Source organism: Mytilus galloprovincialis, chromosome 10 (genome assembly GCF_965363235.1).
Source record: "Mytilus galloprovincialis chromosome 10, xbMytGall1.hap1.1, whole genome shotgun sequence".
In the NCBI taxonomy this organism is placed as follows: Eukaryota; Metazoa; Mollusca; class Bivalvia; order Mytilida; family Mytilidae; genus Mytilus; species Mytilus galloprovincialis.
The window spans coordinates 31,389,225-31,444,702 of NC_134847.1; the positions used below are offsets into that span (position 1 = coordinate 31,389,225).

General features: G+C 32.3%; 2 long non-coding RNA genes across 2 annotated transcripts; both read left to right on the forward strand.

Moving 5' to 3' along the window:
* The first annotated feature begins 8,842 nt into the window (after positions 1 to 8,842).
* On the forward strand, positions 8,843 to 12,950 carry LOC143049092 (uncharacterized). The gene is made up of 3 exons (XR_012970056.1): positions 8,843 to 9,070; positions 9,690 to 9,910; positions 12,704 to 12,950. It is a non-coding gene; the product is annotated as an uncharacterized LOC143049092 (long non-coding RNA).
* Positions 12,951 to 28,844: 15,894 nt separating this feature from the next.
* Positions 28,845 to 42,245, forward strand: LOC143049093 (uncharacterized). Its single transcript, XR_012970057.1, has 4 exons — positions 28,845 to 28,987; positions 31,423 to 31,761; positions 36,682 to 37,110; positions 41,593 to 42,245. It is a non-coding gene; the product is annotated as an uncharacterized LOC143049093 (long non-coding RNA).
* The last annotated feature ends 13,233 nt before the right edge of the window (positions 42,246 to 55,478 follow it).

Below are 55,478 nucleotides of genomic sequence, written 5' to 3' on the forward strand. Positions count from 1 at the left end.
AAAACTTGTTTTTGTGCGGCGTCATGTAGTATATTGTATTGTAAAGATGATATTAATCACTTTATAGATCCTAAGAATTGGAGATATGGGTGTATATAGCAATTCAAAACAGCTTATAAATATACGAGATAAACTACACATCTAAAAATTTAAAAAAAAAATCATATTTGTCGTTAATCTGATTCAGATGTCATTATTGGGTACCTTTATTGGAATAGGTGTTTTGGAAGACAAACATGCTTTATTCGACTTTTATAACCTATCAACAGTCCTTCACCTGTTAATTGAAACTTTAAACTACCAATATACATTCTACATAGTTTGATATAAAAACAAATGTAAACTGTCGGTAGGGAAATTTTTTTTTTTAATATTTTTAAACGTATTCGAGTTGTTGTTACATCTCTTAAAGTCGTTACGAATTATTTGCTTCACACTCTTTACATTGGCGTAATTTAGATTCTAAATTTCTGTATACCTTATGACAACATTATTTTTATTAGCCTGTGTACATTTTCTATTTGGCGATATTGTGTTAAAGGTTATGGTTGTCTTATTGAAATTATTAAACCCATTATGTTATTGATTTTGTGTTTACATTGTGTCATTGACACATTTATTCGTTCAGTGTATGTTCACTTGTTTGTGTTTATATGTCATTTGATTAAGTTTAAACCCGGGCATTTTTTGCACCTCTTCTAAGTCAGGAACCTGATATTCATTGGTTGTCGTTTGTTGTTGTTGTTGTTCACATATGTTTCTCGTCTTTAGTTTTTTTATGAAAATTAGACTGTTGGTTTTCCAGTTTGAATGGTTTAACACTATCCATTTTAGGGGGTCCTTTATAACTTGCTGTTTTTGTATTAGCCAAAGCTCCGTGTCAAAGATGGAACTTTGACCTATAATGGTTTACATATGGAGTCAAAATGTGACTTCACCACAATCTGAATTTACTTTAGATCGCGGCGAATATGGTGCGATTGAGGTCTAGTCTGACTTGGGCAAAAGAAATTTTTTTCGGACGAATTGCATATGATAAATTTAACATCTGTAGTTAATCTGATGTCAAGAATACACTATTTTGAGTTACTGTCTGCATTATGTAAACTTCAACAGTGTTTGTTTGGGTGTATTTGAATTACTCTATTCTCCAAAGACAGATACATGTCTCCTATTTAACCTTCCCCGTACACATACGCACACAAACACGTAAACTGAACATCGTAACGACCACTGTACTCGAGAGACCGTCACACCACATTTATGTCAGATGCATTAACGAGATATTATAATTGAAACCTACATAAAACATTTGAACTGTTTTTAAACAGAATATACACGAAAACAAAATAGATGTATTTCCCCATAATGATAAAACGATTGAAAAAAATTAACTAGAGCTATCACACATTAATCACAAAGAAGGGTAAGCAACTTTGCAAATTTCAATAAGAGCTTGGTTAACTTCAACTCACAATGAATGTTAATTTATTCAATTGCAAGGCCTTAGTAGCCAAATCTATCAATGTTATTCAATATGATTACTTGTATGATAATAGATAAACTTACTATATAAATCAAGTAAGACCCTGTGTTATTTGTTTTTTAAATATCTGTAATGTAGTTTTTGTTCTGTTAAATACCTAAATATTATTCTATATAATCGATATTCAATGTGCTCGCTCATGGATGAAATGTTGACATGTACTATTGAATTATTTCTACCATGTTTTTGATATGTGATAATAATGGGTAAGTTTTTATATTTTTTATTTACACGTAAAAGTCTTAGAATACTTTTAACGGTAACAAATCACTGTATTAAAATGCCGTGAAGAATTCACGACAGAGACAATATATATCAAGATAGACTTTGAGTTGTATATAAATGCGATTCAACTGTAAACAACAAACACAATATCTTTAAATACAACAAACAAACATGACGCAGGTTAAACAAAATATAAATGTTCGATATGCATATGATATTTATCCTGGTATCTTTACTGAGTTTGTTTAATACGTGTACAGAAGCATATATTTTAACATATATTTTAAATTAACTATCTTGTGTGTAAAAAGCCATTTAGAAACATCTTCTAAAAAATATTTTGTTTTTGACGGTTTTTGAAAAAAGGTAACAAAGTTACATAAAGGAAAGGCTACTGTAGATAGAGTCATTTCGTGCCAAATTTAAATGGCTGATATCCTAAAACCAAGGACACGAAACTTTTAAAATTCTTTCTGCTTTTTGTCGGTTATGATGTTAATAGATCATAGATTCAACACAGACTTTTCAAAGTTTTTCTTTGACGATAGCCATGCTATTCTATAAAAAAAAAAACATAACACGTCGATGGATCGAGAGAACAAAATACAGAGTCCACATCAATGATATTAATATGATCAATTGTAATCATGTCTTTATTGGACGATTAAACAGGATGAAACCAAAGGCATGTACAGTCCTTGGATGGTGTTATCTTCCCACTAACACCATACATCATTAAACTATTCACCATATACCATTACACCATACACCCTGTTCCATTACACCATACACGTCACACTTTGGCACTATAAACCTTACACCTTACACTGTATTACAATTTAATTACAAAGGAAGCGTGCGACTACAAAAAAATATATTTTAAAAACAATACGGTAAAATAATGTATAAAATTAAAAATCAATTCATTCATACAGTGGAGATCACTTCTAACCTCTCATTAAATCTGTCAGAATCTGTCAGGAGAACTGTTCTAGGACAGTACGTAGAACTGTCAGCCTGACACTTTTTAGTCTGTTCTAGCTAGAACAGTTCTAACCTAGAACTGATTTTGTCAGTTCTATCTAGAACTGATTTGGACAGTTCTACCTAGAACTGATCCTGACAGTTCTACCCTAGAACAGTTTTAGACAGTTCTACGGTTAGAATTGATTTCAAATTCTACGGCTAGAATTGATTTATAAATTCTACGGCTAGAATTGATTTATAAATTCTACGGCTTATATTGATTTATAAGTTCTACGTCTAGAATTGATTTATAAGTTTTAAGAACTCTTTGTCTAAATATAAAGGCTTCGGCAAAATAGCTATTTATATTATATAGAGTTTTGCTATTTTGACGGTTTTATTTCAGAATTATAATCGGCAAAAGAACATGCTTAACCCCGCCATATTCTGCATGTATGTGCCTGTTCCAAGTCAGGAGCCTGTAATTCAGTGATTTTCTTTTGTTGGTATGTTACATAAATAATTTGTTTTTCTTTCATTTTTAGCTCATTTGGGCCAGGTGAGCTTTTCCCATCACTTGGCGTCCGGCGTCGTCCGTCGTCGTCCGTCGTCGTCGTCCGTCGTCGTTAACTTTTACAAAAATCTTCTCCTCTGAAACTACTAGGCCAAATTAATTCAAACTTGGCCACAATCATCATTGGGGTATCTAGTTTAAAAATTGTGTCCGGTGACCCGGCCAACCAACCAACATGGCCGCCATGACTAAAAATAGAACATAGGGGTAAAATGCAGTTTTTGGCTTATAACTCAAAAACCAAAGCATTTAGAGCAAATCTGACATGGGGAAATTGTTTATCAGGTCAAGATCTATCTGCTCTGATATTTTCAGATGAATCTGACAACCCGTTGTTGGGTTGCTGCCCCTGAATTGGTAATTTTAAGGAAATTTTGCTGTTTTTTGTTATTATCTTGAATATTATTATAGATAGAGATAAACTGTAAACAGCAATAATGTTCAGCAAAGTCAGATTTACAAATAAGTTGACATGACTAAAATGGTCAGTTGACCCCTTTAGGAGTTATTGCCCTTTATAGTCAATTTTTAACCGATTTTCGTAAATTTTAGTAATCTTTTACAAAAATCTTCTCCTCTGAAACTACTGGGCCAAATTAACCCAAACTTGGCCACAATCATCATTTGGGTATATTGTTTGAAAATTGTGTCCGGTGACCCGGCCAACTAACCAAGATGGCCGCCATGACTAAAAATAGAACATAGGGGTAAAATGCAGTTTTTGGCTTATAACTCAAAAACCAAAGCATTTAGAGCAAATCTGACGTGGGGTATAACTGTTTATCAGGTCAAGATCTCTCTGCCCTGATTTTTTCAGACAAATCAGACAACCTTTTGTTGGGTTGCTGCCCGAATTGGTAATTTTAAGGAAATTTTGCAGATTTTGGTTAATATCGTGTATATTATTATAGATAGAGATAAACTGTAAACAGCAATAATGTTCAGCAAAGTAAGATCTACAAATAAGTCAGAATGAACAAAATGGTCAGTTGATCCCTTAAGGAGTTATTGGTCTTTATAGTCAATTTTTTACAATTTTCATAAATTTTTATAAAAAAAATATTTTCCACTGTAATTATTCGGCCAAGTTCATTATAGATAGAGATAATTGTAGCAACAAAAATGTTCAGTAAATAAAGATCTAAAAACACATCACCATAACCAAAACAATTTTGTCATGAATTTATCTGTGTCCATTGTTTGATATGCACATAGACCAAGGTGAGCGACACAGGCTGTCATTCCGGGAGTCAGGATGGCTCGTTAACCAAATGCAATAACTTGTTTCCCAATCCACAAATGTGATATCTGTTTACGAGTAGTTTTCATACCTCGGACGGACCTGTTTAACAAAAATCTTTTGACCGCATCAATCTTAACTGACATTATTTGCTCTTTTTTTCTGCAAATCTATAGTGCTGCACAGTACTTCAGTTATGATCTTAGGTCAAGAGGGACAAGAAAGAGGGACTGTAATATACAAGTTACAGCAATATTTGAAAACAATTTTGTTCAAATCAATTTATAGTGCCAGCATGTAGGGGCGGATCCAAACTTTTTAAAAGGGGGGGGGGGGCTCCCAACCCAGATTAAAGGGGGGTTCCAACGTTATGCTCCCATTCAAATGCATTGATCTTCCAAAAAAGAAAGGGGGGTTCCAACCCCTAGATCCGCCAAGGAGCATGTCCTCTTTTTATTTAAAAAATTGAATCATAAACAAATATCAGTAGTTTTCATACTTCAAACTGAGTCGTGTTATAAAATCTTTTTTTTTTTATGTAAATCTATAAAGCTGCACAGTAATTCAGTTATAATTTTAGGTCTAGAGAGACTCTAGTACAGACCTTCTAAAAATTGACCACACGCACGATACACGCACGCATGATACACGCACAGTGAATGCACGATACACACACGATACACGCACGATGAGCGATGAGCGTTACACGGAGGATTAACGCAAAATGAATGATGAATGATGAACGCATGATACACGCACAATGCACGATGAATGATAAATACACGATACACGCACGATACACGACTGACCATATTTGACAGCATCAACCAAAACTGACCATATTTGACCGCATCAACCAAAACTGACCATATTTGCTCTTTTCTATGTAACTCATATAGTCGCATAGTAAATCTGTAATATTTTTATGTAAGGATGGATTGTATAATCATGATAATACAAATGATAGAAATATTGGAACACAATGCTACCTAATTTAGTTTGCATCAATTTAGAGTGCCAGGATGTCCTCTTTTTATTCAAAATATTGCATCATAAACAAATATCAGTAGTTTTCATACCTCAGACTGACTGGTATAACAAAATTATTTGTCAGCATCAACCAAAACTGACCATATTTGCACTTTATTATGTACATGATGTCAATATTAATAGCCGCAAAGTAAATCACTTATATTTTTATATCAGGATGGATTGTTTAATATAAATGAAAGCAATATTGGAAAACAAAATTATGTTCGCATCAGTTTATAGTGCCAGCATGTCCTCTTTTTAATCAAAATTTTGAATCGTAAACTAATTTCAGTAGTTTTGATATCTCAGACTGACTTATATAACAAAATTATTTGTCCGCATCAACCAAAACTGACCATATTTGACAGCATCAACCAAAACTGACCATATGTGACAGAATCAATCAAAACTGACCATATTTACACTTTATTATGTACATGATGTAAATCTTAATATATATACATGTATAGCCGCATAGTAAATCACTTATAGTTCTACATGTTATATATCACGATGGATCGTATAAATCAAATGACAGCAATATTGGAACACATTAGCTACAAAATAAAAATCCACATCAATTTAGAGTACCAGCAAGTCCTCTTTTTATTCAAAATATTGAATTGTAAACACATTTCAGTAGTTTCGATATATCAGACTGAGTCGTTTTAACAAAATCATTTGACCGCATCGACCAAAACTGAACATATTTACACTTTATCATGTAAATATATATGGCCTCATTGTAAACCAATAATATTTCTATGTCAGGACGGATTGTATGATAACAATAACATCAACTTTGGAACTTTGGATAAGGTGTATTTTAATTTATACCATATCTAAAAATTTAGCGCACCGCTATTTCCTCTCTGTATCCATAATAATGAACCGTCACTAAACATGCTAAACATGCTAAAGTGACTTTTTAAGTCAGTAGTTTGTGATGTTTTTTTTTTTTAAACAAAACTATTTAACGGTATCACCCAACACTCACATGACTGATTTATATACTTTATTTTAAAATGAAAAGTACATGTATGGGAAGTTCTCTTCTTGGAATAGTATACTTTTAATATAATTTGAAGAAGGCAAAGAAAAATGCATGATTTTGTTTGTAGCCTAACGTCCAGAGGCAACTGTTTCATTCATGTTCAGATCGAGTATATTTTTCTGACGTTCCAGACTCCCAGATATCATTTATAATCGTTATGGATAAGTCTGTCTAAATTGACGAGATGGTGCAAATGTATATAGTTTTTTTACGTTATACAACACTTATTTCATTAATATCCCATAATTCATCCACTGTACAATTTTCGTTTGAACATTTGTCAAAAGAGAATCGTAAATCATGAATGTAAATCCAAGACAAACAAGGTAAATTACGATTAAAATTCCATGAATTAAATGCAGAGTTATATTTAGGAAGAGACTATTAAAAACGGGGAACGAAGAAACGTTACCAATGATGTTTCATATGCAATCTTATAAAGATATATCTCCAATGAGTTAGATAACCACTTCGATATTTGTACATGTAACGTTTGATCATTAAAAAATATAGAAACACATTTTGTGCCATATCTACGTCATTTAGAACTGTTCTACAGTTCTGACTAATTTAGTCAGTTCTACTGACAGTTCTACGGTTAGAACTGATTTGGACAGTTCTACCTAGAACAGTTTTAGATAGTTCTACCCTAGAACTGATCCTGACAGTTCTACCTAGAACTGATTTAGTCAGTTCTACCTAGAACTGATTCTGACAGTTCTACTTAGAACAGTTCTAGGGTAGAATTGTTCTAGGTAGTATTGTTCTTGGACAGGTTAGAACAGTTCTATAACAAATTATTCTGACAGTTCTAATGAGAGGTTAGAAGTGATTTACACTGTACCTTTCCCGATCGCACGATACATCATTAAATCATTCCCCTTACACCATACACGGGTTTTTTTTAAATTTACACCTTCAAAGGGCTGTACGAGAATCTGGATGTAACCCTTCTTTTTTGTATTCCTTTAACTTTTCAAAACTATTTTCTGGTTCTTTCTCTTTTTCGCCCATTATTTTCTATTTTTTATTTTGTTTTGACCTATTTTACTCTTTTTTTTGATTGTGCTATTTATTTTGCACTGTTGTTCATTATTCTGCAATCTGACATCTTAAATACAAACGCCATTGAAGATACAAACTATCTCTAATCATTAAATAATTTCTATATACGTGAGAGTAAAGAGAGGTAATATTTATAAAAAAGAAGATGTGGTATGATTGCCAATGAGAAAACTGTCCACAAGAGACCAAAATTACACAGACATTAACAACTATAGGTCACTTTACGGCCTTCATCAATGAGCAAAGCCCATACCGCATAGTCAGCTATAAAAGGCCCCGATATGATCATGTAAAAGAATTCAAACGAGAAAACTAACGACCTTATTTGTATAAAAGAATGAACGAAAAACAAATATGTAACACATAAACAAACGACAACCACTGAATTACAGGCTCCTGACTTGGGACATGCACTTACATAAATAATGTGGCGGGATTTTTGTTTTAATTGAGATTGTGTCACAGTGATCACTGTTGTACCCTATTTTAACATTTTCCCCCATTATGTCTCTTTTGTTCACGCATTGTTGTAATGGAACTTGATGCGACTGTCATACAGATGAGAGGTTTAGCTCTACATACCAGGTAAAATTCACCATTTTTTATATTTGAAAATGCCTATACCAAGTCAGCAATATGACAGTTGTTGACCATTCGTTTGTTTGGTGTGTTTGATCATTTGATTTTGCCATTTGATTAGGGACTTTCCGTTTTGAATTTTCCTCGAAGTTCAGTATTTTTGTGATTTTACTATTTATTTTTACATATATATATATTTTAACATGTCATTTTCTTGAGGTAAAAGTAGGAACAGAAGATACATAATCGCAAAGACTTGCTAAAATGCAACACCAAATGCGGGAAATAAAAATGAAAAAAATCCCCCTGAAAAGATGAGCATGCGTAGTTACAGATGACAAACAAGATTTAAAAACCGCAATAAATTCTCTAAACAATACATTTAAGATGTTCAAAAAAGTTATTTTTCAATTAAGTTTTAGTTGCTGTTCATGTTTGTGCATTGCATGAGATCTTTTTAGAGGATAATTTGAAGATTGAATCTAAATTCCAGTTCTCGATGAGTAAGTCTGCAATATGTATATGCAAATCATGTGTATATAATTAATGACTTCAAGCAAAACAAAACAGTCGCCATGGAGGGAATTCCAGATGACGAAAAGAACTATATAATTATACAGTTAGTGTTGACAGGAATTTCGCCATTAGCGGTCCGTAAAATATTTGACAATGAATTTCACCCAACTCGTTTAAAAAGTTCGCTCAACAAGGAGTTTGGAAAAATCAATCAGCTTAAAAACAGGGGAGTCTTGAACCAAGCTCAAATAGATATACTTTACCCAAAAGATGGTGAGTATCTGTTTTATAAACACTTACAATATATATTTTTTTCTAAAAATCAAAAAACAAATCTTAAATATACTAGATTTCGTCAAATTTGTAGTAAAAACAAGAACATCTGAACTTCTTTTTTTTTTAAACAATTATATTCAAATTTAGTGCGTTGTTTTTTTGTTAACATGGTAAAGTATAGTATCATACAATCATTCGGAAAGGAAAAAAAGTTTAATAATTCATGTTAAACAATAAAGCTTCAACCAACAATGTAATGTTAATTGACCTACATTTTATATCCGAGCAAAACATGCATCATAGTACAAAAAAATGTACATGATGTAAGCATTCGAAATGTAAAAATAATGTAGTCTACATTATTTCCTTCTTGATCGAAATTAATGTTTAAATTCAGTTTTTGACAATTATTTTTTATAAAAAATACAAGCTTATATTGATGCGGGTATTTGATTGAAAACATACCATTTATGTAAAAAATCTCTTGTCAACCAGATTTATTATTTAATCATACTGATAAGCAGCTAAAACATTATGAATAGAAACTATTTCTTAATTTAAGTTTTATACTGTGATGGACTGTACATTAATTCAAATATGATGTTTTTATTTGAAGGCATTGAACCATCATCATCAAAATTTGATATATCATTAATGCTTTGTTTGCTGAGAAATTTCACAGACATCGATGTTATTGATCAGACTCCTCAACCAAACGACACGAGTATAGCAGCGGATCTCGGCAGAATTAAGTATTATAGAAACAAGTGTAGTCACACAAATGATAGTAAACTGTCCTCAGAACGTTTTAGTCTAATTTGGAATGATATAACAGAAGTAAGTATATGAGGTTATTGGGCCTAGTCTTAAAAAAAGACAAATTTTGTTTTAATCTTATATTATTTATACCTTCAATTCCTGAACAAAAACCCCGATAAAATGCCATCCGATAGGGTTTCAAGTCTGTGACATTGTCTGAAGAAACTCATATACAAACAGCAAAATCATCAATATGCAAATATTTTTGGAAGAGGTTTATATTCTGATATAGCACGGTTTAAATCATGTATCGCAGTGTCAAATTAAATGTTTAAGTTTAACATTATGTAAACGCTTTACTCTCATTTATGAAGATTTGCATCAATTTGTATATCATGTGCCACCTATGTGTTGATCCTCACATAACTTGTTGTACAGATGGATATGCATATATTATCGATGAGCCGGCTCGGCGAAAGTGAGTTAAGCAATCTAGTTTAATTGACAACGGCACGTGAGCCCTTAGTTTTTAGCGATAATTTTTCATGTCACTCTAGTGTCCTGGGAATATGAGAATATTTAAGCGAACTGCTTTAAACACCCCTTTCATGCTTTCTTATATCAAATAGTGTTTTCGATAGTCTTTCTGATATTTGTGTATTTTATTCACTTAGCAGATTTTAATGCTGCATTCCTTACAAATAATTTTATTCTGACCTGCTTTCAATGTGACTGTTTAGCTATATGTATATAATGTAATATTCGACAACAAGTTTACGATAATGAAATAGTTCAATATTTGTTTGTTTATAAGTATTTTATTCTCTGTTAAAATTCTTTCAATGATGTTTGATTTGCTTTAAGTAAATGTTTCTATATTCTCTTAAGACCAAAGTAGACCTTACATTTTGTAATAGCAGGATCTTTTATAGCCTACTTTTTGGTAATTAATTCAACATTGTCCTATCGTTGTTAACATGCCTATCATAACGCCCCACTTTCGTTTGTTCTAATATTCAACCTCATTATACCGTCGTCACACATCAGCGTATAGCTCCGACGTACGTCGGGCGTGGTAAAAAATCATGTACGCTGTAAATACGTCCTAATATTTTGGATGCATTCAACTTGTCAATCATATCTGTATCGTGTGCACACAGAGCTTTAAACGTGCATTGGGCGTACGAAAAGCGTACCTCAGCGTTTGTTGGGCATTCAAGTATCGTATGTTGGCGTATTTCTGGCATTTGTCTAACGAAGGAACAAAAGTTTCTTGAACGTGTTTGAGAAATATCCCGGTCGTATCTGGGACGATACACCGTGCTTTCGGCGTGTCTGGGACGTTTAGATATGGGGTGTTTGTGACAAACACACCCGCATACGTTTTAGTTAAAGTCGAATGATCTTCATGCGTGTAACACGTGCCCTAAATGTGTCTCAAACTTATCTGTAGCGTTTTCAACGCGCTTGTAGCGTATGTATTACATGCGTGTAGCGTACATGTATACGCTTGACACACACTTGAGCTGGTTTAAAATTTTTAAGATGCATACAAATTTCCTAGATTTATAATGTGCTCCAAGCGTATACCTTTCCATTTCGACGTACTTCAAACTTATGCAACGCCCGTTTAACGAGTATTTCGACGTACTTCAAACTTATGCAACGCGCGTTTAACGATTGCTTAGCATTCCTCTGTCGTGCAACTAACGTATACAGACTTTGTCATTTGTCTCTGTACGTCTGGTACACTCTGGTCTATACGATAATGTGTGATGTCAGCATAAGCATTTTAATATAGTGTTTTCTTAATGAGTTTATATTTAACAGTGCTATCAAGACGGAACGTTTGGCTTGCCACGAAACCAGGTTCAAACCACAATGTTTTTTTAAATGTCCAGGAATAGATTACATTTTCCGTATTTGACACATCTTTTTGGAGTTTGTGGTCCCTGATGCTCTCCAACTTTGTACTTGTTTGTCTTTATAAATATGTTGATCTCTGTGTCACTGATGAGTCTTATTTTGACGAAACGTGCGTCTAGTGTATACAAGTATAGTTTTGGTACCTTTTATAACTATTTGCACCGCTGGATCAATGTCACGGCATGTGGACGTTTCGTCCCCGAGGGTATCACCAGTCCAGTAGTCAGCACTTCGGTGTTGATATGAATATCAATTAATTGGTAATTTGTATAAACTTCCTGCTACAAAACTTGTTTGGCTTTATAACTTTTTTATCTGAGCGTCACTGATGAGTCTTATTTTGACGATACGGGCGTCTGGCGTATAAAATGATAATCCTGATACCTTTGATAACTATCCTGTACCAAGTCAGGAAAATTGCCATTGTTATTATAGTTTGTTTCTGTGTGTGTTGCATTTTAGTGTTATGATTCTGTTGTGTTGTTGTTCTCCTCTTATATTTGATGTTTTCCCTCATGTTTGTTTGTAACCCAGATTTTTTATTTCTCAATCGATTTATGAATTTCGAACAGCGGAATACTATTGTTGCCTTTATATGTATAAAAAAAAATATAACAAATAAATGTCGCGCAAATTATAATAGAATCTATACACTATGTATTTTAGTTTAGCTACTTAAGCTGTTATGAAAAAAATAGAGACACATTTTCCGCTCACAACTTTGAATCATTCATATCTATGAATACCAGCATGATTGTGTTTTAATTGTACTTTCTAGCAATTTGCGTATGAATGAACAGCCATATCATTCATTGATCTAATTTGAAGAGATTGATTTCTTTTCTTCTGAACCAAATTATTTTTAGAAATCAGATGATTTAAAACCATGAAACGTTATTCATAGCATTAGTTTGTCCATAAAAGTTTTCCATTAACACCGTACAGGCAATACAACGCTTAGGAGGTATCCAACTATATGCAGAATGTCAACGATTGAAACAAAGGCTAGAAACTTCAGATGAAAAAATAATGTGTGAGATTATCAACGAGATGCACAGTTCAAGGAAGGAAATTGAAGATGTTAAAGAGGAAATGCTAAGATCAAAAGAAAAACACTCATTGGAAATCGATTTATTAAGAGCAGAACAACAAGAAAAGGATGAATTACAGGAGCTTTCAAAGAAAAAAGACGAAATCAGTAAGTGCTTTACTGTATGAACTTTGCTTACAGTCTAATACATTTTTAATAGTGGGGATGATTTTAAGTATATTTAATATTTTAAGTATGTCTAACGTATAACAGTCTACAATTACGCCCAATATATAAGCATATATTTGATTTAACCATAGCGGGATTGAACAAATAGTTGCATCACATTAGTTTGACATAGCTTTACTACCTTTCGACATATTGCTATGGTTTGCAGTTTCAGTTTAAACTTTTCTTTGTCGATTTCATCTAGAATTGCATGTGGCTATAACAATTTTCAGCCCAACTTCGTATACAATTGTTAATGGTAAAGAAAAAGAAAAAAAAGACCTTCCATAAAAGTCATTTTATATGTTTCACATTTACGACAGATATTCTCACGTTCATTATATATACAATACACTTCTAATACCACAATTTACGCATGTATCGTTGGTCTGAAATTTATTTCTTCAAAATTTACGTACAAACTAAGGCATCCGGATAAAGATTCCGTCATTGGACGGGCTTTGAAGTCACAGACAAAACTCTCGTTTATGACTGTTTTAAATTACACATTATTTTGTGTTAATGAATAAAGATAAATAAATAAGCTTTATTCAGAGGTGTCATAGTGTACAAACAATGACATTCTAGTAACATCCACCCTAACGAACATGTAATCGATCGCGACATGTGAACTTGAGGACAAGACAATTATTTTCGCGTTTTTTTTGTGTATACTATGAACATACATATATACTATAAAAGTATATTTTGCTATTTTATCAAATCCAATATATTGTACACAGCGGTCACTGATACATTTAGACAGTTTATATATAATACACCAGGGATTAGTTTGACCTTTTTAACTATTGATGATTCAACATTTCACTCCTGGTATATATTATGATTTTTTGTTCATAGTAATCAGTTTACAAAAACGCGAAAATAATTAAAATAAATAGAAAACAAAATATACCGGATTTTGGAAAAAAGGGAGGGCTACGCAAAAATTTCCTGTCCCTAAATACCTTTGACTTTTAATACCTTTCCTGAAATTCTACAGTCATAATCTTTTAAAACAATTCATCCTTACGTGACTGGGTCTATTATACTAATAGTGTAATAGTTCCAGTACGTGACAACAATTGACATATACTTTCAACTACGCTCCTCTAAATGCCCGCTATTTAACTGGTGTTCTAGTAGAATATATTTATAAAAGAAAATTTTTCCATATCGTATGCCATTCAAATGATTGAGAATAAATCATGCTTTTTAGTAAATAATGAACCAAATTCAGTTCCTGTTTTCAGGTGTCATGGTGTCAGTCAAAATCTGAAACGTCTGATGCGCTATACACATGTTATATGTGTCTGTTTTCGTATTTTATATATTATATATTGTGTTAAGGATACGTGTCTTGGACTAGAGATAAAATAATTTTTTGTTCTTTTGTGATTTGCGAATTGTAATCTCGCATTGACCCACTTTTATATGTTTACAGTATAGAACAGTGAATAAAAGACCCATTTCTTATTTAATGTCATAATAAAATCACTTTTGTAGAACAAAATATTGAAATGAAAAGAAAATGGAGAGAAAATTTAAGCAGTAAAACATTTTGTGTAACAAAAGCGGTGCTCTCAATGTTCGAAACAGTACTACAGAACCAGTATGTAGCGGTTTCAGGAATGTCCGGGTCTGGCAAATCGATGGTGGCTCAGCACACAGCTCTTCGGATGTCTGAAAGTCATGATTATAAAGTAGTTCTCGTGTCTACATTTCAGGGGAAGTTTCCATTGAAATATGATCATACAGAAACTAGTCCAAAAATTTTATATGTTTTAGACGATGTATTCGGAAAGTTTACAATATCAGATTATGACCACGTCAATTTGAATGCAATGTTTGGTGAAATGAAGACTATAGCAGAAAATAACACCAATTGTAGGTTTCTAATTATAACTAGATCCGATGCTGTCAATGTAAGCAAAATGAAAGATGTGATACCGTCTATTGTGGAATGTAACTTGCACTCTCGGGAGCTGACGTTATCTCTTAATGAGCGGCGAAAGATCTTTGACTTACATATTCCTGGTGATATAATCGTTTACTTGAATAATGATATATTGGAAAGAACAGAACAGCTCCCGTTATTATGTACCCTGTATAAAAATTATTTTTGCAACAGTGTACAAGATTTCTTTTTGTATTCTGATGAGATTATTGCCAATAAAATTGAAGACATGAGGAAGACAGAGAATATATCATATATCTGCCTTGCTATGTTGCTGGTTGTGGGAGACGACAATACATTTTTTAGTTTAGAAGAATGCATAAAAACGGTGCATTTATATAATGTTTTTCAGAGCATTATTTCAGAGTCAACATTCACAAAAACATCGCTCAGTCGAGGATTATTACTTTCGGGTTGGAAAGCAATTGAGGGAATATATGTAAAAAGAGAAGGAAAGTGTTTGTCGTTTATACATGATAAGATTCATGACATTGTTATATCATATATGGGACGTAGGTTTATAAAAAATATACTAATGTATGCAGAATATTCATTAATTGAGAACAGAGTTCGATTGGAATCATTTATAACTCAAGAAAACACTCAAAGTACACTTATTATTTTAGATCAGGCTTTTACTGAAATGTTTTTCGCTAGGATGTTAACGGAAATAAGGAAAAATAATAAAAGAGTCTTCGGAAATATACATAATAAAGATCCATCTTATAGAAAAGCCTTCCTGGATTATCTTAAGCAATATTTGAGTAATTCAGATTTGAAATATATACAATCACCGTTAGCAATATCATGCAGATTTGGGTACGAAGACTTTGTATCATACATTGTTGGAAGATGGAAAACACAATTAATAAAAACTTTAACTTGTAGCGAGGAATCACCATTATCTGCAGCGTGTTTGATTGGGAACATCAATATTGTCAAGATGCTGATAGAATCATGTACCAATCCAGATTTGGTCATTACGTATCCACTTATAAATGCCACCGAGAAAGGATTCACGGACATTATTAAGTTTTTAATAACGCATTGTGTTTATCCACATGTTTCCGGCGCTCTCAATATTGCCTGTAAAAAGGGCAATTCTAAATTAGTAGAAGTGCTATTGGAATCTAAAGTTACATGCTTTGATCCATCTTCTAACGACGAGTGTTTACGCATAGCTTGTGAAAATGGGCATGACGAGATTGCTACAATTTTACTAAATAACGGTGTACCTGTCAATTATACGGCTTTAAAACCAAAGCAATATTCTCAAAGATATAAAAGATACCATCCTTTTTATGAAGTTAGATTAACACCATTATATTGTGCTGCAATGAAAGGATATTTGAATAAGGTAAAACTGTTAATAAAAGCTGGGGCCAAAGTAGATGAGAGTGATATAAGTGTTGCTGAATGGAATAACCATGAAGATATTGACAAATATTTACGTCAACATTTTGAACTACAGAATGAAAACAATAAAACTTTCTAATTAAAACATAGCAACGTTGACAAATAGCACTAAACTATGTATGAAGTCATACCAGCGGACAAATTTTAAAACCTATTTGATTTTCTTGTGTTTTTTTTTTTATTATGGGTCATCTCTTTGTTACCACACATATGTTTAATAATTTCAGTTCATGCTACAATTATTCTGGAAAGACGAATAAATTACAGTTTTGTAAAATTTCGACATTAAAAGCAAAGATGTCCTGTTCTGACAGTTTTTACTGTATAACAAAAAAAGAAGTCAATCTGTTAGCCGCCATTACGTAAAAAAGGCGAATCAAACTTTAAATATAAAACTAATACAAAACAATAATGTTCGCTAAACACTACACCATACCAGGCCTTTTGTTTCCACATAATTACCAAGTCACATGAGACTCGATCTTATTAATACCGAGTTCAATTTAGACAGTGCACGTAAATGTAACAAATCTGTTAAAAGGTGGCCATTGCTAAATTTTAGCTTATTTGGAATAAAGTAAAGCCTTTATCAACATCTGATTGGTTAATATCGGAATTCATCATTTTTATGTGAGGATATTCGTAAGTTAGGCCGGAACAATATTATAGTATTAGTTTATGGAAATGACAATGAACATTTAATGAATGGTTATTATTTATTTTGATTTTATTGAACCATAAAATTAATTTTTGACTCTTCACATTGAATAATCCGCGAAGCGGATTATGTAAAATGTGAAGAGTCAAAAATTAATTTTATGGTTCAATAAATTCAAATTAAATTATTGCCATTCATTATGAATAAATTTGTATCAAAAAAAAAGCTCATAGAACTTTTTATATCATTTATATTAACAATAACAACGTACACACATGTTGGCGTATGAATACACAACGTCAGAGTGGGCGTGTCGCCATAAAAATTGACAACATTGAAAATAAAACTAATAATTTTAACCAATCAGAAGACAGTAAATACACCAAATTTATTTATTAAAGTTTAAATTGAAGTGTTGAATCCATGTCTTTGCGTCGAAAAGTCAACTTGGTCAAACGCAAAATTGATTCAATTGAATCATGGTAATTAAGATGTGCCTTATACAAATAGAAAAAGAAGTAACATATCACAATAGACCACACCTACAGGTTTACATGCAATTAATATAAAAGAAAGAGAAAAATACTTTGAAACATGAAATGTGACAAACAAAACAACAATACAGACTATCGAATCTTTACTAAACATAATGAGGGGTCGAAAATAATAACTTTGACATGTATGATCAGAACAATGAACGGACTGTCAAAGAAACATGTGTATCTAATGCAAATACTATAAAATAACAAATTTTAAGACTAAACAAAACTCATTTGAAACACTTTTGGATTTGACCAAGTTGACTTTTCACTTCATTTTAAACTTTAATGAACAGTTTATTGTCATTTTCATAAACTAATATCATAATATTTTTCCGGCCTAACTTATAGTGCGGTGACAGAAGTGTAAAAAGTCGTCTAGATCGCGAGTTTAATCTCCCCAAATAACACACGGCTAAAAATGGTCTTAACTTAAAGACAAATATGTCTTCTTTAGTTTTTGCCCTGTCGTCAGAATTTCGTACGGTCACATTTTTCTAAAAAGTCGTTTTAATGACTAGTAGTATATTGGAGAGTTTCAACCCCCGTTTTTCATAATGAAAAAATGTGTATGTTTTCTCACATTTAATTGAAATAGTTTTTCCTGAAGCCATTTTTGTATGTCAAAATATTCTATTTAGTATTTTATTTTCTTCTAATCTATAAAATTTGCGAAGTTTGGACTGTTTAAAATTGAGGTAATTTTAATTGCAAATTCAGACACAAACTTTGGTTTCTTCTTCATACCAGTAATAAAAATTATCCCATAATATTTTAAGCATATAGTATTTCATAAAACTAATAAGTGATAAAAATTTCGGAACCAAAATATGAAAAAGACCTTAAGAAATCAATGGAAAAAGAATGGACTAAAAACTTCAATTTCAACACGGAACTTAATCACTTGCCTTCCGTCACATTTTGTGTATTAGTCAATAATTTGCTCTCAACTGATATATGGAATTACTACCTTTTTCGCTATTATATACACATATTTTCAATTAAAGTGCACATATATGCCACATACTTTGTTTGTAAATGTTTATATTCTATGTTTTTTGTTATAAAACATCAAATATACTTTGTCAGAAAAGTCTTATTGTAAAATCAAAATAATTGACGGATAGTTTCAGTAAATATTCCGTGATAGTTGAGGTCCGTTGCAACTTGCTCCAATAAGTCAAAAGAAAAGAAAAAAAGTCGTTCAATTTTATGCAGTGCTTAATATGCAAAAAAAACTCGACTGGAATTTTGAGTCAATTTAACCATATAGGGAAGTCGATTTTTGTATCTGCATCGAATAAAAGATTGGATGAGGTGAACATGTTTCATGAAAAGGCACTTGTTTCTGTCAATATATGGGTTTACTATCCATACCCGTACGAAAAATCACCCGTACGGGTATGGATAGTAAACCCCATATTGACAGAAACAAGTGCCTATGATTTCATGCGATAGCTGTTAATTCGAAGAACTCCGTGCAGGCAGTTTACCTAGGTTCATGCTACAAAAGTTACACAAGTTAACATATTTGTGCCCCCTTTTAGAGCGAGGAAGCTTCTTATCTGATATTTAATGACGACATACAATTATCGGACTGTTTCGAGTATTTGTATGCGTTCTAGAATGCAGTCGTTCAACTGGAGCGCTTGTACATTTTGTTGCAACAAAACATTTTAGAAATATCAAAAAAACTACGCAAGTTTGAATCAGATGAGCGTATGAAGAATGTTTTATCCGCGTCAGACAAAGTTAAAATTTTCCGTCCATCTTTTAAACTTCAAGCACTCTGTCATTTTGGTTGCATTACAAATCATTTGCTAAAAACGAAAAAAGACCCAAAAAAATCCAAACCCGTGGAAGCAGATATCTCAGATCACGATACTGCTTTTACTAACTTTATTTTGGCTATTGACAACGATTTAATGGTCATTCCTCGTGACACTACTTGATAAATATAGATCTACTCTAATTTAAAATATTCTACTTGTAACATGCGGTCTAAACTTATTGATTTCTATAGAAATTCAGTTGTCAAACAACAAGTTCAAGGCAAATATAGCAAAATAACTATTTGAGATGCAATATCAGCTGCTAGGCAATTGAAAACTGACCTCAAAATCTCAATGTCAACGGTAATAGACACAAATAACGGACAGATATTTCATTCCACTGCAAGTATACTTAGAAAAGACATCGAAACTCTAAAAAAGAATACCCAACTTCGGATGAATTGTCTTCCTTCATCAATTCAGTCAATGCCTTCGTATTTATTGCAATTCATTTTATAGTTACTCGATGAAACTGCATACAGCCAAGACTATTCTCAGGAAATGGCACCAGAGAAATTGCGTAAATGCTAAGAAATTGTTAAGTCAATCGTGTGTGTGGCCAATTTTGTTTTACTCTTTTTTTTATTTAGGATTGGCTTTACAAATGTACCATGAGTTTGGTTCAAAACACCTTGTTGAAACATTGAATGCCAATTGACTTTATGCTTCTAATCTTAAAGTAAAGTGCGACGCTATCTGATGTTTTGCCAACCATGAAGTTGAGCGAATTCAATATAGTGTGTACATCTCGTATAATGTTTCCTCAGCATCTTTGCAGACACGCATATGGATGTCATCACACCTTCCTAAACCCCCTTTTAATCTCTGTTAAATCTTGGATGAATTGATAGGGATGGTTTGAAGCTGGTATTTTTTAGGAACAAATGTCTTCGGACTTCCTACAAAACCTTGTCTATATTTGTAAAGAAAAACTCAAAATAACGTGTTTGCTGTGAGCAGAACCCCGCAGAACCTTGCATGTGCAGACATGTGGCCATGAGTGAAATGAGTAGAAATATTAAAACATGTCTTGTGACGGTTGATGAAAATTAAGATGATGAAGATAACGGTTGATTTGGTATAAAGCTTGTTGCACTGGTACACCCAGGTTAGGGGCGTGTTGGTGCGCCCTTAAAAAAGTTTAACCCGGCCACATTCTGTATGTGTCAGTTTCAAGTCACGAGATGGTAATGCAGTGTTTGTCTAAATTTACTAAATTTTAAATTTTAAATTTTACTAAATTTCTAAATTTTTAAATTTACTAAATTTTATCATCGTTATAAAGACATCATTCGTAAATATAGCTCAACATGCAGACTTCTAATACGTTCAGGTATTTCACATCCAATTTTTTATGGAAATATTCTTTATAAAGCACAAAGGTGTCAGTATTCACCTCAGAAACTTACAAAACCTTTGAATAGACTTATTAAGAAGGGATATAATTACGATACTGTTGTCAAGTCATTAAAGATTGCATATTTTGGCGTTAATATTGAGTCACTGATAAGGTCTTTGCATCGGAACTAAACACATTTATTCTAAAAACAGTTGTTGGCATGACACGAATTATGTTCTTCTCATATATGTTATGATGGTATGTTACTAAACCCCTAACGGGAAGGATTGTGCCTGATGTTCATATGATGAAATCTTAATCTTTCAGTCAGTTTAATTGAAGTCTGGAGCTGGCATGTCAGTTAACTGCCAGTAGTCTGTTGTTATTTATGTATTATTGTCATTTTGTTTATTTTCTTTGGTTACATCTTCTGACATCAGACTCGGACTTCTCTTGAACTGAATTTTAATGTACGTATTGTTATGCGTTTACTTTTCTACATTGGTTAGAGGTATAGGGGGAGGGTTGAGATCTCACAAACATGTTTAACCCCGCCGCATTTTTGCGCCTGTCCCAAGTCAGGAGCCTCTGGCCTTTGTTAGTCTTGTATTATTTTAATTTAAGTTTCTTGTGTACAATTTGGAAATTAGTATGGCGTTCATTATCACTGAACTAGTATATATTTGTTTAGGGGCCAGCTGAAGGACGCCTCCAGGTGCGGGAATTTCTCGCTACATTGAAGACCTGTTGGTTACCCTCTGCTGTTGTTTTTTATTTGGTCGGGTTGTTGTCTCTTTGACACATTCCCAATTTCCATTCTCAATTTTATTTGTCGTTTGTTTCTATTTGTTTCTTATTTATTTTGTACATTAATCGGGCCGTTAGATTTTTCGTTTGGTTTACATTATTTATTTCGGGAATTGAAGACTATGCAGTATGAATTTTACTCATTGTTGAAGCCCGTACGGGACCTATAATTGTAAGTTAATTTATATCTCATTTGCAATCATATCACATCTTCTTTTTTTATATGGAATACTTTTGAAGTTTGTGGTACGTTGCAAGGAAAAAAAGGGGGGATATATAGGTACAAAACCTTTAATGTAATAGATTTTAACCAGAGTAAAATACACAACAACAGATAAAACTATGGAAGCAGTAATAATTGTGAAAAAAAACAAAAGCAACGAGTAGTCTATAAAAAAACCTGAAGTATCCGCAAGTTCAATTTGAGGTCATATTTGACTGTAGTGTTCTATTGCTTTGGTTTGATACCTCACCCAATATTATGGTTTAAAAAATAATTTTAAAGTATTGTCCTGCATGACACTTGATGTTTACCTGAAATTGAAATTTGTCATAAGGTTAAGGTGCTCTAAACATTTTATAGGTTGAAAACTTGATTTTTGAAGGTTTGTTTATAAAACGTCGTTTTATGAATTTTTTTGATAAAAAAATCTCAATGATTAAGGTTTATGTATAATAACAAACATTACTAAAGCCAAAACAGTATCATTTGTATTTAGGTAGAGTTTAGAAATATAAAAAAATGTCAAAATTGAAACCCTCCCAAATTTTCACAGATTTTTACATATGACCTTTGACCTCAATTTTAAAAAAAACGTGACCATATCAAGTCTTGACGACAGGCATATTATTATAGTACACGATTTCCTCTTTCCAATGATATATTATATAGGTGTGTGTTCGGTGGGGAGATTAAATTAAAAAAAATCTGCCTTCAGTCACCGCACTATTACGGATATCCTCACATTAAAAAGATTCATTCCGATATTAACCAATCAGATGTTGATTAAGGCTTTACTTTATTCCGAATAAGCTAAAATTTAGCAATGGCTACCTTTTAACAGATTTGTTTGGTTCATGCTTGGTTAAATCAGGTTCACAACTCATTTTTATATGACTCGACGTAAGAACATGTTTTGTTTAGACAGTTTTTCGGTTTATGCAATATTCGGTTTAAATATGTTTCACTGTAGTATAGATAATATTGTTTGTTGTGTATTTCACTGTATTTTTTGGTAGTGAGTTTTTTATTGTTTGTTTCGTGGAGTTTCTTTATAATAATAGTATTTTGTTATTATAATCTTGTTGGGTATTCATCTAATCTCCTGACATACAACGATACTAGCTTATCATCATAAATAAGCTTCTGTATAAGTTTTGTACAAAAATCAAGGATAGTTTAAGAAACTTTTTATTTTTTTTTACCCCAGAGTAAATGTAATGTTTCCTGGCAAAAAAACTAAGTCTATTTATAAGTAAAATACGGTAATAAATGTTTTTTTTACTAAATTTACTTCTGGATACTATCTTATGATCATAAACAAGCCAAGTTTAGTGCAAATCCAGGATAGTTTAAGAAAGTTATTTAAATTTAAAAAAAACTTTAACCACAGAGTGAATATTTGTGGACGCCCCTGTCGACGACGACGCCGACGGAATGTAGGATCGCTATGTCTCGCTTTTTCGACAAAAGTCGAAGGCTCGACAAAAAACGCAAATCATTGTTCAAAGTTCGTTTTCACGGAGTTTAAGTCGGAGATGTGGCATTTGGCAAGAGTGTGGATGCATAACATAAAGTTATATTACATTTAAGATATAAAATGTATGGTGGCTTATTTACATTTACACGTTATGGCATGGGCTTCTTGTGGATTGTTGTCTTATTGGTAACAAAAACTTCCTTCCTTTTCTATATGCACTACATCTGCATGATATTTATCATAAAAATAATTTACTTGCAGAAATGTACTACTACATCATACACATCGCAACTGCTACAATCTAAAATTGAAGTTCTTTTGTCAGAAGGGTAAATTATAGAAAACATGAATCTCACATTTCCTTATTCATTTAAAAAATAGATTTATTTCATTATCACATTTTATAACATATTATAATTCCAATTGATATCAATTTATTCAATTTATTCAATCGAATTATTTTAACTAGGGCTAGATTTGTTTGATAAGTTGTTATTGATTTGAACCAGCTGCCAGTAATTGTGATAATCTGAAATCTGTACTTAGTGGGTTTGTTTTTTGTTAGTCGAGATGAGGGATGTTTAGACATCCAATCATGTCATGTCTTTGTATTTGTTTGGTGTTTTTTTATCAATCTAAGGAGTTAAACCTTGACCACCTTACTTTTATTTGTTTGAGACTGTTTGCACCAGTACTTAAAACCTTCTATCTTTTATGGGTGGATTTTAAATAGATAGATAAAATCGTATAGTACAAGGAAAATGAGGATGTGAAATATTATGTATGCCTTTTTGTGCTTCTTCGTTACATTTGTTGATTTTACAGTGATTAAGATGATAACACAATGTTGACTGCTGTACCCCTGTTTTTGATAATTTTACCTATTGTGTCTGTTTGTTTTGTTCATGCATTTTTGACAATATAATGGAATATGATGCGACTGTAATATAAGTGAAAGGTTTAGCTAGCTATAAATACAGGTTCAATTTTCCATTTTCTACATTAGAAAATGCCTGTACCAAGTCAGGAATATGACAGTTGTTATCCATTCGTTTGATGTGTTTGAACTTTTGATTTTGCCATTTGATTGTGGACTTTCCTTTTTGAATTTTCATCGGAGTTCAGTATTTTTGTTATTTTACTTTTTTTTTAGAATCTTTTACAACTGCTGAAACACCCAAAGTGCTAGTATAGTTTTGAACCAGAAATATAACGAAATATATTTTGAAAGGCTTTTACTGGAAATTAGAAATGGAAACGAAAGAGTTTTCGCAAATATTCAAAATAAAATCAAGGTTATACATATATGTTATAGAAAAGCCTTCATAGAATATCTTACAGCACATTTGACTGACTCAGATGTAGATTCTTTAAAACCACCCCTTCTTTTATCGTGTTAAATGGGATATGATGACTTTGTATTGTATATTGTCGGAACTTGAAACATAAGACTAGAATATCCAATATATAAAATAAAAACACCACTTTCTAAAGCCTGCTCAAGGGGATATATATTTTTATATTGTCAATATTTTAGTAGAATCCGAAAAGGACAGGGGTTCCAGTGTTAAAAGAATTCAAGATCTGCCGATTTTGCCTGCTTGCGAAAAAAGTTACACAATTATTATCGAGTTTTTGTTAATACACGGTGTCTTTTGAGATCTTAACAGTGGTGTTGTTGTTTCCTGTGATAAGGCAAAACAAAGATAGTTTTACTACTTATAGAAAAAGAACCGAAACTTTTGGAGTGGTTCGGGCGAAACGTTTTGAGGAAGGCGTATGAAAATGGACACGCCGAAGTTGTCAGAATTTTACTTAGATACAATATTCCTGTCAACAATACTGATTCTGAATCAACATCATTATATTACGCTTCAATGAGAGGACATTCACATTGTTATCAAAATGGAAAAAACCCTATAATCAAATGGCAAACTTAAAGACTCATACCATACACGTCAAACAATTAGAGAACTATATTTCAACCTAAAGAATTCATGTTGGAATAAACGAAATCAGTAGACCATATAATAGGACAGAGTGTTTGTCTTATACATGTAATATTAATGTGACAACCTAAAGAGCAAGATATAACAAGATCCGTAGTTGCTCATTTTACCTTCATATTTACTCTTATAAAATGTTCATGTCTTGCTTTGTCTAAGTAAAATTGAGAATGTGTGTCAAAGAGACAACAACCAGACTACAGCTAAATGCCACCAATTGGTCCTCAATGCAGCGACAAACTCCAAGAGGAGTTCAGTGATAATGGACTCCGAATTATACACAAGAAACTAAAATTAAATATCAAGGATGTATAATTACCTAAACATCTGCAGAGCGCTACGATCGAAAATACTAAAAAATTAATACAAATTAATTTGCACTTATCAAATCATTATGCAGAATGTATCTTTGTTTCAAATAAATAAACACTTGATAGAAAAAGTTTTATACCGTTCAGTACTATAGAGAAATTATTACATAACATGTCATTGCATATAAGGAAATAACCATCACTGGAAGCAAACCAATTAAATATTCAGCCATTTTTTACCTCTGCGTTAGTAATCATGTAACCTCAAGTTTCTAAAACATTCTATATAAGAAACCCAAATTAAAATATATATATTTTTTTACCAAGAAATATTTTAATGCAATGAAATGTAGGATTTATTACCTACAACTGTCAAATTCAAGGGAATATTTGTGTAAACCCTTTTTCGTATGCAACCGGATGTGACGAACTATGATTTGGAGGTATAACACATAAAATAGAAACATTGATAACTTGCATGTAAAGTGCGAATATGTATTTTTATTTCTTCAAAATGATTTACTGGCATCAAACGTCATGTATGCGATAGTGCGACGGGAACCAAACATATAAGATAAGTACTACAAGTGTATTGATTGATATTGTTGTCTTATATAAATGTTTATTCATTGTTAATGTTATTCATTTATATTAAGTATTGGTACTTAACTAGGTTTCACCAACTGTAAGTAATCACTTTTTTTTTATCTTTTATCTTTTGTGTTTTTGTACACATACTTAAGGAGATGTGTGTCAAAGAGACAACTCTCCATCCAAGTCACAATGTATAAAAATATAACAATTGTAGGTCAAAGTACGGAATTCAAAACGGAACCTATGCTCACACTGAACAGAAAGCTATAAAGGGACCCAAAATTACTACTTTGAACCATTCAAATTGGAAAACCAACAGTCTAATCTATATATAAAAAAACCAGAAACGAGAACATGTGAACCAAACCAACAAATGACAACCACTAATCAACAGGAGTATTTGTTATAGGTTGGTCGATAATATGCATTCTAAAATGACACTTCTAATATAAATTTTTCATAAATCTAGCTCATCTAAAAAAACATATTATTTTTTATTCGTAGATAGAATAATTTTGAGCAAATCTAATTTCAAATAACATCACAGTTAAACAGAACTTGCAATTTTCACAAAAAAAGGTTTATTTCAATTTTCAATCTCTATACACTACAAACCATTAAAGTCTGAAATGGCCTATATCTGTACTCGACTGTACTGATTTTTACTCGACCAGTCTGAATTGGTCTGACTTTTACTTGACATTACTTGAAGGTTGTACCCATTATGCAACCCAAAAACACAAGTTTTTCATCAAATCATCCTTACACTCCATTCTACTTAGTTTTAAAAATATTGGAAATATTGGTGTCATGGTTGGTTAGTTCTAGTATTCAAATCTATAGGCTTGTAAATACTTGTATAACCAGCACAACTTCATATGAATGGTATCACTACAAACCATTAAAAGTCTGAAATGGCCTATATCTGTACTCGACTGTACTGATTTTTACTCGACCAGTCTGAATTGGTCTGACTGTTACTTGACATTACTCGACCCCAGTCTGAACCATACTTGACTGTACTGAATCGTACTTGACACTTATCTTTGCCGTTGAAAATAGTCTGAACTATTACTCGACCAGTCTGAAACAGTCTTAACCCATTCTTGACATGTACTCGACCTATTTTTCCAGTCTAAACCATACTTAACCAAAGGTCTGAACAATACTCGACCAGTCTGAACCATACTAGACCAAAAACCCTCTACTTTTTTAACTGTTTAAATAAATTTCTTTTTAACTGATATATATAACAACAACCAACAAAATTTATAAAAGATTTTAACCTTATAAAAGAAATATATCTCTGATTATATTTAGGATAAAAAAAAATATATTATATATAACTTATATCAAAAAGGGAAAAAATTAAATAAATGAATAAAATAATTTTACTGATTAGTAGTGAAATATAAAGTATAACCTCTGCTTGGGGCAATCTCATAATTAAGATCACACCTGGTCAGAGGTATTAAATTCTAAATAACATTGATTCAAAATTGCAACATCCTGTTTAAATTGAATAACAAGGCCTTTCGAATATACATGTATGTACTAGATAAGTAATACACGAATTTAAGAAAATAGGGCTTTCTTTTTACCTATAAAACACACATGTACTGAGTTAATTAGAACATATGAAAGTGCTAAATGTATGCCATGTTTATTTGACAAAAAATACTTAAATTAATTTTAAAATCTTTTTACTGTTACTTTGGAATACATTTCCTTTTTTAAAAAGGTTATCAAGGATTTGTATAGTAAATACAAATCCTTGGCTTAAGTTAATGGTGAAAATAGTCCAATTACCATAAAATACTTCCGAAATATTCATAAAATTTGAATAATATTGAAAATATTAGTCACAATTCATTTTTTTAGATTATTTGATCAGCTTGTTTTATTAATATTTTAAAAGTTGATATATATTAGTATGCAAGTGTTGATTAATATTGAGTTGAAGTTATATTATGATTGATTATTGTGAAATTTTAATTTCAATACTGTATTGAATACATTTTTAATTTCAAGTTGTTGTTTTAATTTCATTTAAAAAAAAAAAGTCCTAAATTGATAAAATTCAGTTAATAGATACAAAAAATAGGTCTAGTTTGGTTAAGACTTGGTCGAGTATGGTTCAGACTAGGTCGAGTACAGTTCAGACTAGGTCGAGTACGGTTCAGACTAGGTCGAGTACAGTTCAGACTCGTATAAAACGGTTAAGTACTGGTCAAGTACACATTCAGACTGTTAAGTATAGTTCAGACTACAGTCGAGTATTATCAAGTAAATCTCAGACGAATTCAGACTGGTCGAGTAAAAATCAGTACAGTCGAGTACAGATATAGGCCATTTCAGACTTTTAATGGTTTGTAGTGATACCATTCATATGAAGTTGTGCTGGTTAGACAAGTATTTACAAGCCTATAGATTTGAATACTAGAACTAACCAACTATGACACCAATATTTCAAATATTTTTAAAACTAAGTAGAATGGAGTGTATGGATGATTTGATGAAAAACTTGTCTTGGGTTGCATAATGGGTAAACCTTCAAGCGATTGAACTTAATAAGTTATCTATATCATACTGTTTGCACTTGCGAGACATAAATCGCATTTGGAAACACAGATAGTATTTGACCGATTTAGAAACAAGATAATGTTTAATGATCTCATTGTTTAATACAACTGAGTTGAAGTTGTACCTACTTTTTAATGAATTAATGCTAAGAGCAGACATATACACAATATTTGTTTGAATTTTTTTTCCGTGGAAAGAATTATAGTGCATATAACACTTCAGTCTTCCGGTAAGTGAACATATTAAAGGTCTGCTTAAGAATACATAACACATTCCGATCGCATAGCTATTGTTATGAAAAGGTATATTGAACAAACTATTTTCAAATTGTTTAGCTCATTGTATAAACCCCTGATGGCTATTTAACCATTAAAAAGGGTATACAAATATAAAATCTGCCATATTTGTAATAGAGAAAGTTGAATAACGACCCATCCTTTAACCGAAAAAAAAAACTACTTTCTACAAATGTACTTTTATAGTATGGTTTATCCTGGTAATTTATTTATTTATAAAAGATAATTCTTCAAAGATCATGAATTCTAGGATGCAACATTTTGTTAATTATGAGAATTTGGTTTGCCGAATAAATTGTGCAATATAGTAATATAATTTTCCAACCAATCGCTCAACATTAAAATGGAAGTGACATGCCCCTAAACGCACGAATGATATTCACTAAAACCAGAGTTTTTGCCGGAAATGCATCGAACTCGAAAGTTGTGTATTGGACATGACGTTAACTTACAGAAAATTAACTATTATTTAGATTCATTCAGCATAAAATTGAGAATGGAAATGGGGAATGTGCCAAAGAGACAACAACCCAACCATAGAGCATGAATACCGAAAAGCAGTTTAAGCAAAAATAAGTTTACTAGAAATAGTGTACTTTGTGGCAACTAAACCAAGATTTTTATAGAAAATCCACAGCCTTTAATAATACAGAGATTTTTGTTATAAAATTTGAAACATAGATTTCTCACTTGCTTTTCTATGATGTGCTAGTGTTAGTTTTCTACAAAAAGTTGAAAATGCCTGTACCAAGTCAGCAATATGACAGTTCTTGTCCATTCGTTTTTTATGCGTTTTGTTATTTGATTTTGCCATGTGATTATGGACTTTCCGAATTGATTTTCCTCTGAGTTCAGTATTTTTGTGATTTTACTTTTTTGTAACCAACCTGTAAATACCAAAATACTTCGTGCTTAGTCACTGAAGTCGATTGCACCCTAAAAGGTGTACATGATTTGGTCCATATTTTTATTTGTTTTAACCAATAACTACATTAATAAACTTGTTTTAAAGAAAATCAATGCTAGCACTGCATGCAATAATCCTATATATCTATCAGCCATCAAATTGCCATATATAAGAGTACAAGGATAAAGGCTGTAGATTTTCTATAAAATTTCCATATGTTTAGTATTGAATCAACACACGGGTACATAACCCTTCAGCCAAAACTGACCTAGACTAAAAAATATGTTATTCAGATTATAGAATAGGATTCAGGAGAAGAAACATTATTTATTTTATTAAAGCCGATGACATGTACCAAGGGCAGGTGACGGTTCTCAAATAATTTTTAAATGTCGGACCTGATAAGGCGGTTTACGTGAAGAATATCAGTAACGTTTTGTTAACTTATCAGAAATACTATACTTAGTCTAGTTTTGTCCTATATGTATATTGCATGTTAGCTATAGGCCCGATTTAATCAGTTCAAAACTGTATGATTTCCCCGATAGTTTATCATTATATAAAAAGTGCATGTTTTTTTTTAAACAAATTTCATATAAACCCCACTTTTTCAGACAAGTTTATAGAGGCATTATGTTGTATTTTCACAAACAGGGAGCTAGAATACGCAAACGTATGCTAGTTTAATTTGTCATAGTTTTCTCGTACATTTTTTTTGTTTTCTCATGATCTGAACATGTATAATATTCTTTACAATTCAATTTCGTCGAAATATATAAGAAATTTCTGAACAAAAGCAATACTGATAACTTTTCCAAAAATTGAAAACGTTCTGTAACAAAAATCTAACCAAATACACAAAAAAATAACTGACAATTCTGCTTCTATCAGCACCATGTATATACAAATCCGACCAGAAATGTCCCCACAAAAATGTTTTGAAATCAACGTAGGTTTATTAGAAACAGACATGGAATTTTGTATAACGTCAGTAACTACATGAATGAAAACGATGCGTAACTTTATCGTTACGTTATACAGTTAGACGTCGAATTGCATTATGCCGATTTCTATCCGACGCAGCTCAATGTAATAGGAGGCTTGTACCACTATCAAATATATTAGTAGGAGAGGTACTAACCAAGTAGTCCTAAAAGTTTCATTTGATTTATAACTCCTTGTATAATTCACGAGCACCCGACCACAAGCAATTGCTGGTTGAAAAGTAAACACGTAGTTCATATTCTGTGAATGTATACGTATGCATGCCTAAATACGAAAGACATAATATGTATACGAAAAGTACGTGTTTTCCCTGAAACCAATATAGTAAATGGTTTATTGGGTGTCAAAAAGAAACTAAATTGTTTGTCGTTACGTTAACTTGAATATGAAAAGTAGAAACATGACATGTACATGTAATATTACTTGACAATAATCCACACTCGTTTTTATACATAGAATAATTGAGAGATAGAAAGAAACACAAACCGCATGGTAGATTGAAGCAAGGGAGAATAGCAGGAAGAAGACAAATAGCGAAGATGACATTTTTCACAGACCTCTATGATTTCATATTGATAATATGGGCATCGTACAGCCCCTTTGAATTGATGCTTATGGTGTTGGCAATGTGGATGGCAATTTTTACAGTGTGGAGTGCGATTGAAACCATATGGATGGCGATAACTACAATGTGGATGACAATAACTTCAATGTGGATGATGAAAACTACGTCTTATGATCCATTGGACTTGGTATTTAAGATTTGGCTTTCGATCATGTTGTTTGTAATTTTCAGTAAGTGAAAATAATATTATCTTGTATATCGTGCAATACACTACAAACCAGTAAAAGTCTGAAATGGCCTGTATATGTACTCGACTGCACTGATTTTTACTCGACCAGTTTTTTTTTCAATTTTTCTCCAATTATTTTTCTCCATTTTTTTCCTCAAAATTTAATTTTTCCATTTCCTTGTTGGAATTATATTCCCTTATTCGATTTTTATTTCTTTCCTCGTTCAATTTTCTTTTTCCTTATTCGATTTCTTTTTTCCTTATTCTGTTTCTATTTCATTATTCAATTTTCACTTCCTTATTTGGTTTCTATTTTCTTGTAATGGAAATCGAATAGGAAAATAGAAACCGAATAAGGAAATAGAGAAAAAAAAATTTAAATCTTGGAAAAAAACGAGTAGGTTCAGTAAGACCCCTTTTTGGCCCCAAAATATAGCAGTTTTACAAAATTTCGAAAATGTAATCTTTAAGTTGTTTATTGGAAAGAAGAAAGCTTCTGCTACATAAATATGGGCTGTTTTTGACAATACAATGTACGTATATCGGGTACTAGCATCATTAAGTCATGTTAAATCACTGAAATCTTCCAAATTTTAACATTTTAGTTAAATTTTAGATGATTTTTGTCTTAAATGAAAGTGGACGCATTCGTGTTCATTCATAATATTGAAATGTAAGTTATATTTGATGATAATAAATAACATATATAAAGGTTGAGGATGAACACGGATGGGCCACTTTCATTTTTGACATTCGAAGCGTTTTTAATGACTAATCAGTTAAAATCTTTCACTTGAACTAATCGAATCAGTTAATTATGGCCACTTAAGTGTTTAAAAAGTGTTCAAAATCTTTTGTTAGATGAACATGAAATTTGATGCCAAAACTGGCCCTTACCGGACATAGTCCTTTGAGAAAATGAAATCGTATAATTTTTGGAAAAAAGTGACATGAAAAAATAGATTTGAGGGGACAAAAAAATTGTGAAAAAAAAAGAAATCAGTTTCGACTTTATATTATAATATTATTTCAAAATTTGAAAATCGAAAAAGTAAAAAGTGAAGAACTTGTGTAAGGTCATTTTTATCTATTGTATTTTATCAATTTAGTAATTGTTTATAATATCAGCTTTCCCCCCTGGAAATTTAAACAATAGTTTGAATTTATTTATATTATTTTGAAATAAATATATATTAACTTCAACACAATATGCATCAACACTACGTATATATAACCTTTGAAATAAAAATAAAAGACAAGCTGATCAAATTATGTAAAAAACTTAATTGAGTAAAGTAAATAATGCAGCGAGGGTTTTTTTCTTCTTTCGTAATAAGAAATATATAAATATATATACATGTAAAATATAATATGAAGCAACTTAATAAATCTTAAAAAATTGCACCTTTATTTGTAAAATCATCATTTAAATTTGTCAAAATTAAAGACATTGTATACAAGAAGCACTTTATAAGGTTTAATTATATCAGTACAAGTGTGTTCTACAGGTAAAAATAAAGCGATTTTTTTTTTCTTAAACTCCTGTATCACTTATCCATTGAATTCAAAAGGCCTAGCGATTTAAGTTGTACACAGGATGTCGCAATTTTGGATGAATGTTATTTAGAATTTAATATTATCTGACCAGGTGTAATCTGTTTAATGAATTTTTCCCAAACAGAAACTTTGATAACATCAAAATTTAAGAACTACATTTCATAGGTGACCTTCAAAACAGGATTATATTCATTTGCTAGCCGAAAAAAATATTTATTTCGTTAAATGTTTCTCCATATATTATGTATCAATCCTTCTTATGTCTACCTTGAACATATTATTAGATTCACCATTTCAAACATAAGTATGTCACAGATTTCTGGAGACTTCGCCAATTGCCGTACCTATTATTTGTTTAAAAAAAAATTAAATGCTGAACTCCATAAGAAATTCAAAACGGAAATTTCTTTATAAAATGTTAAAATGAAAATCTCAAACACATCTAACGAATGAAAAACAAACTGTCCTATCCTTATAATATTTTCCAAAATATTCAAATACATTGTTTGCTTAGCTCACCCCGAACAACAACATAAAAGGTCCCCCCAAACCACTGCTGCAAAACCATTCAAAAGGGGAAACCAACGGTCTAATCTATATAAAAAAAAACAAGAAACGAGAAACACTTATGAACAACATCGACAAACGACAACTACTGAACATCAGATTTCTGACATAGGACAGTTTCAAACAATTGCAGCGGGTTTAAACGTTTTATGGTACCAAACCTTCACCCTTATCTAAATAAATGTGTAACATCAAAACATAGAAATATACATTTACTAACGGAGCATTGATTTTGAAGTTGAATTTTTCAAATGTGAGTTGCATTGAAATTAATAGCGCAATTTGAAGAAGATTAGTAAACATTTGTGTTCTTTGGTTCGAAACCAAAAAGTTATTTGCCGTGTCCTTTTATTTTTTAATGATTATTATGAAAGATTTTTTATACATGTAGACTACTTTTTAACTATCGGTACAAGCAACTAATCTACATAATGGCCGATAACTGCGTAAAGGGAACCACATTATGATGTAATTTGTCCGCCAGGTGCAATTACATTTAATACTTTTATTCCTGCATGTTGTATTTGATGCAAAGTCTCCGTTTCAAGACAATGAATTTGGTAAGAAATAAATTTGTCCTAAAATCTTCTTTTAGCTTTTAACTATTTGTTGAAAATTTTAATGACATTTTCTTTTTCAAGAAATGGTGAAAAATTAAGAAATGCACGTTTAGCGAAAGTTTATACATTACCAAACATTCACCTTCTTGAAACGGAGACTTTCAAACAAAACAACATGCATAGTTCATGCCTTTGTCGTATAATATTGAACATATTCAATGACCTAGGTTTTCAATTCTGCTATGTGAAATTAGTCTGATTGGCACTTATATTGAGTATTCTGACTTCTGCTATGTTTTAAGTCTGTCTACAAAACACAATCTGAATTTGTATCTACTGTTTTAATTACATTTGTATTATCATTTTTTTCAAATTGCGTAGTGCTTTTCTTTCGCCATCACTAGGATCGTTTTTCCCTTTTCTTTCCTATTGGTAGAAAAAGTAATTCGAGTTTCGTTTAATTGATATACTTTCCAAAGTATGACACGTAGAAACAGGTTAATATTCTGTATTGCTACGAAATAGATGAATTTCAGTTGTTTTCTTGGCTTAACATATCGACATCGTAGTTGTCTTCTCTTATTGACAGTTGTCTCCATGACAATCATACCACATCTTCTTTTTTATATTCGAATTCATTTAGTATAGACATTTTGCATTATTGCTTGTTTTGCGTTAGTATAAATGACTTGATGATTTGTTAAAGGTGAAGCAATACAGCCGATGAAAGAACGTTAACACAAGTCACCATAACAAATTAACAAAAAAAATCTAAATAAGTTCAAGATGAAATTATTCGAAAGAGGCTATATTTACTTCAAACCATACTGGTGTAGTTGATCTTTATAGAAAACTTGTGTCACATAGGGCATGTATGTGTTCCCCTTGTCGAAACCACAATCTAGGTTCAATTGTATTGTCCTTGCTTATAACATTTCCGAATGTAATTTATCATCGAATATTTACTTGAATTTAGTAACAGGATAGTTTATAGTAGATAAGGAATTTATCAGTTCTCCGTTCTTAAGAACGTGTTTTTATTTGAAATATCGGACAATGGTGGTTAAAAGGTCTTAGTTAATCATCTACAGTGATCATTTGTCTGTGAACTCGAATCCTGTTCCCATATGTGCATATAAATCAGGTATTACTTGAAAGGGACTGACAGTGTGTATGCGTAAGGTCGATGTTTCTATGTGGGTATTCTGTTTTTCCCACTGTAAAACATATTTGCCACGATTTAACCAAGAATCAAATCAAACACAAATCATTGAGTGATATGCAGTTGGTTTTCAGACTAATCATTTGAAGTACTGTTAAGACAATTTCCTTGCTGTCAATTTAGATCCAGTTAATCCTCAGATTTTTCAACCGATGTTATGTACTTGTACTTGTTTACATCAGCGTCACACTGGTACTGTCCACGACAAGCCAATTGTCCTGATTGGTGCTAAATTTACCTCTGAAATGAGTATGAAAAACGACTGAAAGACTAAAAATAACTAAATAATACGTTGGTTAAAGTTTTTAGATAATACTCAGATATATATGAACATTACAGGTAAAAATCAGTTGACAAATGTTTATATTATGCTTAATGGATTATTTCTGAATTTCTTATGTCTAAGATTTAGGGAAATAATTTCCAAACATGTTTTTTTTTTATGATTCCTATGCATGATTACCGGATATGACTCATCAACGTATTTAAGTTGGGGAAACAAGACGGGTGTCATTTGTGGATCTGCTTACCCGTTTATAGCATTGTATATCATTTAATTTCACACAAGGATTATAGATGGATCCATTTAACTGATTTGTTTGTTTTCTCTATTGTGTTTTAATGACTGATTTCCGGTTATGACGTTGACATGGTTGTTGTTTATTTGCCATACTGAAGTCTACTTTAATGAACTTATGATAAACGAACGGTGGCCTTTAGTTGTTAATGTGTGTGTCTCTTGTTGAGAGTTGTCTCATTAGCAATGATACCACATCTTCTTTTTTTATAAGTATGGCTTCGCTTCCTACTACATCATGTACATGTAATGTGGATTATACTTAGACGTATCAGAAGTGATTTTAACTGATTTATTTTCATGATTTTTAATTCATAAAATACTATATTTATGTAATTCCAGTGATTAAGGTCAGGATGCATTCATATGTTTCTTGGAAAACCATTTGCAAAATTAATCAAAAATCATCTAAGAATAACGATTGACTCTTTATTGCAGGGATGGGAACTAAATATTTTAGGGAGCTAGAGTTACAACATATGTGTAGCCAGGAGGATATGCACAGTTTGCACTCAGATATACGAAATATGCAGAAACGAGTTGCCGACTGTTTTAAACATCAAATAGAAATAGACCATAAAAGGTATCATAAATTACTTTCAATGATGCAGGATATGAAAGGTGCACAAGTTCCAAGCGAGAGGATAACAAAACTAAAAGACTGTTTAAGAAGACTTCAGATCAATAAAGAATCCGCTGTGGAGGAGTTGACTAATTTAGCAGATAATTTAGATGAACATTTCAGCAAAATTCAAAAGGCTAAAATAGCTGGATCGGCAGTCTCAATTGGTGGCGGCATAATAATTATTGTTGGGTTGGCTTTGATTCCTTTTTCATTTGGAACCTCTGCCATATTAAGTATAACAGGTTTGTATTAAATTATTTTAGTTAATGAAAAGAGAAATGGGATAAATACTAATGTGAGGGTAACGAAACAATCGGATAAACAAAAAAGACACATTAAAAAGAGTCTACAATGTTTTGTTAAAAGTATAAACATTTACCTGAAAGTTATTAATAAAAGTCGCCACGGACCGCCATTATAGCAGTTTTTTTTTCTGATGTAAAATTGTCGATTGCCACTAAGGTTTAAATGGTTAAATGTGTCAACTTCAGCTTTTAAGAAATTTTTCCATTGGGGAAACAAAAGCATAGAAACATTTCTTTTTCTGTTGGTATTGGCCGCATTATATAGTATTACCATTTTTAAAGCGAGAAAATATTGAATATGGACAAAATAAATGTTAAAACATATATTGGAATGTTAATAACAATAATTTTCTGATAATTATTATTATACGATTAAATGACTTAAACAATAACAGCAGTTCCTATTCATTTAATAAGAAACGGCGAAAAAACAATTGAACAAAAACCCACATTATAGCGAACGAATTTCTTTTTTTAATGAAAGTTTCCTGCAGGGATGATATTTCATTAATGGATAAACAAATCTTCTATACATTATTTGCTTGATGAATGTGTATCAAGATTATGTCAGAAAACGAAGTTCTTTTGTGCAAGAGGAGAGAACAAATTGGTTTATAGTTTAAATATTTGGAATCATCTCAGACTCTTCTGAATTTCAAAGATGTATGTTACTAGATCAGCTAATGCATTTGCTTTCATAATATCTTCCTCCTGGGTACAACTACTTTCGGACTCTGTTTGTCTCTTTGCTCTCTATCTCTCTTCCTCTTTTTCATGGTCATTGCCTTTCTTCAGCGGATAAAGGCAACTCTTTATATCATATTAAACCTTGATGCAGAGTGCATTTACTTCACGAAAAAGGGATAATTTTGTCCGTTATTGTACATCTTTCAGCTGACAATTTCAGCAGGTCTGTTCTGTCTTCCTTGCATAAACAATATCATGTCCAACAATTTCCTAACTATATGTTGACGAAGCTGACTAACGAGCTTTTTAGCCATTTCGAAAAGCCAACTATTATTAGAATAAACTAAACTTATCAACAATGTAACGATAGAACAATAACGTAACTATTGTCTAATACTGCAGTCCCACTAGACCATGATCGCACTATGATCTGTGTAAAAAATGAAAGTTTTGACGATCATAGTGCGATCTTGTATATCTTGTATATCGCAGTAAGGTATTAGTACGGTTGTGTTGAGGTCGTGATGATCGTGAAAAGCGTGGTCAAAACAATCGTGGTGCGGTCTTGGCGAAATCAGTCGTAGTAGAAGCTTAGTGAGAGCGCATTAAGGTCGTGGTTAGATCGCATAGGTCGTTGTATCCTCGTAGCGACAGCGTAGCGGACGTGCGATTCTAGTCGGAGTGGCTGCGCTACGATCTCACAGCGACTTTACTACGACTTTACCACGACCATAACGTTCTTACTGCGACCCAACCACGCTTCCACTACGACTATATCACGTTCATATCACGCTGTTTAAGACCATAGTACGATTTTAGAACGTCCATGCCGTCCCCATCACGCTGTTTTTACGACCTGACTACGTTCACACTACGATCATCATATTCATTGTCATTGTCATATAAAATATATAAAAGCTTTATTTGTCTGTATGTAATTTAGACCTCTTGTCCTTTATCTCCAACGTCCCAACCATGCTTGACACATCTGTGTCAACCATAATATCGTTCACTAAAGCATCGTCATCTGATCTTGATGGACTAGCAATAAGTTGTGATTCAGGTTGGATTGGTTGGTCCGACATACATCTATTGTATCACGATTCGTTACTACAAGTAACCTGACCACCATGCCCACAAATTAGATTATGTCGGCATGACTACGTTGTTTCCGAGAAACTCTACGTATCAATGAGAATTGTCTCGGCTCTCTCTGCCTTAAACATCTTGTTTAGTCAGGTACCACTCCGTGCCTTTATAATTTTGGTAATCATGAAGTACTAGTATTGAGAGCACTTTATTATGTTAATGCTAACACTGGACCCCATACCGAGATTACGGGCAGTGATTTATACCAGTGTGCTCTTAAAGTGCAAATGAAACACTCTCTGAAAGTCTTCAAATGAAAAGTGATTAACATTAAGTTATAACTGATAATGAATGACATTTGGCAAAGACAAGCTACATTCACAATTGACTGATGCTAAGCAATAGTTAAGGACGGACGCCAAGTAAAGACTTAACATTAAGAATTGGTTATAAATAAGGTCAAAAACTCAAACGATTCAAATTACTTCTTATCAAGGGAACTACGATTTAATCATTGGCATGTGAATGGATCAAATGTAGGACATTTATAAATCCGGAAGTGAGTTATCGACCGAACGTTGACCGGAAGTCAAACTAAATTGAGTTTTGTCTATGCATTATACCACTAGACCACGAGGGCTGACATTAATTATTATCTAAATAACACTCTTGAGGCGTATATCTGTCAATTCATGTCAATGAACCGTACTTTTGTCTTTTTGTTATCTAAAACAATATATAAACACTGTAGAATCAAGGAATTGTATATCTTACTTTTTAGTTCCATTCCTTGATAAAATAAACATCCATATTTACATTACACTTGTCACTTATAACGTACCAGGACTTTTCCTTTTCATCATAGCATCAAATGCTTACTTTTGGTTTTAGGATTAAAATGATATCATACTATATACTTTTCTTTACGACCCTATTTTTTATATATATATATAACGGTCCTTCTATATTTAAATAAAATGGGGTATTACTCATTTAATTCCTTTCTGTCCGGACGATTTTGACAGTCAGTATATACGGAAGATTTGAGGTGTATTTGACCAATGCGACGCTCGTAACGTGATTGTAAGGATTAGGTTAGTTGGGTATACTATTCCCCAACCTTCTACCCTTTTTATAAGTAACGTTATCGTTTCTATTCGACTTGCGTACGATGAAAAATTTTCTTTTTGGTATGACTTGTATATATTTAAGTTGAATTAAAAGGCGATCTTGTAGCGTACGCATAACCTTATACTGTGTTTGGTATTTTTTCTACGATATCTAGTTAAGACACATTTTCTTTTCGGAGGAGTGACACGAGGGAGTAAATATCAAAATATGATCAAGTACCACAAATACTACTAGTTTGTTGACTGATTAACGATGGATGCCAAATGTAATAACGTAAAAATAATTAAAACCTAATGGAAGGAAAACAGTCTAGACAAAATTTATGTATACTTGATCAAATAAAACCAACAGTTTTATGTATTTCATCATCAATTGGAGCTTAATGAAATGGTTGTATTGAGGCACGTACACTTCATTTGTATATCATGTATATTAAACTTTGAATGATTAAATATTTTTGTATCATTGTATATGTCCAGTTCAAATAAACTATTTTGTTATCATTATTTCATCATCAACTAGAGCTTAATGAAAATGATTGTATTGAGGCACGTAAACTTCATTTATAAGCCATCGCACGGTGATATGTGATTATTAAGGGTTTCTAAATTTTGGTAATTAAATTTTTGTTACTTTCCAAAAAAAGTTAATTAAATTCTGTATATTAATTATTTCTCTTTTTGAAGAAATCCTAAATATCAAAATCTATTTAATTTATATAATTTGTAATGATTAAACCTTAAATAAAATATTTATATACACATATAAAATCTGGTATAAAAAAGAGGAAATAGCAACCCATTTAAGTTATATTGAACTTATGTTAACTTTAATATAAATGTGAACTGTGTGGATCTAATCATTTCCAGCCATTATAGAATAAAATGATTAAATAAAGAAACTGTTTTCATGAAATTACGTTGATTCTTTCAAATCATAAATAGTGTAGATAGATAGTCGTTTTACTAGAAATGGGTTAAGCTTGAGAATTGAAGTAGTGGATTCGTAAACGATAATCAACTACTTCTTATCAATTATCTACTACTGAAACAACATAATACAATTATCAACAAATATATGACGGTAGGTCAAGAAGAAGGAAATCCCGTATTTATCGCACTTTACAAAAATAAATGGAAAAGCGACTTACTATCAGATAGTACCTTCCGTCATTTTTATCTTTGATGACGTTACTGTACTAAAACAAAAGGTGTTTAAGTATTAAATATCTTAGTAAAATATATTTTTTGTAATAAAAGGAAACATATCTTACATTTATTAGTATCCAATGCTTTTATACGGAAGTCGAACTGTTGATAAAATATGAAAAAAGGGGAGGGTACACAAGGACGAATCCGTTGAAGTATTTTGTGCATTTGTAAATACTCTTAAGTGTATTTATTTTCATTTGTAAATATTTAAAAGCCCGTACCTAGTCAATCGTTGACACAATAAAGATTTTGTAAAGAGGTTTTCCCAATCAATGTATATGTTCCAATACTTATCTTATAGGTGGTGCTATTTCGGGAGCAGGAGGAATGACAGCAGGTGGCTCTTCAATCGTCGATGCTGTACTATCATCAAAGAGAAGTAAATCTGCCAAGAAGATTTTAGATGATTACAATTCAATTATTAACGAACTAAAGGTTGAATGTTTAGAAATTGGTCAAGTTCTAAGTAAAAATTCCAGCAATATGGAAACAGAATTCAAACCGTGGTGTAATTTTTGGAATAAAATGGTTCATGGATTATCATCAGCTAAGACCTCTTGGAATTCGATTGTAAATCCAATCTTGAACTCTTTGAAACTTGCATCTTTTGGCGAAGATATTGCTACAGCCGGTCTACGAGGAGCTTCAGTGGCTGGACGTGCTTTTACTTTAATTGGTGGTGGCATTGGGCTTATTCTTATGCCTATTGACATATATGTCTTAGTAGATTCGGCCATAGATGTGCATAAAAATAACCCACACAATGTGTCCATGCAAATACGTAATATTGCTGATAAGATTAAGAAAGAATGTCCATCTGATCAGGAGATCGATAATATGATCGAAGCAACATTTAATCGAAGAACGATTTCAGACAGAGAGGTTTATCAAACAATACATTGAATTATTTCAATAAATTAAAAAAAGATACATTGCACACAATTATGTTCATAGTTCTCTTCTAAAACAATATTCATATGTGACTTGATAATCAAATGTTTATTTGATAGAAGTCGTTAGTAATTTATACTTTAATATTTATTGTTATTTGTTTGTCGAAAGATTGATACAAAAAAAAACTATATGCTAAATAACACAGAAATTAACAACAATAGGTCACCGTACGGCCTTCAATAATGAGCAAAGCCCATACCGCATAGTCAGCTAAAGACGCCGAAACTAGGCTGTGCAACACGTTTAGAACTTTTATTTAGTCAACCTTAAAGGCAATAGTGAGATGTTTATTGCTATGAGAATATATTCACTGAACTTTGACTACCGACAAAAGCTATTTATATGATGTACATGTTGAAGGTACGTTCGGAGTTGATCCAAGTAATTCGAGAATACTTTTATATCGTTTAACTTTAACAAAGTTTGTTCGTGATAGGCTACGGGAATTCTAAACAATGTAGTGTCAGATTTTTTATTAATCAAAGTTTGTTTTTTTTTGGACTTTTTTGCGCAGTTTTTTAAGATTTTGTAAAATTATGTCTTATTCACGCCGTTTCAAAATACTGTTAAAAACTGTTCTAACAATTAATAATAGAGCCATTATTTTTTAAACGAATTTATATGGACGTTTCCCAGAGCCACAAAACAACGAGTTCACATAATATCCCAGACTTCCTAAAGCTGGGGTCACACATTCACGATTTTACTGCCGTCCTTGACAGGACCATTCCCGATTAAAATTTGTCAAAAGTCTGATCAGGATCCTGGATGGAAATTCGATTTGTATCTTTCGCCAGGTAAAATTCGACCGAGTCTGTCACGACTGCGTCCCGATTCTACCGAATGTAATCCGACAGAGATCAGATAGTGACAAGACAGTGAACCGACGCTGACGGAAGTTATCCGTTCGAAAACTGTCGGCATAATCGGGATGATCAGGTACTGTTGGAACGTAATCCTATCACGGTCCGCTCTATCGCATTGCAAACGGCTTTGTCTGGTCTCAGTCGTATTGTATTCTGTTATTGTCGGGACTTTTCCAGATCATTCCCGTTCCACAGGACACCGTCCCGAATACACAAAACATTGTTAGGAATTCGATCCGATACAGCAGAGTCTGTCACGACATAGGCACGATTGTAATCCGACGAGACAAAATCGGCTGAGTTTCCCCGAATGCTACGGGACGCACCTAACTGTCGGGGTGCTTTGCCGAACTATTCGGACCCTTCCCGACCAGTAGGAATCTGTTACGAACTAAAACGACTGCGTTCAGACAATAATAGGACATTCCAGATAATTGAGGATACTAATCCGACTTTTTCACTTTTCGTGTCGTATCGTTGTCTGATCTCAAACGGGAGCAATAATCGGCAATGTGTGAACCCCGCATTAGCAAAGTGACAGAAGTACACTGCGAAGAGATGAACAGTAGAGACCTTTAGATGCGACAAGCTAAATTTTTTTTGAGAGATACTTGTATCCTGGATGAGGGTTGGTGTCTTTTTTTTAAGGGGTTCACACATTTGACGGTAAGTGCTGAATATACGAATCAATTGTATTTATGCGTTCAATTTCCAAATGATGTATATTTTCTGTCGGAACGGCTTAATCAAGTAGTAACAATTGTATCAATGCTAAGCTTGAGTCGTCAAATTGATACGATTGATTTAGTGTATACATCATTGTACATGTTCATATAAAAACAGTTAACCGAGAAAACTTAGCACGTTGCTTGAATATATAGCGATACTCTGGTATCTGTTTTGTCTTCTGTTTTTCCTTCTTACTGATAAACGCTACATTCAGCATTATTGGACTTTCCGTAACGATAAGTTTTTTTTCTGGAGGAAGCCCGAATTCCTGGGAGAGAACATCCAATTCATTGACAGGAAAACTGACGCTCCTAGTCAATTAAAAATTGGAGTCGAGCGCACATGTAACTTGAGAGAAAGAACTCACAACTTCAGTGTTGACAGAACCGTAAACAGTAGTTTGACTATACACCTTATCACTATTTGTCCGCCATTACTGGATATCACACAGGTTCCCGTCAGATTTTGACGTCATAAAACAAAATATCTGACGCCATAATGGAAAAGTGATTGTTGTATGCGTCAAAAGTTCAGGCGGCCGGGTCAACCGGGATTAGCGATAAGGTGAATTTAGACAATACGACCAATTCCAAATTTAGATGAAAATCATAAAAAAACATACTTGATAACAATATTGAAAGCATGCCATTCATAGTTAAGAGGACTGATAAGATACGTAGGAAATCGTTAAAGATCTCTTCATGCTGTCGTAAATACTCGTTGTCCTCGAATATAAACCCTTTTCTACATGTATTTGTATTTATGTAATATAGATTTTTATCAATAAAACGACTTCAAAGATGTTCTTTCATATGGGTCATTATAAAAAAAAGTGCAAATTTCGACGAAGTAATATTTTGAAAAATGATGTCATTGTTTAAAACATTTAATAAATGTGTCCCGCTATTCTATAGTATGGTAGCAACGATATTCAGAAATATGCAATGGTAAAAATGAAGAGTTTCTTCAACTTTAACAATTTTAGGTCATCCTTTGATAGAATCGTGTCAATGGTGTTACCAATTTAAAGCATACATTTAGGTACTAAATATTATTGTTTAACATCAAACAACTGTTCCAATTTGTTGTTTAGGTTTAAATTACGACTTATTGACATTATTCATATAGCTGTGCATTCTATTTAAACATAAATTTCAGAATACATTGTCGTAAAAAAGTTGGTTGTCCTAATTATGGTCGTTGTAAATACTAAAAAATACACTCAAACTGAATTTATGTGAATTGTATAAGATTAAATGATAATAATATACCTAATCCTTTGTACACGACCTAAAAACACTTTCATTTATGAATAAAGATAAAAAAAAATGTCGCATTTTTATATAGTAACACCACTGACCCTTCAGTAACTCCAATGACACAAAAGTATCATCATTGACATCACATTTCAAATTTTACCTTTATCAAGTACTGAACACAAAGCCAAGATCACCGGACAAAAGAAAAAGATGAAAAAATAATTCTTCGGCTAAAAAATCTCAAATTATATAACATAACATCCATTACTAAAAATGTCAATAGTGTTACTTAATAGTGTCATTGGTGTTACCAGCATACATCAGTTTGTGAAAACTGTGTATATGTAAAACATCATATTGTTAAAACTTTGTTAAATAAGTATTGTTTTTCATAATTATGATGTTTCGGTTGTTAAACATGAAAGAAACACAAAATGTTCAATGCTGATTGTCATGATATATATATTCAGTGGTGTTACTAAACTGGTCACTGGTGTTATTTTATCAAAATGGTCTCACCATTGACAGTAACACCAATGATTTAAGATGTATTTTATGATTCAGTTACGAAACAAGTGCTCCATTCCCCTATTCTATATGTTGTTACTGGTGCATGTTTCTATAATCAATATATTTCATTATTCAAAGATTAGGAAATTAAAAAAAAAAAAGATTTTTATAAAGGGTACACCATGGACACTATTTCCAGTTACGATATAAGCTTTACTTACTTTTACGATTTTTTCACTAAATCTTCAACATAATTGTTTGTTTTCTTTAGCATAACATGCTTACAGGTAACATTGCTAAGGGAGAAACTGTTGTAAATGCACAAATTTTGCGAAAGATAACTCTTATCCTACTAATTTGTCCTTTGGTTACACCATTGACTTAAAAAAAATGTCACATTTCCTTTCGGTGAAAATTTTTATTATAAAACCAACATACACCTCCTAAATCATTAAAAAATGTTTGTATGTATCAATATGCAGTTAATTCTGGCTATCTCCAAGGGTTTAAGAAAACATTAAGGATGGTTTTATAACATTTCTTACTGTAAACTGTATATTGTGTATCACAAAACATTCATATTTAACATATACAAGTGTTATTTTGATATATTTTCATGTCTGTGGCTTAAAAAGACCCAATAACATAGTTTTGCATGTTTTTTTGATAATGACCCATATATGATATTTCTTAAAACAAAAGCCGATATAACTCTTAGACTAGAAACATTTAGAAATATGAATAGAAAGATTAATGGAAAGCACAAAAAAGAAATATATAGTGAAAACCTACCCGAGACCGCTTAAATGAGGGTGAGACCCTCTGGTCTTTTAATGTGAATACAATTCTAGTAAATCATAGAATTTGTATATACATGTATAAAGGTTTTATTATCTAAGGATTTCCCGGAAAAATGTCATGTTCGATACATGTATCTATGGAGGGCTTAGATTGTCACTTTTCAGCTAAAAATTGTCCAATTTTTTAGGACAAAGGGCACAGAGCATTGATGAGAGCCCCCCCCCCCCCCCCCCCCCCCCCCCGATCTATCAATCTTTTTAATATTATGCAGACTTTTAGTTAATAGGTAGATACAAACGTGACTAAAAGGACAGAGTCTATGAATTCGTTGAATTTTATGGACATATTGAGAGAACAGGGGGGGGGGGGGGGGGGGGGGGTGTCTCACCGTCACTTAAGCGGTCTCAGGTAGGTTTTCACTATGTATTTCTTTAGGGGGGAGTTTCCATATCCATGATATATATTTCTATTTATAATTCAAAATGTGTTGTAGAGTGTTCGTGTTTTGATTTCGTTTTCAGAAATAATAGATATAAAATTACAGTTCTGATGTCGTTTTATTGATAAAAATCTATATTACATAAAGACAAATACGAAACTTACATAAGCATTGATAAGGGTTTATATTCGAGGACAACGAGAGTTTAAGACAACTTGAAGGGGTCATAAAACGATTCCCTGCGTATCTTTTCACTCCTTTGAAAATCATGCTTTTAATGTTAACAAATTTTTTATGATTTTCAACCAAATTTATTTATCGAATATCGAATAACGAACCGGCTGCTAACTTGACATTCACTAATTTCTGGACTTATGGGCGGTACGAATGTAAAAATCAATTTTATTGTACAAAAACTTTCATATTTAAAAATTTCACCATGGTCAAAATGCGAAACTAAACTTCTATAACTGTGTATTGCTACCTATGTTCATATAGAAAAACAAGTTCCCCTTTCGTGATGTACATGTGTTATACATACAGGTACATATGTTCAAAACGAGAATGTTACGCCCTCGTGCCAAAATGTCGGGGGCATATTATTTTATCCCTGTACGCACGTCCGTCCGTTCGCCCGTCCGGATTAGGATACATTGTTTGTACGGCTATATCCTTCTACAGTTTTAAAGATACAACTTAAATATTTTGTAGGATGTTCATACACATAATTGAGATATGCATGACCTCGGGATTTTGATTTTTTTCAGATGTTCTGAAAATGGCAGGTAATTGGAGACTTATTCATAATATTTTTAGGCACTAGGTGCATAAAGAGATCATGGTTTGTCCGACTATCTGCTCCTTGGTACATGTACAGTTTCATCATCATAATTTTCAAGTTGTATGCCAACATTACATTAATTTAATTTTACAATGTACTGTTTGTCAAATCTAAAATATATTGTTCTAAAAGTTAGTCTCATGCATATGACAGAGCAGAAATTCGATGACACAACTATACAATTTACGTGTGATAGAGTGTACCAGTGTTGGAAGACGAATTCCTTTCCTCCATTTTAAAAATGATCAGGATTAAGGGGACGACCATTTGATATTCTGGGGGTTGGGGGGTTGGGGGGGGGGGGGGGCAGGAGGATTTGTTTTTGATCGGTTATTTATTTTTGTAAACTAAGAGGACAGATTATTCATTTTCTGCACTATTGAAGCAAGATTTTTCATTTTCATTAAAGCAAGGGACTGATTATTCATTTTTACAACTATATTTATGATATTCGAAAACATACAATTTTTAAATGATTTGTTTATTATAAATAATATGTACATGTATAGTCAAGTCATTATGTACCATTTTAATCAGAATTAATCATCATCTTCTGCAGAAATGAATCTTTTATATTCCCAACTGCATATACATGTATTGCATACATACATAGTATTAAAGTTTGGTTGTAATGCCTCTTTTAAAAGTATTAGCCAACATATTTCGCCGAGCGGAGCGAGGCAATTTTTTTTTAAAGGGTTTTGGAGCCACTGAAGGCCCAAGAAGCTATAGAACAAATGATGCAAAAGCATGCTTTCTGAGTGTTCCGAAGACCCTTGCATAATCTGAAAATGTAAGCTTTGTATTAATAATTTTTTGACAATATTTTGCTCTCAAAGCAAAATGTATAAATTCAGTGTAAGACTGAAGTTTCTAGGGACAACATCAAAAGACCAATGTGCATGATAAAGTAAAAATGGAATTCACATAGTTAAGTCTGTGGCAGCTGTTTTTTTTTAAACTCATGATCAAGTTCATAACAAAATTACTACATTAGAAAAGGAATGCAACACTAACAGAATACAAAAGGGCAATCAATGAACAAAAGACAAATAAATAAGAAATATTGATCCCGAAAAATCAGGGCTTCGTCTGAGGGAAAACAGAATTTGCTTCTTGCAAGGCACTCGCTGTGAACACAATTTGATATGGAGATAAGCATTTAGTTTTGAAATTTCCTACATGAAGCATTTAAAATATTGTTAAAATAAAAGTGAGGTAAGGTTTCCTGAGACAAGATACCTCAAGTTAAATTAACCAATTTTCAGACATATCAAGTATATTTAAATAATATTTATACTTTTATTATTAAAAAAATTTGGGAAGTGTTTCGCGATTTTTTTTGGGGAAAGATGAATTTACGAAGAATCTGGTGCCATCTCATACTTTCGATTAGACCTGCTGAGTTATTTTTTTTCAATACATTACCAGTCAGGTAATTTATTTTCAAACTACCACAGAACAATTAAACCATTTATTTTTGTGATTATCATGGCTGAGTTATCTATTTTCAAAATCCTCCTGCCCCACCCCTTCCCCCCAGAATATCAAATGGTCGTCCCCTAAACGCCTTTTTAAATGAATTTATTGGTGTATATTTTATAAACTAAAACTGGACCAAGTCACTCACAAACATGGCATAAAACTGTCTTTCGGACTTTTTTAAATTGTTTGTGAGTGAATTGGTCGAGTTTATACACTAAAAAAATCATTTAAAAAGGCGTTTAATCCTATATTAATTCAAAAATATTATTTACCGATTTGCAGTCAACGTTCAGTGTTTTTTTCACAATTTTACAAGTGACGTCATATTGGAAACCATACGTCATGAAATGGGAAAGCACCGAATTCAATGTACACAGTCACAGAATGATAAAATGGACAAAAAGGAATAACAGTTATTTGCTCATTGCATACAAGGACGGTAAGCCATATCCGATTTCTGAAAAATAAGTCCTTTTTCCCTGAAGTCTTTGTTGCAACATCGGGACTGCATGCACCTTACCCCTTATCCCGCCTGACCCGGCCGCTTGAACTTTTGACGCATACAAGACTGGTTGTAGGAAGGCGTCCCAGAAAAAAAATGAAATAGCCTTGCCAGACGTCATAATTATTTGGACTAATTAAAACCCAGCCTTCTAAAGTTGTGTTATTTTCGCGGAAAAGTAAAATTGGCGGCAATGTACAATTTTTAAAATTTTCTGTTTTCTGTTTCTTACTTCGGATCACTTCGGGTTGTAGTCAGAAATCGATGTATTAACCTAACCCTCTTGCTGCCTGTAGCTTTTCAAAGCCGTGTGCCAGAAAATACAGCATGACGTCTGTGGCGTTTGAGACATACACAACAATGACATCATTCGATATATGGGTCATTTTCAAAAAATGTCGAATTTTCAGTACACCCATGCTAAATTTTTTATTTCTAATGGAAATTTCAGTTGTAATGGTTACAATGAAAGCTTGTATAATCTGTGATTCAGAACATTAATAATAAACACACCTTACGTCTATTTTGATAAGATTAAACTGCATTTAAGGCCGATTTTGGGGTATTTGTGTGCGTACAGTGGACTACAGTGTCAGAAAAACACATTTCAAATGATTTTTTTCCGATTTTCTGATCGCCTTGATATCTGCAAAAGAGACTTTTTTTAGAACGTTTATTATTACTCCAACGAAAAATCGTAGCTTCTTTATCATTGTATGTAACAAACTAAATACACCTTATCGCTATTTGTCCGCCATTTACTGAATATTAGGTGTATTTAATGAGCGTACGGGAGGTTAATGTCCATCCTGTTACCGCTACTTAAGGATGTATATGTACTTAGGTGAAATTTAAAAAATCAAAAAATTGAAATTGATACTTTATTTTGAAAGAGCATCAGGTAAGGAACAAAATAAGCTAAAAATATTGATAGGTCATGGACCTCATTTTCAAGATATTTGAGCTTTTTAAAAAAGCGGGAAAAGGCCGACTCGGACTTTTACCTCACATTTACATTAGTATTATTTGGGTCTCAAATACAAAGAACAAAAATTAAGAAATTGCTTAAATTTTGGAAAATGGCTTTTTATGAGCTATTGAAGTCTTTTATACAAAGAAAAATGGGTGTTATGGGGCAAAATATTTTACCCTGTATTGATCGAAAAATACAGAGGAGTCCGAACATTTGACACCAATGCATGTGCTTAGTTTTATTTATGTTACAGCTTGAAATATAATAGTGCTGCTTTTAGTGAATGTTTGCTTAGCTTTTTATAATTTGTGAATGCTGTGCTTTAGTTTTTATGTTTGCTTTTAGTGCTTATTCTTATGCATGTATAGAATATAATATTTAAATAGTGCAGCCTAAATGTGCATGAAATGTATGTTCTATGTCTTTTATGTTTTAATATTTGTATTGTGTATGTTTGTTATGTAAATGTATGCATTTGTCGGTTATAAAAGTTCAGAGAGCTTATGTTTATTTGTTATGTAACATGCCGACTACAAATAAAGCTTTGAATTGAATTGAATGTTGATCAGAAATAATCATATACAAGTCATACCACGTAAATATTCATGTCACTACGGTTTAAAATGGAATTTAGAATTAAAAAAAAATCAGTTACGCTACGCGGGTTATTCAGTATGCACCACATTTCTTTTATGTTTTTTCTTCATAGACAGAAACAAAATTACAGTCATTCCATAAACTAAATTAGTAAAATATCATTGATAATATCTATGCACACTTACCGAAAATTTGCGTCAAAGCATGCGTAAGAATATCTCAAAGTCCATCTAAGTTCACACTTTAACGCGTAACTTACCTTAATCAAAATCTAAGTAAAATACCAAATTATTATTTTTATGGAGACAGGAAAGGACAAATACTTCATGCCAGACTTCGGGTGGATTGTAGTAATCTAAACGAACATTTATTTAGGAGAAATCTTGTAGAAAATAAAAACTCTACTTGCGGTAGAAACGAGAGCAGTAAGCATTTTCTTCTCGAGTGTAATAATAACTCCCTTGTCCGAAAACGTACGATAGAAACAATTCACTTCCCATGCAATAAAAAATCATTCCTATTTGGCCGCAATAACCTCAACTAAGAGGAAAATCTACTCGTGTTTAAACAAGTACAACATTTTTTTGTAGATTCAAAGCGATTTGGCATATATCGTCGTTCGTGCATGGTTAGGATCGTGATTGGGCGAGACAGTCTTGAAAAAGTCCTGGAAACTCACACCGCCGCCGTTACTTATATATATGAAAGATCTGACGAAAAAAATTAACTTTTTTATTTGCAACTATTTCCTTTTATCTTTTTGACAGGGAGACGGATTAGTATAACCTTGTTTCCGAATCCCCTAGTATTATTGTATCACTGTATTTATATGTGTATGACTGTCATGACTTTGTACATGATTTTTTTTTAATAAACTGATATGTTTAAAGTAAAGGACGTTTTGCGGCACTCCCGGCAAAGACCGGTAACTCTGCATGGAAGACGTGTTTTTTTTGCGGGAAAAAAATGAATGCCTACTCATATATCCAATCTTTTAGAAAAAATGATTTTTTACAGAAGAGTGTCCACCATATGCACTTGAAATGCACTATAATTACAAAAGTAAAATATAATGATAAACAAATGGATGAAAATTATATATACATGTACAGTAACTGTTATATGAATATAATATATAACAAGAAACCATGTCTGTGCATACTGATTTGTATCACTACAATATAATAGTTATTACTGTCAGGTTGAATTTCCTGTCATTAATTCATCATTCACGCACGAACTTGTCTCAGAAAAAAATCTCTACATTAATTTCAGTTTCAAGTATAGAGGTGTGATTTTTTTCTGTGACAAGTGCTTTTGGCCATCAACAAGAACATGCGGTGATTCGATGTTCAGTACTTCAGTACTTTGATTTTCTTTGTGACAGTTTAATAGCCTCTTTCTTTTCAAGTTTACTTTATAAATTGTAAATTTCAATGCATAAAAGTTTTAGATGAGTAAAAAATATATTCTCCAAGATAAATCAATTGCCAAAATCTTAAAAGAATAAGACAAGGGCAGCGAATGTTCCAGTGTGTACTTGATATATATATAAATTATGTACATAGTAATGCTAATTTAAAGATTACAAAACTGCTAACGCTTAAAACAGAAAGTTATGTATTGACGGGACTTGACACTATACTTACTTATGCAGATTTCATCGTCGAGTGTTTGATATACTATGTCCAGCATAAAGTTGAAATAAATTGAACTAGATAATTTAACAGTTTAAGAAGCAAATTTTTCGATACATACATGTATTATAGAGAGATTTTCATCAGGGCCGTAACTACATTGAGGCAAATGAGGCAAATGCCTCATGTAAAACATTAAAAAAAAAAATTAAACAAAAGGTTGTTTTCATATCAAATTCACGGAAAGTGTCTTGCAAGAAGCAAGACGTTCTCTTCACTCTCTGGTATATCCCCTGGATGTTTTTCGTTATTCATGTTTCTAGTTTCATTTTAGTTTTCAGAGTTGATGGTCTATTGTTTGTGTACCGGGTTTGTCTTTTGTTTATTATTATCCTACTTTATGACTATAGTCTGAGCGTTGATTTTCATTTGTAAACGTGGTTTTGCAATGTTGCATGTCCACCAATGTCCAGCATTGTGCGAGAAATATATTTTAAGAACATGCGATGCTAATCAGTGGACACAAACAAAAATTGTCCTTTCTGCATGGATAATTGAAATTGATATCAAAGAATACAAAACAGTTTGTTTTATTGTCAATAAAACTAGATAGCTGACATGGTTTGAATTAATGTAAGGTCACATATTTCCCGGTATCAAATAATTTGAAGAAAAAAAACAAGGTATTGCCATATATGACCCTTTACATTGAAAGGTTAAACTTGCATTAAGTCGTGTTGAGAACCTTTAACATATAATAAAGGAGTATGGGAACATAATCGCACACAAAGTCAATGCATAGAAAAAATACAAATTTAATGATCAATGGTCAAAGTTTGTGTTCCTGCTCTTCATCTTGACAATTGCCGAATGGCCTTCAACAATACTTTTAAAGAATCATTAATACCGTAAAAGATCGTAAAATAAGGTGAAGATGGTCCCTAGTGTGGACTTAAGCAGTACTAGTACCTAAAGTATAATACTGCAATGTCATTATATTTAAATCTAGTCATAAAAAAATCTCCAAAGTCTAATTACAATACAAGACAAGAAAAAACAGACAGATACGGTATTAATAATTATGAGAATTACGATTTTTGCTTTATCCTACATATCGGTCTTTTAATGTTGTCTCTAATACCTAAAAGTCTTAAATTACAATGAATCTTTGTTTTTGTTTTGGGACCTGATTGTCGAAGAAAATATCTAAAAATTAATTAAGCCGTTTCAATGCATACGACCCCTATTGTTTCGATTAGCGTGTTTCTAAAGATAATTATCCGCGTGAAGTTCACAGACACCGTTGTATACATATGATCACCAGGTGTGAATTTCAGATAAAATAGTTAAGTACAAATCCATGGTGAAAACTTTCAATTTAATATAAGCAGTAATGGACTTCTGTAAATAGTAATATTATTATCCGGGCAGGGTACTCTCCTGGCCCCCTTTTTTCAAATTATACTCGGAACATCATTGTATACACTTTTAATTCGGGACTTTCTTTATGTTTTAGTCGGATCGTAATGAAATTTTGGGAAAATTTGTTGATCAGTTTCACAGTGTGGGAACGGAACTGTACGGATTCTACTAATTTGGTCATTCGGGAGACTGTCAAGCGGGGCTCCGACATTTGCAAAATAACAAGTTGCTTGATGGAAACTTTGATGAACTCTTATGTTGCTATATAACGTTTTTGCTTCAAGTTTTGATAGCTAAACCATTCTTTATGTAAATATGATCCAATAAAATAACAAGAAAGATATATGCATCCAAACGTTTTCCTTAGAATGGTGGAGCTCCGTGTAAAACGATCAAAATTGTCACACAACAGCGATCAAAAATGTCAAATAAAAATCAAAAAATCAATGTTTGCTACCTGAATTTTCACATGTACCTTTTCTGATATATAGTCTTACCTGTCTGAAAGTTTCAAAGCCATTGTCCCAGTAGAAATCTAAATATATTCATTTTCTCCAAGTCGGATATTTTTATTGACTGTACAATCGCTTGCAAGTTTACCGTAATATCTAGACACGATAATCGTCGTTCTCAACTTACACAAGTCTTACCAGCTTAAATGAATAGTCCATCGAACCCACATAACCCAAATAACTATACAAATGATAACTTCATACCAATTTTAATAAAAGGTGACAGCTGAAAATAGAAATATGCGGTCTAAAGTTGATAACACACTGACGTTGTTCCAATCGAAGTTTAGAGGACGCAATATTCATAGCTGTTTCAATTTCATACGGCTTATCACTTAGAAAACTCGTATCATAATAAACGAGAGATGCTTGAATTCCTCTTCATATCTAGAATATAATTATTCAGGTTTTATGACGACGACGACGTTAATAAGGAATAAAGACATATTTACAAAAGTCTGTTCAGGTAGGAAACGGAAACATGACGTTTCCCGTAGAAATCAGATTCTGATTGGCTGATTGATTATTGAAGTAACCATAGGGAACCTCGTGAGAAGCACGAGGATAGATCACGTAAATATTATTATAAAACACCATGCACAGACTGAATTGGACAGTCTGGCTACAAGGCTCAAAGCGGAAGAGATTAGCTAGGCGGAA